The 62,515-nt window shown below is 46.8% G+C and overlaps 1 protein-coding gene and 1 long non-coding RNA gene across 10 annotated transcripts; one reads left to right on the top strand and one right to left on the bottom strand.

Moving 5' to 3' along the window:
• Positions 1 to 15,303: 15,303 nt before the first annotated feature.
• IL1RAP (interleukin 1 receptor accessory protein) lies at positions 15,304 to 61,135 on the top strand. 8 transcript variants are annotated; one of them, XM_035334543.1, is made up of 11 exons: positions 15,304 to 15,553; positions 31,352 to 31,419; positions 41,112 to 41,397; positions 42,142 to 42,334; positions 44,042 to 44,207; positions 45,165 to 45,236; positions 46,351 to 46,480; positions 47,092 to 47,240; positions 49,570 to 49,719; positions 50,395 to 50,538; positions 59,767 to 60,476. In XM_035334543.1, the coding sequence occupies exons 2-11, from the start codon at positions 31,353 to 31,355 to the stop codon at positions 60,474 to 60,476; spliced, it is 2,067 nt and encodes a 688-aa protein (XP_035190434.1). In that variant the 5' UTR covers positions 15,304 to 15,553; position 31,352. The 8 variants fall into 8 exon arrangements, with proteins under 8 accessions (XP_035190434.1, XP_035190435.1, XP_035190432.1 ...); XM_035334544.1 differs by lacking the exon at positions 15,304 to 15,553 and adding an exon at positions 16,023 to 16,475; XM_035334541.1 differs by lacking the exon at positions 15,304 to 15,553 and adding an exon at positions 26,063 to 26,176.
• Positions 18,846 to 22,145, bottom strand: LOC118171430. 2 transcript variants are annotated; one of them, XR_004753201.1, is made up of 3 exons: positions 21,839 to 22,145; positions 19,657 to 19,733; positions 18,846 to 18,974 (listed from the first exon to the last, which is right to left on the bottom strand). It is a non-coding gene; the product is annotated as an uncharacterized LOC118171430 (long non-coding RNA). The 2 variants fall into 2 exon arrangements; XR_004753200.1 differs by lacking the exon at positions 18,846 to 18,974 and adding an exon at positions 19,046 to 19,280.
• Positions 61,136 to 62,515: the final 1,380 nt, after the last annotated feature.

The following is a 62,515-nucleotide window of genomic DNA, read 5'->3' as shown; positions in this document are numbered from 1 at the left end:
AACTTTGGAACATTTTAATTAGTTGCGTTAATTTAGAATTCACAGAAAGAGAGCTATAAAAGTCTATTATATGGGACGTTTATTCAAATGAATCTTGAAATGGCACATGGCAATGTACTCGCAAATCTTCTGCCAACACAGCGAGAAAAAAAGAGGGTGTCCGGGCGTCAAGCAAGGCAGCCGGAGGTTGGCATTTCAGCATTTCAGAGGTGCTCCTCTCCCACTCCAGGTCTCAGCCCAACAGCCCCATGCCACCCCTATTGTCCCAAGATCCCCAAATCGGACATGGCCCACATGGCCTACAGAGAGTGGGTGAAGGGCCTTAGGCCATTTCTGTGGGGGTAGATGCCTGTCAAGCACATAGATCCACAAACAGGAGAGCTGGGTTTGTTTCCTGAAGGATTTATGCCTCATGGGTGAATTCCTCCGTGTCTGATAAGACAGGTATTTCCCTGCTGTGTGGCCACAGGTAATGCTTGAGTTCTTTTTCTTTCTACCTTCCTTGGTGTCCAAGAAGGCCAAGCTCACATTGTCGAGCTTATGGAAGTATTAACACTTCTCTCTTTTCTACTCAGTCAGACTTTTTTTCCCTAAATGTGCAGAAAGTCACTATTATTTTTCAGAGGATTTGCTAAGACTTAAATTAGGCTAAAAACAGGCCGCAGTTTCTGGAGCCACAGGAATGAGTCTGAAGGACAGGGTATGATCACACAGCCCTCTTTCTTTAGGAGAGTAGGCAATGAAATCAAGTGCACCTCCAGGGTGCAGACTTGGCAGGTGAGCTATAAGCTCTCCTAGGACTGCTTCCCAAACCTCAGGATGCCCTGGGGTGGGCAGGATGAGCAGCAAGCCTCCTTGCTGCCCTGTGCTCCCTGGCACCCTCTGTGCACCCACCCTGGTGCCGTTCCTCTGCCATCCTGCCTGCAGCTTCTGCCTGCGCTGGCTATGAAGGCAAGGCGTGCTGCTCCTGCCTCAGCTGGACATTCATTCTCAAGGCAGGAGGAGGAGTTCCTTTCATCAAGTTCTTCCTTTCCCAGCACTAAATTCAATTAAAGCAGAGCCGCCTGTATGTGGCTAGACTGATAACTCTGTAAATCCATCTGTCTCAGGTTGTTACAGAATCTAAATTACACCATCACCATTAATCCCAAGACAGAGTAATGCCCAAGCAGCTATATCAAATAAGAGACACTCTGCCTTCAGATTTCATCTGGCAGGGAAAATTGTTTTCTATATAAAATACAGCACATTACCTCTTGATGTTAAAGACTTGATTCAATAAATCTAGATATTTTAAACACCAAATATATTTTTGCTTGGAGACCCTCTTCCTTGAAGGGCGGTAAGTTCCAGCATCACACCCAGCTGTGACAGAGCTGCTGTCTGCCTAAAGAGCTTGACAGCATGGAGCAGGGGGAACACAATGCTCTATTCAAAACATTACAAACAGAAGTCACTGGTGGTGAAATTAAAAGTGAGAGGGAGTCACAAACTCTTCTCTGCTCCATGACAAAATACATGTCCTCTCAGGGTTCACAAGGAGTCTAGGAGTATTTTTATGTAATTTACCAAAAATAAATGGAACTGCCAACAGTAGGAGCTTTGCACTAAATAGATCCACTCCACTAAAATCAATGGGTCAGTTGGGCTTCATATACTTTGATTTCCCACAGTCTGGCCTTTTGCAGACTGTTGAGCAAATAATGCTAGAAAGATAATATTTTCAAATCAGAAGGAAGGTGTTGGCTGCACAGACTCCAAGGACATCTGTTATGCTGCAGAGATATTGGAAAATGTAAGTCATTGCCCATAGCAGGCAAAGATTAAAGGACTGTCATGAGAGGCAAGAGGTGGCTATCAGGAGCAAATGACTTGTTCATTGTCCTATGAGTTATGGTTGCAGGATAAGAAGAAGGAATAAATCCGGCTATGAAACCTATTAAGAAGGGGAGTGGAGAACATGTTATAAAGTTCAGTTCTGTCTTGTCAAGGAAAGCAGATGGACCAGTTAACAAGAGGTGGACTAGCTAACCTGGACATGGCTGCTTCCATCTCCAATGGTTTTTGGCTCTAGGAGAAGGGCTTACAGGATACCCAAGACTGTGTAATCCCATGGGAATAGATGTGTTGATTTGACGGATGTTGTTTCATTCTTTATCAAAGATGAAGAGCCTGAAGATAACCTTCTGAGAATCACTGCCACTCTCAAGGCAAAATGTTAAATAATCTGTGGCCAAGAATTTGCTTTCATAGCAACAACAGAAGGAAGAGAAGCTAGAAGGCACTGGCAGCCAACTGGCAGGTAGTTCATGGGTGTCAAATCCTTTAATCCAACCTTTAAAAGCTCATCAAAAGATTTCACAGCTATTGTATAGATGTCCTGTGAAATACGAGGCTGCTGGAAATCGTTGAGAACAAGAGCCAAGCACAACTGTGAAAAGAATTGGACATCAATATGGAAAAGGAGAATTTGCAGAACGATGGAGTATTATTTGGAAAGCCTGTCCATTTTAATGCATAAACTAGATTCAGATTAACAGAGGTAAAGAAGAAACATAACTTATAATTTCTCCCTTCACTTTCCTCTAGCCATTGTGTGAGCCAGGACACCAGAACCGTGCTCAGCAGAGCAGTCCCTATTTCCAATTTTAGGCTTTTGCTGTTTATTCAGAGCTCATCCATTGACCCATATTCTTGTCACAAACTGATTAAGTGCACATGTCAGAAGGACTGCCTGAAATATAAAGCAGTCAGTGAAAAGGAAAAGGGATCTGGAGGGTATGAAACAAGCAGCTTTGTACTAGCCAGTTCACAGTGATGTAGCTGGGAGTCATGGCAGGGCTTTGGTACGTGGCAGGACAGACTGGAGGAAAGACATGGAAATGGTTGGGGAGCTTAGCCCAGAGAAAGCACCTGCAGCTTTGCATTGTCCAGGGTACCCGTCCCCTTCCCCAGGTATATAAAGAAAGGAGGCTCCCAAGGCGTGCTCCAGAAAAGTAGGCACAGCCCAACCCCACTGTGTGGGAAGGGTGAGCAGGGCTAACTATACTTCATCAGAAAACAGTTTGGCAAAGCTTGTGTATTCAGGTGCTGAAGAATTGCTCTTGGCAGATAGCAAATGCACATCACATCCTGTAAATCTTTTCTAAAAGGGCATCACAAATTAATCTCCCTGCTGGAATTCTTCATTTTTAGAACATCATTTATCAATTTAATTTAACATTAATTCAGTTGCTAAGGAGCCATGATTGGAAACTTGCACCAAACGGGTTTGAACAGTAATGCCTGGTCACTAATGAGAAAATATTTTAAAAAAATCAAGCTAAAGTCTACCCTTTCCAGCCACACTTTGCACAGACACATAGAAATTCTCCCTGTTATATATAACAACACTTTTTTATTAGTCAAGACTTGTAGTTGTTGGAGAGAATAGCGAAATCACAAAAGGTTCAATAAAAGTGACTTGCAAATTAATCTCATTAGGTTTGAAATTGAACTGCTTTCCATGCTCCTGGCAGAGAACTCAAGGATACCATAATTGCCTGTGCCTCTGTATTGCATTTCATATCATGATCCTTCTGCCGTACAATATAACACAATAAGTCTCCACCATACCAGTAATGGGAAGGGGGATGTGTACGCAGTGATATGTGAAATGGTGACTAAAACTTCAGGAAGCTCTTTGGGGACGGGACAGTGGGGAGAGCTTTATTGCATTATTAGGTCATCACCGATACTAGAAACCTAGAAATTTTGTACATCTTTAAAATAACGAGCATCAAATGGGGGAGGAGGGGGAGGGGGGGGAAAGGAACACTCAATGCTGGTTCAAATTTCTGCACATCTGAGAATGTATCTGCATTTGAATTAAATCTTGACCTATTTTCAATCAAAAGAGCCCTCTCTTCCTTGCTCCCTCAGAAGACTGGCACTTCCAGCAGGATGCTGAAGTCTCTGGTGCTGGCTCCTTGGGTCTCTCGTGGCTCTGCATTGTGCTGCCTCTCATCATGGCCATAGCTGCAGAGCAGGGCTAGAGCAGGCATAAGGAGCAAAAACACTTCTCTGGTGTGGTAGAGCAGGACTTAGATGTATCAACAGCTGGACCCCAGAGCAGGAATCGGGCCCTGCTGCTCCCTGTCCCCACACAATGGAGGATGCGGCACTGCGCTGAAGCCCACGGTGGGGTCACACAAGGAGTCCTGAGCTGTCACTGAAAGAAGCAAGGCAGAGACACAGGTCCGTGATTTTTCTACATGAGTATTTTCCAAAGAAAAAGATAGAGGGATGTTTTGAATAAGCTCCCACAACATAAATAATAAATAAACAAAATAATATCAATACACAGACACGCACACATATACACATACATTATGAAGAGCTCTTCTTTACTCATTAATTCAATTGGGAGGTAGAATATCACAGCTGAAAACAATCACTTACATGAGGAAATACAGAACTTTCTGCTTTTAACTAAGGAGATACATTTTTGGCAAAAAAAAAAAAAAGTCATAATAGTGTAAAAAAGTGAAAAAAAAAAAAGGAATGAAAAAAGATCAGTTTTTATGTTTATAATTCATTTTTATAAATTTTATCTTTATAATGGCATTTATATTTAATCTTTATAATGGCACGTTCAGTCCCACGTCTGCCTCAGCCCTTCCACTTGTTGGTTGGATCTTCAAACCACATCCCATGAATCTTCAAGCAATAGCATTCGATCTGATATTGCATAATCTGCTGAACATATAGAAATCAGGGAGACCAGACTAATTTCTCTCTTGGACCAGCTGAACAAGTTTGATGTTACCTCCTGATTTAAAATAAAATAAAATAAAATAAAATAATAAAATAAAATAAAACAGATATTTTCCCTGGCTCTGGGAAGACAATATGCTCCCTAACACTTGAAGTGATTTCCAGTCAACTTTTCCTGCAGCTTTTCTGGCCTTTTGCAGCACCCCACAACTTTATTTCTGATCTTAAACACTCAAGATTTAATCAATCATTAAATGCTCTTGGAAATTTAATCAATCATCCCGTGCTCTTGGAGTAAAGCAGTTCAAAGCACTTGCATTTACTGAATGTCATTAGGTCACGGTGATGAAATGGCTCTGCTTGTATCCTCAATCCCCAGCTTATTACAGGGAAACACAAGATAGAGCTGTCTCTGCCCGATAGCGCTTTACTAAGTTAAGCCATGGACTTCATACTAAAGCACAGGGATGGGAGGAGGAAAGGACAGATCTTATATGTTTCTTTAGGCTAATCTTAAAGGTTAATGGAAAGAGGACAACAGATTTCTTGTGAGTTATTGCCTTGCATATTAAATCTTCTTTCCCGTGTTGAATGCAGGGCTGGAGTGTTGTTTGTTTTGTTACAGAAACTCACAGTAGCTGATTTTATCCATAGTGCCACCAAGATTTATCTACCTCTTGCCTGGAGAGCTGTTTCAGGAAGAGATGACAGATGCTACCAGCAATAACAAAAGCACATGCCCTTTGGAAATATAAATGAAATGCAAAGGACTCAACGAGCTGATTCCAGAAGTGCAAGCACACCTGGCTTCAGGGAGAAAAACATTCAGAGCTGCTCCCTGGGGTTTTGCAACAGCTCCTTTCCTCTGCAGGCGGGCGGAGGAGGAGGCTTGAGGGATTCACCAGCTCTGCTGGGCTGGGTGCAAACACCACTGCTTTGGGCATGTCTCTAGCAATCCACCTGGCTTGGTCTTTTACCATCTAGAGCACAACGCAGCGAGGACTCGTGTGATAGTTGTTCCCCAGACCCTGCACCGCTGAGCTGCAGAGCTTCAGGGGCCAAATGCTCCCTTGGTGGAGCTCACCAGGAGCTCAGCTAACTACAATATTTGTTATAAAAGCTGTCAGGAATGACTAAACCTTACCCCGTGTTGCAGTTCAGTTGTTGGCTGTGCCATGCTGTTCATAAATACAAGCTGAATATTTTGAACAAATCAACGTTAAACTATAGATTCTTCCCTCCAGGATATTCCCCAGTGACAGTCTGTGCTTTACATCGAAAGAAACTGCTTCCTCATCCAAAAAATGAAATGTTTTCCAGAACGGCCTAATAAAACCAAACTCTCTTCCCATCTGCCACCAGGCAGGAGTCACTTTTAGCAGCCTGCGGAGGGGACCGTGCTTTTGTTTTACCACCAGCACATCTTTCAAGGTTTCCCCAGAGCCCTCCTCGTGGTGCTCTCCTTGCCTGCACCTCCGGCAAACACCCCCGCAGCCAACGCATTGAAGGTCACCATGGCCCCTGGGGACTGCACAGAACAGAGATATCTGCCCAGAGAAACTACTTACTAAAGCCAAGTACACACAAATTCTTTCACAAGCATGTGCACCATCTCTGAGCTCTATTGGTCCAAAGATCTGGAAGATTTCTTTCCCTTGGACGAGTAATTAATGGGTGTTACCCTTGCTACATACAAAAGAGCATTTACATTTGTCCTTTACTTGAAGAATAACATTTAAGGTTAAGATCATGTTTAAGCAACAAGTATTTTTCTTTTAATTAAGATTTATACAGGCTCCCATCTGCAGACTAACTGATGAAATCCTAATAAACAGCAAGCCTAATTATGGTCATTCAGTAACTGAAATAATGGTGTGCCTCAGAAAAAGGCTATTACGTTGCCAGTTAATGGACTAATGAGCTCCAAAGAAGGACTAACGAAGGTCTGTAAAAGACTTGGAGTTCTTATGAGGATGTGCCTACTTGCAATCACCTCATTGTAGTATTCAAAAGTGTATAACGTGATATATAGTATGACATGTCCAAAGATTTATATCAAGGTGTTGGCAATGGCTGCAGCCCCAGAGCATGCCTAAAAGCAAGGGAATCAATTATTAATGCAAGTCAGAAGAAAATACACCAGAGGAGATTACATGATGTTGTGTAGGAGATGGATTAAATGTATTAAAAGGGAAGTCAGTGGGAGTCAACACCAGGAGAAACAATCAACATCTGCCACAATACTGGTCCCATCAGCTGAAACCAGCTCCTTCCACACTCTGATGAAATATGCTTGACTCCGATATTTTTTTCTTGCCTAAATGACCAGTTCTAATCATGAGCTCCGCACATTGCTTCTCTCTTCATCGTTCAGCTGGCCAGGAAAGAAAAGATAATTACAGAATGTTTGTTTAGTAATTGTCTGGTTCTATTTTGGAGTTTGCTTCTGGTGCTAACGAATGCGACTCCATTATGTCATTTATCTTATGAACAGTCAGGTTGAGGAACATTTTAAATCAGGAACTATTTTGGTTTGCATGAGAAATAACCCCACAGAACGACTGACAGCATGTGTGAGCAGAAAAACTCCATGTCTGTAAATGATAGGTGAGGTGATTTCACAGGATAAAAAGCTTAAGAAGGTCTTTTTTTTCACCAGCAGAGCAGAGAGCTCATGGGGAAGGGAAGAGTTGCAGTGCGCCATATTTATCCACACAAGGAAATCCAAATTACAAGATGTTTAATTGGCTTGCTAGGAGACGTCTCCATAGAAAACTGCCACCCATTGCAAGGTAAAGCTTTTATTTAGAACGTGAGCTTGCTAAATATCCTCCAAACTTGACTTAAGTACAGATGAAATACATTGTAATTACATCTCTGATGGGGCAAGAGCAAGAAACGGGAGCACTCATCCAGTAGGGTGGGGTCTCAGGTGTATCCCCTGCCCTATGGACAGGAGTCATTCACCAAGCATGGAGACTTGGGCTCAGCCAAAAAAAAAAGACAGCTGGGAGCACAAGCTGTGTCAGAGCAAACTGAAAAATTACTCTAAGGGTATTTTTGACCTCAAAATAAATTGCTAACTGATTGCACAACTGTGGGTTGAGAAACCTGTCTCAAGTGACTGGTCAAAGCAAAAATATCCATTCAATAGGGTGTCTTCCCAGTAACAGTGGAACAGAAGTTGTTTGACAATACTCTTCGGATAATATCTTGAAGGCTGTAGGTGACTAATAATAGCAGCCTTTTTTTTTTTTTTTTTTTTTTTTCTAGAAATATGAAAGTCAAAAAAATGATGGTTTAGAGGGACCAAAACTATTTATAAACTGAAGAAGAATTCAGTGAAGAGCTTTGACTAAAAAGAAGTGGAGGGGAGAATTTTAATGTGCTGGAAATAGAAGTCAAATCTTAAAGTAAAAAAATGCAAATTTAAAGTATTTTAAATGGTTTTTAAAAGAGTTGAGTGGCTCATACATGAAAGGACACCTTTTGTTTCAGATTAGTTGAAGATTTTATGTTTATTGGGATGAGAAACCTTACTTTGAAAAGTCCTCTAACTTCAGCCTTCTGAGGATGGGCAGAGGCCTTCATTTCACCCAGGACCTGTCATCCGTGCTATGCTTTAAGATATAATAAGGCAGGGCAATGTAACTAAAAAAATACAATAGAAGTTCCCAGGAGTGTTAACTTTGATCATAGGTTTTATCGTTAATTCCATTTCGGCCAATTACCCTCCTCAGAAGTTTCTCCAGCATATTATCAGGACTAAGTGTTGAACCCACGAGGTCATTTAACCTGCAGCCTGTCGAGCACATCTTCACATCGCTGGTTAACGACTTGTGAACCTCAGCATTGGAGGCTGCCTTGTGACTCTGCCTCTCCCAGCCGATGGCTTTGTGCCACCAACCGAGCAACTCGAGGTTTGAGGACGCCTCGCGCCCTTGTGAAATTCAAGTTCATTCTTTTTCTGCTCCCCTCGCTTTCTCCCTGCAAATTTATGACTTGCTAACAAATGCATTGCTCTTGATTCCCTCCTCTTCAGTGATCTTTAAGATCTCTCATTTCATAAGGAAGAGGCAGGTGGGTGATCTGCTTCCAAAAAAAAAGAGTCACCGTAAGTATGACTTGTGTATTAAGGTTGCCTGTATTCCTATCAGTTTTCCCTTGACTTAATTCAGTCTTTTTTTGTCAAATTACATAGCAGTAATTAACTGCCCTAACCAAAGCTTTTTCCTCAAAGGTGCCCACATTCCTGTAAGAGCTGTAGGTTGCTGTACCCACACACGCAGGCAGCATCCTTTCATCATTCTTCACACAAACTGAATACTTCCTCTGCTGATTTTTAAGGCTGCTCTATGAATATCATCCACAATTAATGAAATATTCCTGTGGCTCAGCCAGTCGTTCAAAAAACTTTGTCCAACCTTGTTATGCCCTAGGAGGCTAATAATATTTATTGCACCTTGGCAAATTTTGGCTCAATTCCTCTTCATGCTACAGGAAAGAATATAGTATTAAGCACTGCTGATTTTCCCTTGAATACAGAAGAGGAAACCCTGTACTGGAAGTTACCGCAAGCATCCCTGAGTCCTGCCCTGTGTTTTCACAGAGCTCACGATGACATTTATAATCTCACTGATTTCCATTTAGAAATTGATTGCTGTGTTAGGCTATTTTACTGCCTTTTACCAGGAGGCTGCTCCAGAAACTTTCCTCCCTGGTGCTTCAGGAGGTAGGGATAAAGGAGTGGGGTTCAGCAGGAGCCACCTGCACCCCTTGCCAGGATGCACCAGCATGGTGCTGGCCCTCTGCAGCTGCATGGGCTGAATTGCACTGCTCCAGTGCCTGGGAAATCAATAGCATTTGGGCTGGGAGGAATTAGAGCACATTCCTGGTAATTGTGCAAATGCAAATTTATTACTCTGAAGTCCTGTCTAATGTAAATCCAGTGAGGTCAATGGAGTTAGAGCAAAACTGGCTGTTTTGCTTTGTCTGTTATGCTCGTTTTTATAATGATGGATCACTGCTATTGAGAGAAAAAGGAACTTTCAAGTGCCTGGAAATACACTAACCTGGGAAACGGGCTGCAAGGATGCCAGGAATCACTCTTTGTGCAGATGGTTATGCTGCCTAACCACAGCACTGGACATTGCCAGAAATCTCCACCAGCACAAGCCGCTACAGCTCCATTAGCAGAGGGTCCTGCCCTTCGTTTAAAACACGCCAGCCTGCTATGGAGGAATTTCCAGTTTTGGGACCTATTGCATCTGTACCTCAAAGACTTGCTAACCTGCAGCTGCCCTCTCCAGGGACCCTATAAGGTTTTCTGCAGTTTCTGAGTTTGCTCCAAAAATCTTCTGTTGCTTGTGTAACCTTTTGCAGAGTTACACAAAAGGATTGTTTTCCTTAAGAAATCCTTAACTTATGCACAGATAAACTGAAAGTCTAAAGGTTAATGTTGTTTCATCTGTGCTGAAGTGAAATCAAAGATTTAAAAGGCCATTCTGCAGGATGATCTTGCATTTTTAGGGGGAAAAATAAACTGTTATTGATTATAATAATAAGTTTGTGGAATGTGCTAATGGAATTTTTTTCCATTCCCCAGACATGATGTTCTCTTTCTTCCGTAACCATTGCAGTTCATTATGGCACAGAAAAGTTACTCAGAAAAGCTGTGTTGTGTTCAGAATAAAAGACTATTTAAAGGACTATTAAAAAGCATCAAAACATCTACATAGGCGTATATCAAAACAGGGAGAGGTTTTACAGTTAGATGAGATAAAACCATGATGTATTAAGGCCTTTCCTTCTTTTCTAAGATCTTTTCAGTGGCTCCATTTGCTCAGGAGAGACAGTGTGTTACTTCAGCACCTTTTCCCTTTGCAATGGTCAAACACAGCACTGTCAGAGAACCGGCACGGTGTCTGAAAACAACTCCAGAGACTGCTCTTCGTAGAAATACCCAGCAGTAGGGAATCGTCTAGACGGCCAAGGCTGTATCCAGACTATCTAGCTTTATTAATCTGCTGACAGCCTGCTGCTTCTCGCTGGCACCGGTGAGCAAGCAAGGTGAGCTCCAGCTAATTAATGCCCAGGTTAGAGGCTTTCTTCAAAGGCTGGTTGAGACAGACGCTGCTCTTGCCCAATGAAACACTAACCCAGTTGAAGGGTCCCTACAAACTCCATTGTCAGACAGTTTTTACAAATCATGTATGTTTGAATGAGCTGTGCAGAAGGATGTTCAGGCATCCTAAACCCAAACTGTGTCCTATATGTGTACTGGGGGTCAGATACCTGCCAAAAGCTGAAACCTTTGGCAGGATGAGAAGATATTCCTCTCCACCACTGAAGTGGTTTTAGTTTGTGTTAAACACAGACTCACAGGACTGGAAAATCTCTCTGGCCTTAGGCAGTATCAAACCATTTGTGACAGAGATTTGAATGGACTTAGGTGCAAGCCATGTAAGGTCAAGTTTCCTTTTGTGAACCGTTTGCATTAGCAGTGCTACCACCGTGGTAATGCAAAGGAAGAGACACTAACGATATTTAGCACATGAACATGGACAACAGCTATTTGCTACATCCCCAGGAATAAATTCAGGCAAACTCCTAATGATGCTGTGCTTCCAAGCCCTCCTCACTCGGCAGGGCTTTTGCAGAGGCTCACACAACATGCTTCACTGGGGGCAGAGGCGACTTGAGATTTGGTCTGGACATAGTCAACGTGCAAATAACGCAGGGTGTGTGTTAGTCAAGATCACCTGGCACCGAAACAATTGCAGTTCTTTATGTGTTTCGGTGAAAGAGTAGCACCTATCTGTGGGAAAGCCACTTGTGCTTGCACAGCCAGCACAGGTTCCTCAGCAGAAAATGGTCTCAGCAGAAAATAGCCATCCCTACATGCCTTTGTGGGTAACCTCAGCTTCCTTGACACAAGCAGATGGGAGGTGCGTGTGCTGCTGTGTTCGCAATGTCTGTCATTCTCCTGTTTCTCCTGTGTCCTGTATCTTAGGTTATCAGGCATGTTCTTCTCAATGCCTTTTAAAACGTAGGTGTAAAACACAGAAGGCACGTTCATTTATAACTACACAGACTATAATTATATGTAGTCTAGGGCTTGTTTCCTGAGCTGGGAAGGAGGAAAAATGGGTTAGGTGGGTGTGAGTAAAGTAACAGGCATGAACATGTCTTGTAGAGGTTACAAAACCGCCTTGGTCTCCCGGTATCAGAAATGCTGGCTAAGAACAAACAAACCAAAAAACTGTGTGCAGGCTGGGAGCTGGGACAAATACAAGAGAATTGGGAACCATCAGGAGAATAGTAACAAGACTCTGATCTAGCCTGGAAACTTACCACTGAAAGCAAAAATGGAGGAGAAATATGAGGCCACCAGTACTGCTTAGTTACAGAAAGATAAATGCAATCGTGGAATTAACAGGTGAGATATTCCAGTGAGAAATGGGGACCTTAATATAATTGTATGAAGCATCAGTGAGACCTCCTCCCACTTAATGTTATAACTGCTTTGGGTCATCCATATGCACTTTAAGATTAATTTAAATGAGAACACATTCAGAGAAGAGGTCTGAGGTGAATGGAGAGTCATTTAGGAAAGAAGATTGAAAAGCCAGTCCTGTGGAGCTTGGGGGGAAAAGGAAGCAAGAATGATCTCTGATCTCTATAAAATCCCTGAGTAAGGAGCCATGAGCAAAACAGCTTCTGAAATAAGAGCCAGTGCTGGTGCCAGAGCATGAGGGAGCAAACTGGCAATGGAAATGAAAAAAAGGTTTCTGTTCATCAGGGACATGGACAGTCAAATTTGCCCAGGATGAGCAGTGGCCAGGAAAAAAAAAAAAAAAACAAAACAACACTGGTTTTAAGTTGGAACATGGCCCTTTTGTGGAAACACCACACACCATGGTGCCTGATGTGACAGAGAAGTGGGCTGCATAATCCATGCTCCTTGTGTGCTTCTAGCTCTAAATCAGCAAACAGGAATAGCAGAACAGCAGCAAACCAAGGCCCAATTTGGCCACTTGTTACTGAAGTTCTGTGGAATATTTTTGTTGCAGTTGCAATGCCAGCAGCTCCAGTGTCCTGGCTAAACACCAACACATTCCTCTGCTATTTAAGTCCCCCCCTGTGGTTTCACTTAGTAATGCTACTTTTTGCTCTCTGCCCAAAAATTGTGGCATAATGCTGCTTTTTTGTGTGCTTAGAAATGTTTTCTATTTACTGAATTGCTCTTCAAATTGTAGTACAATTCACTCTGGGGTGTAACTGTGTTGCATTTTAACCTGCACAGAAATAGCATTCACAAGCATAGAGAAAAGATGGGAGAAAAAATAGCAATACAGAAATAATCCTTATGAAAGCCCTGAGCCCAACTGAGCGATATTACCCTCATTTTACAGTAGGAAATTGCACATTTTTTTTTTTTTTTCATCTATAAGCAAATAAGAATCTGAAACATTTCCTATGAAAACACAATAAGCAGGTGTGGCCTGGGGCTTTGCTATCAGCTGTCGCCTTAAAACTCCCTGGAAACTTGGCCTTGAACCTGAATTCACGAGCCTTTCAGTGACGTCTACGGTTCTAGCTTTCTGTCAACATCAGGGAAAACTGATGACTTTGAGGTAAAGACCCTAATTTGCACTGATGGAGGCAGGCTAGGATTTTGGAATGGAGGGAATTTCTCAGGGTATTTGTGTAAATGACTGTTAACCTGCAGTGCTAGTATTGCAACAGTGCCTGGATCCTCCCAGAAGCGAATAATGGCATGTCCTATCCAAGATCTGTATCTATGGATGGATTATATTGCACAGAACAAGGTAGCATTATTATTATTTAATTCTTCTACCAATCACCAGAGCAGCTGAGCTACTCCCACAGCTGCATTAAATATCTCGACTAAAATATGCAATCCTTTTGTTATTTCATCTTCTGTGAGAAAAGTGGACTGTCTTGTTTCAACAGAAGATTTTAAGCTTATATTTCTTCATAAAAATGCTGCAAAATGCAGCTCACGAAATGCGCCTGGCTATTCCAGTTTTGTCCATACTCAATATCACAGCTGGGTGTATGGATACCTAAAGTAGTTCCAGACAAGATAGCTTGGATCCTGGAGCACGGGGCAAAACAGATTAACCTGCTCCAAGTGGGGTAGACCAGTCCACACACAGCTCTGTCTTAACAAGTTGCTTGTGGTACTGGGATGGATTTGGGTTGGAGGTGGCTTGAGTAGAGCTGACTCTAAGCAAAATCCAAGCAGGCAGTTTTTCAAGGGCATTCATCGCTGGGACAAGAAAGATGCTGAGACAAGAAGCTTTCTGCCTAATTTTGCTGTGCCAGAGCCCTGGAAAGAGAATGGTAGAAAGGTGCAAGAGGAAGAGCTGCTCCTGCCTCCCACCGCAGCTCCTTCACCCCCCAGTGGCCCAGCCTTGGGGTGGGAGAAATTACGGTGACGAGCTGGGGTTGGCTGGCAGGGACAAGTCCCCCCTTGCACAGCAGCAAGGTGCATGCAGTGGTGCCTCCTGTGGCCTCAAGGGGACGGTGGGGATGGCTGTGCAAGGCTGCTGCAGGCTCCTGGCCAAGCCCTGCTCTCTGGGACAGGTATGTTGCAGAGGAGCTTCAGCAGGTGGAGTGACATTTGGTCTCCTGGATCTCCTGGAGCCCCATCCTGGGGATACCAACAGAAATCTCGAACTCAGTCCAAGGTGGAAGCAGTGCCGTAGCCAACAGTGCCAAGAAGCGCTGCAGCACTTTGAAATGATGGAAGTTTCCTCAGCTTTGTGTCCAGACACATCACTTTGCTGTCGGGCTGCCAAGAGGTGACAAAAGCATGAATTAAGCTGGGTCACTCGCTGGCAGGAAGGAAGTCTCCTGGCCATCCGGAGAGCTCCGGACCCTGCCCATGGTAAGGGCACTCCTGTGCTGCCTTGGTCGTTGCTGGCCCCGTGTTCCCACAGAAAGTGCCAACCCCAATTTCTGCAAATTCTTCTTCCACTCATCAGCCTCACCATGCTTTCCCTAGGGGGCTGCTTCAGGCCTTCCCTCCTCACCCCTGAGCAAACTCATGCTCATCACCAACCCAGCACCGTGCCTGGGGCAGGGCTGGGGCAAAAAGCGCTGGTGTTGCAGGTGGTAAGCTGGGGGCCAGGTGTGCGGGGCCGCCTCTAGGGATGTGGAAGGGGAGATGCAGGGATGAAAACTGGCGGAGCAGCACCTGCAGCATCCCCTGCAAGTGTCCTGGCACAGCATGTGTGCTCCCTTAACACCTGCAGCGTGGTGCCACGGCTCCCACCCACGCCCCCTTCCCTCCCCACGCTCTTCGGGGGGCAGAGGGGGCTCGGCACGGATCCCCTTCGCCCCCAGCCCCTTTTCCTTTCCTTTCCTCGGGGGCTGCCGCATCGCTGGGGCCGCGCCTCCTCCTCCCCCCCGAGCAGCTCCAGGCTGGGAGCGCAGCTCGGGCCAGGAGGGGGAGCCCTGCCCCACGCGTGGCCGTGCCACCCGCCTCCTGCCGGCAGGACCCCGCCAGCTGCGGGAGGAACGCGGCGGGGACTTGGCTGGGAGGCCCCTGCCTCCCTCCCGGGTTCCCCCAGCCCCGCTGCTGCCGAGTGCCCCCGCGGGCCGGGGGGGGGACCCGGAGCCTCCTCCTCGCCGGTGCAACGAGCGAAGGGGCGGGGCTGGAGAGCGCGGGCCGAGGAAGAGGAGGAGGAGGAGAAGGAGGAGGAAGAGGGAGAAAAAGAAGAAGGAGAGAGCGTGGCGCGCGTGGGGCGCGCGTTCTTCGCGTGCCCAGGTGAGCCACGGGGATCGCGCGTGAGGATGGGGACGGGGATGGGAATGGGACAGGAGTGGGATGGGGACGGGAATGGGGACGGGAATGGGGATAGAGATGGGGATAGAGATGGGGATAGGGAAATGGGTAGGGATGGGGATGGGACCCGAGGGTGCGGGCCGCGGGAGGGAGGCGCAGCTCCGCTGCGCGCCGGCAGAGGAAGGGTGGCCCGGCACGGCTCGGCTCGGCTCGGCTCGGCTCAGGCCGGCCGTGAACTTCCCGTAGTCGGAGGGAAAGTTTTGGGTGGAGGAAGCGGCTTCCAGCGTGATGTGGACCGGTAGCGGCGCGCGGCCGGCAGTACCCCCTGCTCGGCCGGCCCGGCGGGGAAAATCACCCCTAAAAATATGAAAAAAAAAAAAAAAAAAAAGAAATAAAAAGAAAAAAGAGGCGGAAACACTCGGCTGCGGTCGGGAAGGCGCCGGGGAGCCCAAGGTCCGCCGCGTCCCCGCACCGTGGGAACCGCCGGGAGGGACCCGCAGCTCCGCGCCCCCGGGCCGGGCTGGGGGACGGGGACACGGGGACAAGGGAAAAGGGAAGGTCCCTGCGGCGTGTGCTGCTGCCGGATTTGCACCTCGGCAGAGGACGCAGCCGATGCTGAAGGAAGCGTAAAGCCGAGCTGCGGGAGCCCCGCTGACCGACATGCGGAGCGGGTCGCTGGTGGCCCCCCTCTGCGCCAGGGGAGCTTGGATTATCCAGCGATGAACGCAACTTTAATTTGCGTCTGCCTTGCAAACGCATCGGCCTGATACGCAGTCTCCCCGGTTAGAATGGAAGGGGGAGAGGAAAGGGCACAGATTCAAGCCGCGGCAGAGAAATAAAGTGGAAGGGACGCGTCCAAGTGACCAAGGGAAGGCGCCTGCAAGTGACCAGGTGCTGGCGGCAAGTGTGTGCTGGGGTCAGCGTGTGCCCTTCTGCCACGCGTTGTGGGAGGGCGTCTGGGGGGGAACAGGTCGGGTGGAATGTTTTCCTGGAAGGGCAGGGGGGAAAAGAAACGATCGGGGCTCCAGTTCTTCAGGTGGCCCTTTTCTGTGCCACTGTCACTTCCCCTCAGTGCAGTGGCAGTGCTTGTTCCTCAGGCTGCTTCCTCGGACTGTGTCTGCACGGTGCTCAACATACCGGGATCCTGTTTGCAGGGCCTTCGGATGCTGCTGAAAACCAGATTATAAATACATTTTCACAGGCACAATCTCTTTCCATCCCAGCCTCTGCTTTGTGAATAGCTGGTTATAATGCACGGAAAAAAATAATAATATCTGTTTTCTTTTATGGATCTTCTTTTCTTATTAAGTATGTTTAGTTTTGTTGTCATGGGAAAGATAGAAAAGGGTTTTTATTTCTGGATTTGGAAGATTGCAGCAAGCTTACCTTTTTTATCTTTTATTATTATTATTATTATTATTATTATTACATTAGCTATGTAATTAAAAAGTAGTATTTTCCTGACGCTCCGTTTTTAACCACGTCCTCCCTCGGATAAGCAGAGCTGTCACAGAACTTACAATTCCATACACAGAGGGATCGGAGTATTATTTATGAACCGTGCAGTGGAGAGTCCATATCTCATAACTTAGAGGGCCATTTATAACAGGTTGCTTTTGGCAGCTCCAGAAGATTTACATGCAGTATTGTGTTCCGTGCAGGACGAGTCTCTCTTGCTTGCATGGAGAGAGCATCACTCCAGCCCAAGGACCTTCTGGTGGGAGCTTTTGTTGCCCAGATTTCTGCCCCCATTGCCTGCCTGGCCGTGGTGAGCAGGGAAGGGTGAGCTGAGAGGGCTAAGCTCTAAGACCCGATGTTCTCCTTACCTGGATTAGGTGCAGAGTGGTTCAAGTCACTCACAGCACCCTCTCCACAGGAGCCTTCTTTCTGTTTCTGGGTGGTTCAAGCTGCAGGATAATGATGGGCTTAAGCAATAAGGCTGTGAGGACCTGGGGTGGTGGAAGCAGTAAGCTGGGAAGGTAGGAGCTGCTGCATGGAGGTGGAGCAGGGAGCTGTGGGATGAGAGGTTAAGCTGCTAACACAGTGCCAGTGTGCAAGCAGAGGACAGGTTTACATGCTTGCAGCCCTGTGACTTTCTTTCCATGTTTCTGAAGTTCAAAATGTCTACATATTGCATGGGAAGAGCTATGCCTGCTCAAGTCTGTCCATGCCTGGTCTCTCCAAGTGTCAGTGAAGGAAAGTTTGTGTCTAAACATGTCTGGGCTCTCTCCTTCCAGATCTTTGGAGCTCTGTGCAGGTATCCTGCATCTGGGCGCTGCTGGTGTGCAAAGGGGACAAGTGCTGCCAGGTCTGGGCTAGAGCAGACTCATACCCTGGGCCAGGTCACCCTGACGAGCTTGGAAGGATCACGTAGGTGGGAGAGACTTCGGGGGGGCTGGTGAGCAGCATGGCAGGAGGGTAGATGATGCCTGGAAATGTGGAGGGGTGGGGAATGCCTCCTCACGGGCCCTGGCACTGTAATGCTGTGCTCATAAATACGCGTATGGGAAGGAGGAGGTGGAGGGAGAGCTTGTCCCAGCTCTGTTCCTCCAAGGCCAGCATGTGCCAGATGCCAGCACAAGGGAAGAAGCATTTTGCTCCTGCAGAATAAGAGGCAAGACTATGTTTTTTTAAAATTATTATTCTTCTTCTTTCCTCTCACTTTTTATGTTTGGATTTTTATGCTGGCTATTTTGGCAGGCACACGATTCATATGTCTTTTCCCATCTGTCCCGGGTTCCCCACTGTTGTCAAATGCTCTCCCTTTTCAGCAAGGCTCTGACTTGCAAAAACTTGCCATGGAGATGGCCACTGCAGCTGGCAGCATGGCCAAGGAGTGTCCTGGCTGGGCTCTCAGAGCATAGGTAGCGTCAGCAAGGTGCAGTTAGGAAGATTACAACCAGGATGTGAACATGTTCAGATAGCTGACAGCATCCTTGCTGTCCGATCCTTCTTTTCATCATACAGCAACAGGGAATGCTTCGGGAATAAAAATAGATATATGGAAAAGCCTATATAAGCTGAAATCTGTGAACAGCGCCACGTTATCTGGGAACTGAAACACTTTCTAAGGTGGAGCTCGCAGTTCAGACATCGCCTGCTCTCCTTCTTCCTCCCCAGCCCTTCTCTTGCCACAGCGGATGGATTTTGGTGTCCCCACAAGCAGTGCCCAGTGGGTGAGAGCTGGTGGCCCTCCGGCTGTGCAGGGTGGGCCAAGTGTGGTGCAGGGGGAAAGCAGAGCTTGCAGTTGTGTTTGCCATGCTTGAGCTAACTTCCTCAACGAAACCCTGTGGGCTGGGTGTAGCTCGGGGGCCGGTGGGTTTCCTTCCCCACGCTGTTTGTAACCGCTTCGTTCAGCTCCGCTGGCAGCAGAACGGATGGCTGAGATTTGGTCGCTGTAAAACTAAAACAAAAGAGCTTCGTGTTCTGGGTGGTGTTTTAGGGTTTCTCCTCCCTCCTCTCCAATGTGTTTGCAAAGCAGAAGGCTCACCTCACGTTTCTCACCGAAGTTTTGCTACACGTGGGGCTTTTGCGTGTGACTGAGCCACATGTACACTCAGAGTGCAAAAAGGAAACGGATTTGGGCAAATGAGCTTCAGAGGTGCCTACACCTTTGGACCTCTGAGGTGGAGGGTAGTAAGTGCACAGGCTGAGGTCCAAATTCCCAATGAGAAGCATAGAGAAATCCTGGTATTTGTAGATTTAGAGTCTTATTTGATAGAAAATAAAATACAGGAACATGAAGGTATGAGCACACATATTTTGTTATAGGGTTCCTTACAAATAGTTGCTGGTAAAACAGGATTTCTACTACGAACAAAGAATCATTTCTTCAGTCAGCCCCTGGTTTGTTTATCAGCTCTCAGTTTTATCAGACGGGCTACCTCCCCAGGAATTCCTCTGACAAAGGGTTTCCCTGGAGCCTGGGAGATTATCCAATTACAGTTTTAACAAAATTGCAGCAAGGATAACTGGCTGAAGATAGAAGTCTAAGAGAGCATTAGGAAAATAATAGGAAAGTATAAGGGAGCCAGAGCTTCACTTTTGTGTATCAGTAAACTGGGGAGAATTATTCCCATCCTGACCTTCTGTGGGAGCAGAGCCAAGGTCCTGGTGTTGTGTGGACCTGCTTGGTTTCCTTTCTTTCCTCCTGCTTCTCACACTCCATATTTACAGGAAAACCTTACACTGATTCTCACAGAGTCCTTTTAGATTTACATGTGTTAACAAAAAGCTGCTGCTAACCTAAAGGCTGTGTGTGGGGCAGTATGGGCAGACAATAAGAAATTGGTGTGGGTCCAGGGCTGAGTCAGGGGGTGGGAGGAGGCGTCTCCTGGGAACAGAGACCCTTTACCCTGGAAATCCCCCCTGAAGGAGGGTCTTCCAGAGCTACCAGCTCTTCCCAGCTCTCTCTAGGTGCTGGGAGGTGTCCAAGAAGGAAAACAGCATGGTGCTGCACTCCCACCCCACATCCATCATAGCTGCAGGGATCCCCGAGCTGCCATGGGAGGGTGCCCGGTTGGTGTAGAGCTATTTGAAACTACCTGCCATCGAGCTCCTTTACTCTTCCTTACCACTAACATCTCGCTTACCATGGCTGGACAAACTTTACTGTTTAACACTGTCAGCTTGGGGCTCTGCCTGGAGATACCCCACTAAGAGGTGGGTAATTGCCTGGGCAGGCAGCTCCACACACGGTTTTGTGGTGCAGCTGGGAGGCAGCAAATCACGCCCTCACACAAATAATTTAGAATAGAAGTCTCTTCAGCTTGAGTAAGCAGAGGTGTTATCAGAATTAGAAGAGGTCTTTAAAAACCAACAACAACAAAACTTTTAATACCTCTGTCTCTAACTAGAAAAGCTGTTTTTTTTTTTTTTTTCCTTTCTCCAGTTTTTCTTAACCCTTTTTATTACTGACATAAAAGTGTAATGGAATATCATGGCTCTCTTAGGCCTGATCCTGTCCACTCGTGTGGTATTTTCAGATCTTCAGAGAATGATACTTGTATATTCAGTCAACTTGTGTGTAAAAGCTTGCAAAGCTGTGACCTAAATGTTTATCCTTAGTGCTGACAGGCTGCTGCAGAGCTGTTTAACTCTATATTTATAACAATTATGTTGCTTGGTGAGAAAGATGTGACACTTTCTTCTTAGAGGGAGTTTTTACTTATTTTTTGCCTTTTTCTGCCTGTTATTTGTGGTCGCAATTGCCTTTCTTTATATTTTACCTTTTGTCCTACATGTAAATAATGAGCTAATTACATTTAATCTTAGAGTAAAGGAATGAGACTTTTAAAGAGTGAAAAATAATTCCCATCTGTTAGATCTGCAGTAGCATTTTGGGGCTTGCCTTCTACTCGGAAGGAAGCCAGAACTTATCTTGCTCAATTTCAAGTTTTCCTTGCAATATTTAAACTGGATTTTTAATCATTTAAAAAACAAACAGAAATGGAAATAGCTTTTCAAATTATGTTTGGCCATGTTCTTAACACATTGGCTGATAAACCTGAACAGCTCTGTTGTACTCCTACTGAAATGAGTTGAAATCTCACTACCAAATTCTATAGAAACAGGTTTGAGGCTTTATTCTGGAAAGGCATCTATTTTTCATAGTCATATATTGCATTTCTGTGTTTCCTGCCTGCTGGGGCTCCCAGTGCCGAGCCAAAGAGGACTTGTTCCAAGGGAACTGCTGCTTAAGTACTTACTATTTAAGACAGGCTCAAACCCAAGTTTTCTGTGGCGAGTATGTGGTACATTTATCCCCATCAGCTCCAGTGGCTGCTGAGCCCGGGGAATTAATCTATACTTTGCACTCATATGTCATCTTTCATCTCAGCATCTCTAAGCATTTTAGAGATATTAAGATGCACAGCTGTAGTGCGAGGTGGGGAGAAGCTGTTGTAAATGTGGCTAGGGAAACGGAGGCACAGATTTCAGGAGCCTCTACTAATGTCTTCAGTTCAGGGGACAGCCATTTGTACGCTGTCTGACGCCTGATTATCAGGGAGGCACTACATCTTTTCATACACTACATGTGGTGATGGATGGCTCTGTAGGCTTCATGTAGATTAACCAGATACTCATATTGTTATGCTAAACTACTGGACTGTTTAAAAAACTTCAGCATTAGGGACTAACAGGAGCATAGCACAGGGGTGGGAGCCCAAAATTCTAGTCCCTTTTTTTTTTTTTTTTTTTTCCCCTCAAGCAAGCCTTATTGCAAAAAGCAAACTTCACCAAGAACCAGAATTAAAATAACCTCACCTCCATCCCACTGTGGTAACATCCAGGGCCCCACCTACACAGGCTGATCAGCAGTTTGTTGATTCAAAGCTCCAGGATCTGTAGAAAATACTTATTCTGTACAAGAGGGCTGTACAAATTCACTCTAATACAAGTAATTGGATTTGTTCTGCTGAGATATAGCTGCCTACCCCTCCCCACCCCCAAGTACAACCACCTTCCAGCCCATGTTTACAAGGGGGATCCTGATAATGGGAGGAAGAAATATGTGTTGCCACCTAATACAATAATGGTGGCAGGCTGTGAGGAGCTAGCAGGGCACCCAACCTCTTCAAATGGGCACAGGCGTGCTGCACAGTCCCAGAATGTGTTGCTCTAGCAAATTGTGCCCATTACAGCTGAGGCCCCATGGGTTGTCTTCCCTCCTCCTCCATCAAGCAAAACCAGCTGCAGCCTCAGCGCTTTTCTCTTTCTCCACCTCCCTGGTTCTGTCTAGCACTGCAGTGGGGACTTTAGGGAGACTCAGCTTAATCTGGCTCCCTGGGAGGCTGCACACACACAGATGCCCTGATCTGAGGCTGTGGAGAACGGAAATGCTTTTCTCCAGGCTTGCGGTGTCCTCTTCTTCCATCACACAGAAGAGCGGCATCTTGGCAGCAGCCTGGCATGCCAGTCCTATTGAATGGCCCAGGCTGTGGCAACCCAGGTGAGCAACATTTCCCCTCTACGAGCCTTTTTTCCTTGCCTACCAGGTGTGGTGACTTTGTAGTTGCTGACAAGAAGTGTCAAAGAGCAAAAGGGAAACTCAGCCCAGCTTTCCAAGGGCACTCAGCAGTTGCTTCCTCGTGGTGACATACCAGCCCAGGGCAGGGTCCAGTGCAGCTTTGAGAATATTGAGGTACCCATTTCCTGGCATTAAGAGAGCTCAGAAAACAGTTTTGGAGAGTTTTCAGTGTTTTAGCACTTTGCAGTAGGGTTTTTAACGTGTAGTAGTATTTCCTCGTGTCACTGCTCCTTTAGAAATGTCAGCAGCGCTTATATTGCCTTTTGTTTGTCATTCAGCTGGAGAAATGAATTTATTGCCCTCAAGAGATCAATCATACTCTCCCCAAATAATTAATATTGACGACAATCACAGCTTGCTGCTGCCTGCAGCTCCCACCTGGCCTTCCCACCCTGTAGGTGCTGGGGTCACAGAGCAGACAGGAGAGCCTTGCAGGAGGCTGCTGGACTCCAAACCTCAGGGTGCCAAGGTTTGAAGGTTGAATGGTTTGAAGGCTGGGGTGGGTACAGACAGAGCCCAAGCAAGTTCTCTGTGGAGACCAGCCCATCATAAGGCTAAATGTGATTAAATTAACCTGATTAAAAGAAGCGCCAGGTGTGGAAACCCTCTGGGGCCCAGATTTGAGAATGAAAATCTCAGTTGGATTGCTTTTACCCTTGAATATCTTGCTCATCCCAAGATAAATGGAGTCACCTGAGGGAAGTCTTTCCCTATGCTGTAGGTAGAGTTAGACACCAGCTCTTCACCCTTTAGCAGCAGTGTGGATAAGCCTGTCTGTAGCTTTGGAAGCATTGCAATCTGCATTGGGGGGGGGAGGTTGTGGTAATTATGCAGTAAGAAGGCTGCTTGGAAGGGGAAGTGAGACATTGTGTTGTGCCTCAGGGTGCTGAGTGCTTGGGGTTTTTTGCCTGCTGTAGCTCTGGGGGAATGAAATGGGAAAGAGGCTGGAGCTGAGTAGCCATCCTGGGAATGTGGTCTGCAAGCACCCAGGGGTATAAAGGGAAGGAGGCAAAGTGAAAGAACTGGTATGTACCTGCCAGTAAATGCTTGAACTTAAAGAGAGAACTTTTATTTTTATTTTTTATTTTTTTTTATATATTGAGTGCTTATTACAGCTAGTGCTTAGCAGAGCTTGTGCAGTCCCTGTTGTGATGGGGGGGCTGTGCAAAGACACTGCTGTTCCCTGGCATTTGATGCCAAGCGCTTGCTGTGCTTAGAAGGAGATGCTGTTGGGAAAGCTGCTCTGGGTCTGAGAGTCTGAAGCTGCTCCTGTGAAAGATGGTGAGCCCAGCTGAGAGACCTGCCTGGGTCTGCACTGTGTTCTGGGTTTAGAGACTTGGGCTGAGCAAACTAGGGACTGCTGCTGGGTGCTCCATTGTGCAGTGTGGATGTGCTGCCGTACCCATATGGAGTGTGGAATAACCTCTTAGGAAGGCAGTGGCGCTGCCTACATCTAAAAGCTATTAAAAAGGTCAAGGGGAAGAACATATAAACGAAATGCTCATTCTCAGATGTCTCCAGATATTCCACAGGAGCTCACCAGGGCTCTTGAAGAGAGGGACAGATCTCGTTCTGGATTCCTTAATTTTCCCCAGGTCTTTAACCCACGTTGGTTGAGGATTTTTTTATTTTTATTTTTTTCCTGTGCAAAGATTAGTTTGTCAGTTTATTTTCTGCTGGGGCAGCACACGGGTGTTTCTTGGAGCTCTTCTTTCACTATAACATCGCCATCCAAAATAGAAGCATTGTCTGGCTTCGCATAAGGTCTCAGCTCTCTTTGAAGCTCTGTTGGAAGCTTTTCATTCCCTGGCTATTCAGACTTAAAAAATAGAAAATCTTGGCTGGATACCTTTTGCCTGAGCACAGAAGTGCTCTTGTCGATTGGTGTTTGAACTGTTTGGTGGCCAGCATGTATGCATTAGTAATCTGTGCTGTTTGATTTCATAGCTGTGGCTCAGCCTGTCCCTCTTCAGCCCACTCCGCAGATCTCTCTCTAACAGTCACAGCTGTTTATTTGTCCTGTCCAGGTGTGCATGCATTTCTGAGAGATGCTGGATTATTGAACTAGTTTATTTTAAATGTATGAAATGCACTCTGCTCTGCCTGCTAAGCAGCTGCTGGAGTATAACCAGTGGCACCCTGGGCTCCAGCAGAGCAGTGTGTAGGATCTGTAGCACTTCTGCTTTGCCAAGCCCTGAGAGGACCCCACAAGAACTGAAAAGGAAATGCAGCAATGCTGGCTTTCTCCAGATGTATCTTCAAGACCTCTCTTCTCCTCTCTGCCTGTCTGGGTCATTTTCCCTTTTTTTTTTCTTTCTTAGTGTGTATGCGTAAATGGCCACTTCCTCTGAATCCTGCTTATTAGCTTTAAATCTTTGGAGCTGAAAGGACTCAGGAGATGGTATCTAAATGTCAATAATACATCACAAATTTCCTGCTTGGCAGTCACCTGTGTGACCCGAGCAGATGAGCAGTGGTGGGGCCAAGCCTTGCACCACCAGAAAGTTCCCGGAAATGACTTACTCGCAGGGAACCTCTTCCCACTTTCCCCTGAGCCTCTGAGCTCAAGGCTGCTCTCTGCTTGCTGGAGCTTTTGGCCAGCCTTCAACGGGCACCTTGCTGCTGCAGTTTGCTTTGTTGGGTTGAAGCAGAAATAGCTTGGGAGTTGTTCTGTTCCCCACTTCCCTGTGTGACCCGTAGGGTGATGCACCTCTGCGTCTTGTTCATCCATGGGATGGTATGTCTGCTGTCAAAAAAAAGTGGAAGAAAAAAGGCTTCTTGAGGCCTTGCCTCAAAGGATGTCCTTAAAATCAAGGTGGTGAAAGGATCGTGTCCTTTCAGGACAGCAGGGCTTTAGGATGATGTGCAGGAGGAAATGAAATCCTTCTTTCCTCCCGCTCTGACGCCCTTTGTGTAGGCAGGCTGGCTTTGGGCAGGGCAGTGGGCTCCGGCTTTCCCTTGGATCAGCTGCCAAGCACTGGAGGCAGGCGCGTGGGACTCCCGTGAGTCCCAACAGAGCACAGCTCCTGTGGGCCCAGCTTTCCCCTGGGATCTCAGGTGTGGCATGGGATGCTGACGCATAGCAGACTGCAGCCCTGCTAGCCTGGTGTCATGACTGGGAGCTGGCAAGGAACTGGCTGAGCTACTGACCAAGAAGATCACTTCCAGGTCAGGTTTCATTGGTTTGTTTCTTTAATTATTTTTTTGGTTGGGTGGGGAGTAGTTGCTCAGTAGACCTGGGTGTAAAGCTGAGTGTGAGTGCTGTAGCTTCCAAGTGCTTTCAGTGCTGGTGTAACAGAGACCAGCTCTGGCCAGAGAAGACAGAAGCCTTGTGCTAGCAGCAGGGGAGCTGTCTCACCAGGGCAGCTTTCCATCAGACTCCCACTGGTTTCATTGCTTCCCCTCTCTGCAAAAGGAAGTGTTTAATAGTTGCTGTGATTTTAGCTGGTAGAGAAAGTTTGTCCCCGCCCAAATCTGTTTCCTTTGCTTTTGATGGTATAAATTGCCTTTGTAATAGAAACGCTTCAGAAGGAAATGCTTTCAGCCTGCTCTGCTGTCAGGTGCACAATCGCCTGGTGAGTTTCTGTGGATGGGAAAACTGGGGGGGTGGAAGGGCTACAGGGACAGCCACGGGTAATATGCAAAGCTTGTGGCAAAAGTGGGGTTTCCGTGTTGGTCTCGCAGTCCTCGCACTGGATGCGTCACCCTAGATGTGCTGACTAGGTCACACTTGCTGCTCTCGTGCTCGTCCCTGACAGAGGGATGGGTTTAGCCCTTGCACAGCCTGCCAAAATTTGTCTGGCTCATGGAGCTGCTGCAGAAGGGGCTCCCTGCACCTAGGGGAGAGGCAAGTATTTTTTTTAAGGTGAGTCTTTGGGATCCTTTGGTCAGTGGGACTGTGTTTGAAGTGACGTGACAAGGCTTGTGAGAGAGAGCAGGGAAGTGTGCTCAGCTGCTTGTGGTGGTCATTATCAAAGCACTGCTGGCTTAGTGTTGATGAATGTGCTGCTTCATCCTGGAGAGGGAAGGCTGGACTTTCAGAACCTGTCATCTCTCCTTCAACTCATGTCTCCAGGGGCTTCAGTGTAATGCTACATTTGCTTGGGAGGGCTTTCAAAGGACTGGCAAACTCACTGCAGGAGCGGCTTTGCTTCGGGCAGGGACAAGAGTGGAAACCCTGACTCTGTAGCAGAGGCTGGTGCTGCTCAGCACTCCAATGGCCTCGGGAGGAGAGGCAGAGGCAGCATGAGCTGTGCAAGTTCCAGCTAAGTGGCACCAAGGTTTATGCTACAATAATCCCCCCTATTGTCTGCATTGGTCCTAAACGTACTGAAAAGCAAAAATGTTCCCTGGAGGGCTGAAAAGCCTTTTCCCACTCAGTGTTTTTCTCTTTCTGTTACTTGTCTGCAGCTGCCTTTGCAGCCTACCCTTTGTCTGCCTTTTGGGTTCTCTAAATTTGCTTTGATTGTACACGTAAGAAATCACAGTAAATGCATCAAGCAGCCTTCTCCAGCACTGTGTAAGGATGCAGGGACCCTGGGCTCATGTGCACAGGGTGACATGGGAGCAGATGAGCCCTGCCCATCTCCTGCATGCTGGCCCTGCTGTGCAGCACGGCACTGCACAGCCAACTTGCCTGCCAGCAAAGGGAGTGGGGCTGTCTTGCTGATGCGTGCTTTGAAACCCTTTGCAGCATCAGCCCAGAAGTTCGTTCCCTTACTGGTGCCCTGAAGAGTCCCAGACCTATTTATTTTAGAAGCAAAGCAACTCTGAAGCTGGCCTACTCTGTTTTTAGTTTGTCTTCCTTTGTCCTCCTATGTCAGCATTCCTCTTCTTAGAGCCAGTCCTGTACTCTCAAGTCCCTTTGACTCAGAGGGGCTTTGGACAGAATTACATAATGAAAAATATGTAACACCATTCAAATGACCAGAGCAGTTTTATTTTTCTCCTCTTCCCAACAACTGTTTTATTTTAAATGCCCTTTCAGCCAGAGCACTTAGTGACGATGTTTTGAAGGGTGCTTTTGTTCTGTGTACAGTAGTGTGACTTCAGTGAAAAGCAAAAAGGCTGTCAGATCTCTCCAGGTGCCTGTAGTTAGAAGGGACAAAGGCAGTTTCTTAAAATATGGCATTGTTCTGTAGAATTAGTATGGTTGTCCTTAAGAATAAGTGTACAGTGGCTACTTTGAGAGCAGCTCTCTTCATTAATTGTTTGATATATGTCTTTGTTTTTACAGTTGTTGGGAAAACACAGAAGCTTTGTGGGGTCTGTGTTGCTAAAGGCAATAGTGAACAATCCCTCACTTAGGTCTGTTTGGGAAAGGTATTTTAACAAAATGTTTTATATGAAAATACTACGTGTTTTGGTGACAGTAAATCTGCTTTTAGTCAGTATAAAATGCAAAACTAACCTTCTCCACCACCTTGGTTTTGAGAACAGGAGACCCCACCATGACCATGCTCCCCCTGCTCCTTTTCTTTCTTGCCCAGTAAGTGGAAGGTGAAAGTTTGAAGAAGAAAGCGCTCAGAAACAAAGAGAAAGAAAAATTCCTTAATAGAATTCTTAACGGCAGTGATGAATTGTTTTCCCCAACTGCTCTATGAATTATTATTAACATGTTAATTTATGGAGGCATTAAGAACACTTCAGAGTATATTGGTCTCGTGAGAAGTTCCTGGAGTGCTGAGGATGTATCTGAGCTCGCCAGCCTTCTTCTGGCTGCTCTGATTACCTGCTGTCTAGCTGCTGTGTGATTTCTGAGCTGGTATGCTCCTCTGCTCACTGATTTATTCCTGGCTCCCATTAGGGTTTGCTTTTTGTGCAATTTGCCTGTATGCCGGAGGTGAGGTCTGTGACCTCTTTGGGTGAATGCAGCTGGGGGAGCCCCACCAGCGCAGTTTGGGGTTTGCCCTCCCTGACCTCTGGCTCCTCGGTTGTAGCCGGGGGTGCTGGTCTTGCAGGCAGTGATGCCAAATTGTGCAAGAAGTTAACCAGTCAGTGCTGCAGTTGTCACGTACTGGTAAAATTACAACATGCTTTCCGGTGTCACGAAACAAAGAAGCAGGTTGCTGGAAAAGGCTGAGGAAAAATCCTTCTGTTCCTGGTAAGAGCGGGTGGGTTATAGTGTGATGGCATTATGTTCTTACAGCATTACAAAACCCATCTTTTCTGTCTGCGACAAAATGGGTGCAACGCTCTCTCCATGATGTCACGGGCAGAATCACATTGTGCTTCTGGGGATAAATGACTGCACTGTGTGGCCATAGGACTGTTCTGTGAACACCTTTCTCTTTGGAGTACGTCACAGCTTTTTGGGCCATGTAAGTAAAGCATCAGAGTTCTAGCAGCATTGAGGGGGTCTTTCAGCTTTTAAATGCTGGTGTGGTCAGCGCATTGAGGAGGATGTGTCTGCTCCCCTCAGCCAGCCTGTGGTTCAGTGCCCTGTGGATTTCATAAAGTGTCAGAGCAGCCAGGGTTGAGGCGAAACGATTCCCATTCCAGTAATGGAGAAATTGCTGTAATCTGACAAGCTGTGTGTCTGTCTCCACTGATAAAAATCTCTGGAGAGCCTGGAATGAACCAGAGGTAAATCAAGCTGTGTAGGGCTTCTGACTTCATAGCTAGGTAGAAAAAGAAATGAGAATTTCCATCCTAGCAGGCAGAATACAGGAATTCTAGATACCTTGCTCTTGGGAACAGAGACCTAGTGGCTCTGAGACCGCTGAAAGGAGTGTGTTCTTACAAGCAGTTAATGGATGTAAATATTAGCTCACTGCAGAGTTTATGTATCACTGAGTGAAACGTAGTAGTTTATTTTGGCCTCAGGCCACATGAATAGCCTTGCTCTAAAGGAGAGAAACTCATCCAAAGTCAGTAGTTGCTCCTGCTTGCCTGGTCAGGGCTGAATTCAGTCTGATTTGTGCAAAGCACAGGAGAGAATCAGTGAAAAATAAGGGTGAATTAGGACATGTTGTGCACTTATCTAATGGCAAATGGAGAGGGAGTTGTGAGGAATCTTTATTATGGAAATGATCCCCTGCTGTTTATATGCGCTCTGTTCCAGCATCTGAATCCCCAAAAGCTCTTAAATTTCAACCAAAAGTGCAATGCACTGGTTCTTTCTCACCGAGCTGATGGTGCAAAAATGTTTCATCCGTTCTTGATCATTTCCAAAGGGTGGATGTACTTAATCATGTTTCTTCCCCATGGAGGCTTCCTGGGTGACACTGGAGGTGGTTATAGATGGTTGTAGTGGGGGGTTTGGGTAGTGGCTGCCATGTCAATTTGGTGACAGAGGTAGGGGATGACCAGCTGTCTCAGCTGGACCCCAGGGAATAAAACTGAGCAGCTGCCCACAGGTTTCTGAAGGACTCCTGGCTTCCAGGGCAGCCAGGTGTGTAGGCTGTGCGGGGAAGAGCAGGCTTGCTCCAGATTCCCTTTGTCTCTTAGAGATGAGCCCAATGTAGGGAAAGTATTGTACAAAGGCTTTTCAAATCCAAGCATTGAAAAGGAAGGATTAAATATCTGCTGCTGGATTTCGAGTAGTTCACACATCCCATTCTTGTTAATACCTGCAGTCTGTGCAATCTTAGCCATTCTCCGCTTGTGCCTGAAGACCTTCAGCATAATGTGCGTATTATGGAGAGGCTTCTGAGGGATGTGTCTAAGGGAGCCCTGTGGCTTCTTTCCATGCCCTTGCAGTGCACTCTGATGGAACAGGCTTCTACGTCACCTCAGGAGTGTGCTCCTGGCAGTGACACTGTGTTCATTACTACATCTGCCTGGTAGGGCTGAGCTGCTTTGAGGTTCATCCTTTTTAACCACCTCTTCTCCCTCTGTGCTCCGACGGCACCCAGGAATCTCACGTGCAACCTCTGCTCCATTAACGAGAGTGCATGGTAAATGTCAGCTTTTGTGACTAGCAGCTTCTAAGTTGCTTCCTGGAAAACCTAGAAACACGGGGAAATTAAATCTAGTGAGTGAGCAGCTCTCAGAGCGAGCCGGACGCCAAACACCAGAGCACGTGGCAAGTGAAACTGGCAGCGTGCATTCATCTCAAATTACAGGAAACTGTGCTCCCTAGCAAGAGCTGAGAAGCCTGGGATTGTTTTCTGCCTGCCTTAGGAAGTACAAAGGTTTGTCTGGATCGCTTCTGAAGTGTGCATGAGTCTGGGACTCGTTGCCCCGTGTGGGGAGGGCTTGGTGGGGTGGCTGGCCTGTGGGGCCGCAGCAGCGTGCAGGCCCTGTGGACTTGCTCTGCCTGGGCCTTTGTTGTGCCCAGCTGTCAGGCTTGTGTTTGGTACAAATGTGCTTCCGCACTCTTTTTTTCTGAAAAACAAGTGTGTGCGCTGGCAGAATGAGGTTTCGGCAAAGGACCTCAGTATTTCAGGAGTCAAAGTTCAGGATTTCTCCCCTGCTGTATGTGAAAGGCAAGTAGCTTCCTTACGCCTTGTGTGCATGGGTATTGGCTGTTCCAGTGACTGAGTCAGTGAGTTTGGCTGTCCTCTAATGAGCTGTCACCTCCTAGGCTGGGAGATCTCCCGTGGGCAGGACAACACTGCCATGCAGATTGATGCTCTTCTTAGAGTATGTTAATGAAAAATATATATATACAAAAACTAAAGGATCTGTGGGTGGGCAAAGGATCTGTGGGAATAAACACATGCTCAGTTTTCTTAAAAAGTAACAAATGCCTGCAGCAATGAAATGTTATGGAATAACCAGAACCCCTTGGTGTACTGTGTTGGCAGGATGAAGATGGTCGGTGCCCTGCTGGTGATGCTGTGGCTGTGCATGGTCCCCTTCTGCAGCAGCTCTGGTAAGTGCCTGCTTATCCCAGGAAATACAGCAGAAGAAAAATAACTTTTGGTGATTTTAGGCATTTGCATGTATCCTGGATAAAATGGATGTGTGTAAAATGCTTTGTCTTTGTGTTTTACCAACGCTGGTTGTATGTAGGGGTTGTGTAGTGCTCACACACAGTGGCTATGAGCATGTTGTGATCGGGTACGTAAGCAAACTGATAGTGGAAACCACCATCTCTGACTAAAAGCGTTTTGCAAATTCAAGGCTCCCTGCTTGGTCAGCGTTGTTTTTCCCCTTCTGCAAGGGACAAAAACAGGGTTCAGCACGTGGCAGCGACTTGTTGTGGAGTTGCAGGCAGGACCTGGGCTTGAAGTCTTCTATTTCTGCTTGGATCCGGAGGGGACTGAAATTCTGGCTCTTGGCTTCTGACTCATGCATCAGCAACGCAAGGGGAGAGGGGAACTTCTCGGGTAAGAGGAGCTCTTGCAGCCGTCTCACTGAGTCACTTTCCTGACAGGAAATATGCTGTCATGCTCGCGGCTCCCCTGGCACGCAGTCAGCCGGGCTCTGGTGAAGAGGCAGATTGTGTGCGTCTCGGCTCTGGACTTCCTATTTGGGGGTGGAAGGAGACAGCACGATTTGCAGAAGGCAAGGGGGAGGGAGGAAAGAACAGGCAGTGGCTTTGAGGGGACAGCATTCAGAAATGAACCCTGGGGATTTAGCAAGCCCCCCCCAAAGTGCTTGTCTCTCTACAGTGCTGGCACACAAACAGCAGAGGAGAATGAATGCACGGCCCAGGTCTCTTCTGCTACTCCCCATGTGTTAGGAGTGCCTGGAGAAGAAGGACCCAGCCATGCAGATTCACTGCTCTCAGGGAAAATCCCTGCTTGTGTGGATTTCTGGACCTGCCGTTCTGTTGCCACTGACATGACGTCCTTCTGCTGTCACAGCAGTATGGTGACTTCCCTGGGCAGTCACTGCAGGGTTTTGGGAGCTGGGTCTGATGGGGTGGGGGCTGCCCAGGAAATTTGGCATCAACTCTGAAGGCCCAGAGAATGAGTCTGGCATTTGGGTTACACAGGTTTGTGCCAAGGGACCTGACAGAGCCCTTCCTGCTTTTCTGTGAGGTGTCTAGTGCTTTTTAAATATTCCTACTCAGGTTTTCTGTACAGGATAGTTAGAGCCATTGTGGAGTGTTGCAGGAAGATAAATGTCAAAGGGTGATGCATGGGACATACGACCACTTAAAACATTCCTTCAGCAAAGCCGCTATAGTGTATGCATTTAACTTTCTGGATGTCTGTGGATGGCAGACCCACTGTTCAGTGTAGAGTTTCTTTTTGTTTTGTGTATGCCATACGCCAGTTTGGCTGTCAGAACATCTACTGTTCTTGCTAACGGGCTTCCATGGCTGTTTGTGTTTGGATGGAGGGGCAGCCGCCTGTGCAACCCTCTGCTATGCTGTGCAGTTTTCTGTGGCTGGCATCGAAAGGCAGCTAAAGCCCGTTTCACCCCAGCAAAGCCATAAATAGTCTAGTGTGGGAGACTGGAAACACTCTGGTAATGGTACAGTGTTTGGGCAGTCTAATTTCTTCCTGAACTGCAGACGTTGGGGAGGGACCTCAGGGTGGATGTGTCCTGCAGCTGCCCCAGTGCTCTCCTGACACCAAGCAGGTTCACACAGGTGTGGGCCTTGCACGATGGCACCTGGGATATTTAGGTGCATTCAGCTGAAGTTTTTCAGATGCCTTGGAGCCCAGTTTCACAGGACTTTGTGTGGATGAGAGCTGGCTCTATGTATGGATATAAACTGTTTGCCTGGGCACCTCTGCTGGCTCAATTAGCATGGAGATGAGCCCCAGCTGACAAGGTGGATTGGGTTTGTGTCAGGGCATGGTCTGCTTGGGGAGGACAGAAGGGGAGGTGATGAGTGGAAGGAGCAGGCTAGTGAAGGTAGCTACCCAGTGTGGGGTAGAAACAGGCCTGGGGAAGGGAAAGGATTTGTCACTTCAGCTGGATGCATAAATCTACTACTTGTTCATGCTGTGCACATGGGCAAATATCTTCTGGTCTTGAAAGTATATATAATCTGCAGTGCCTGGGTTTGAATTCCTTACATGTGACCTCAGGGACACTGTTTGCAATGGTATTCAGGGTCTTCTGCTTTCCTTGTCTCAGTTAAGTTATCCTGAAGGTGGAAATAAGGCTTGGATCTCTACTTGTGTTGTACAATGCTTAATGAACCCAAATGTTTATATAGTCAGAAAAGACAGCAAAAACCACTGAACCTAGTTTCAATCTTCTGACTTCTACAACACTGGGGTGATGTAGATATACAGTGGTTTAAGAGATGAAAAACCAGTCTAAGACTGTAACAGTCAGTATGAATACAAAATAATGTTATCCCTTTGTCTTCAAACAAAGCTGGCCTGTGTTAGATACCAACTTAACAGGTAACAGCAGTCCATAGATAATCCTTTGGTGCCAGGAGGCACCGTGCTTGCGTAAGAAATTTTTCCGAGAGCTGCCCAGGGGGTATTGGGCAGGCTGTGTGGTAGGATGAGCTCAGCATGGGCTCAAATCCTGCATGGATTTATACCGACAGCTGTGACTGTAGGGCAGCCAGGAGCCCTGGTCTGGCCTGGGAAGTCAGCTGCCTCCTGCACTACCTCTCGAGTGCCAGTCTGCACCCTGTGTCTCCCTGCTCTCTGCAGAGATGCAGAGTAGTTACTTGTGGCCAGGGGAAATCTGCGGATTAATAAATTACTGTCTGTAAAACACTTTGAAGATGGAAAGCCCTGTGCAGCTCCTCAGGATTATTACTGTATTGCTCTTATTCTACTGATGGGGTTCCAGTGGCCTTATTTTCCTTATGATTTGTGACAGCCCCAGAAGCTGAGAAGCTTATTTTAGTGTGTAAAGTCAAAAGAAAAATAGATTAAACTACATTATTGTCTTCTAAAGAGACTAAATCCCTCCCCCACCATCTTCTCCTGGGATTTCCTGACTTCCTCCTACTCTTCCCATCTCAGCTTCTTGCTGTCCTAATTTAGGACATGATTTTATAACCACCCATACCAGTCTGAGTTACTGCAGTTGTAGAAGTTTATGGCACTTGGAGGGCATAAAGTTGAGGGTGTGGCCCTGAGGTAGAGACAAAACCTGCAGGATGGAGCTACCCAGGGTGTCTATATGTAACTGCAGCCTTCAGCCTTGCTCTGTGTCAGCCAGAATCATGCCTGGCAAGGAGAGAGGAACAGTGTTCACTTCTTGGCCACAGAGAGGCTGAGAGGGGTGAATTTTGTACAGGTGACCCTTCTGCGTAGAAATGCAGAAACACATGAAAGAAAGCTCATCTTGGGAATGTCACTGTTACAGTATTAGATGGCCACTTCTACAGTCGCAGTGTAGGATCTTTTGCTGTATTTTAAGAAGGATGGGATACAGCCAAGACTCTGTCTCAGTGCAGTAACGAGGCTGCACAGGTTTAATTCTGCAAGTCCACGGCAGGGCCAGGAGTTCAGCCTGGACCTTGATCTGATTGGATGTCCTGGGTGTGTGGAAGAGTCCCTGCCAGCTTGAGCATGGTTCTATCATGGCAGGAATCAGGCAAACCACCTCTGCCTTTTGTATAGATAATATTGCAACAGGCTGTTCTGTTTTCTCTCTCTCTCTCTCTCTTCCCCCTGTGTTGCTCTACTTTGCTTCATGTGGCAATTTCCTCAATGAAGTGGGATGGAAAGTAGCTATTTGCTCCTTTTCTCCTTCAGGCTTTGAAGCAGTTCGTACCCCTATCTTTATCATTTTGATCTCATGGTGTTTTTTTTTTAACCTTCAGGAAAACATGTCAAGCTTGCTAGAGAAAACTGAATACTTTTTTTTTTGTGCCCGATTGCTGGAGGTAACCAAAACCCTCTGTGCCACATTCAGTAAACACAGCTTTAATCACAGAGATTGAAGGCACATAGCTTACTGTGGAGGAGTCTTAAGACAAACAACAACCACCCCTCTCCTCGTTACAGACTGCTTGATTGGTAAGGAGGCTCCCAGTCGAGAGCTATGGGCTCCATTACGGATTGGTCATTTTGGGATGTCATGCTCTGGCTGCTTTCTCTGAAGTCCTGACTTGTGCTGAAGTCAACAGAAGTTCACACAGCTTGTTTTTTGTGAAGAGGACACAAGCACAGGCTGTCACACCTGCTTGAATTAGACTTGCAGGACCTAAAGTTTATCAACCACATTGTATAAGTGCTTCTGAAAACACAATCTCTTTCCTCGTTCCTTTCTTGTCCATTCTGTGTATTGAAATGATAAGCATTCAGAGGGAGATGCTGCTCTGTCAGCAGCATCCCGTGGAGATGCTTTCACAGCAGCACTGCAGCTCAGCAGCACGGCAGGAGGAGCCCTGGGAGAAGCGTGGAGCCCCATAGCTGGTGCCATCGCAGCAGGATCTCACGCATGCACGCTGTGCCTTGCAGCTGATCGCAGGGAGGCTTGTGCCAGCACCACTTTGGCTTATGTTGGAGAGGCTGGGGGAAGGAGGCAGTGAGGCTATGACAGACTCTTTTTGATGTGTTCACAATGGAAGTCAGATTATAAACTCCTGTGGAGTTCATGCTGCTTCTAGGCTGAGCCTCCCAGGTGGTGCTGAGCTCCTTCCAACTTCCAAACCCTCTGACTAATATCTCTGCTTTGGAGATGGTGGGAATGGGTGCTAAAAGATAGATCTTGGCTGGGGCTACCCAAGTCCTCTAATACCCACTGATTTTAGCATGTTTGGATCTGCTGCTTCTCCCAGCTCAGGGAGATGCTCTCACTCACTCTGCTTTGTGCCACCCTTCCTCCGCTGTGTGTGTGGTCAGATGGCATACAAGCCAAGTGGAAGATGCTCTCCTGCTACGCTGCCTCATTTCTCAGCTGCTGAACAAAACATGCTGTCACGGAGCATGCTGTGCCACGCTCCTATGCAGGCTGCACATGTGAAAGCAAAACCCCAGACCTAGTGGAAGTGTGGGTGCTCCTGGCACCTGTGTGAATAGAAAGCGCACCCACGCGTGGTGGCTGGCCACAGCTGGTGCCTCCTTTACTCCGAGAGCAGCTCCGCTATTCGGCCTGGCTTCCTCTGCTTCCCACTCACTGGCAAACTGCTGTGCACTTGAAAGAGGGTGGTGGGATTTTTTTTTTTTTTTTAAAGGTGATAGTGATTAATTCAGTCTTAATTGCTTTCCTGGACCAGCTTTCTGCCTTATTGATACTCGTATCAAGCTAACCATTGGTTTGACTGCCCTCTGCACAGGGAGATGGGCTCAGCTCAGCTTTGCCTTAAGATAATGCAGAAGAAGAAAGTAGGAAGATGGTACAGCCCCCTGTGGAACTACTGGTGGCACAGTGTAGGGAAGAGCATCGCCCACATGTCAACACGGCCCCTCTCTGTGTGTGGCATGGGCCCCCTCCTAAGGATTAGAGACAACTATGAAGGACGCATCAATTTGGAAAGTGGTGGGCGGGATGATTTGTGCTGGTGTGGTGGATGGCCTGTCACAAGAGGGGCTCTATATTTCTTTGCAGAAATATTAGCTAGTAGAAGGCTTTTGTTTGTAGCCCCAGGAGAGGGACAGAGAGATGGGGTGGAAGCAGGGTGGAGCTGGTGGTTTAGTGGTGGAGATTTTATTTTCTTTAAATGGAGGTACCAAGAGTATACTTAAAATGACTGCACAGAACTGCCAAACAGGAGGGAGAAAAAAGGGCATTGTGCTTCTTGATGTGGCCTTGCTCTCTTCTTATTTATTTTTAATCCGTGGGTTCTGCAGTTTGTCTCCCCTTGAAAATCCAAATAATTGCACCAATTTTATCTCATTTTGACTGTGTGGGTGCTTCTAATAGGTGCTGCATGCGCATCTTGAAGGGAACGTTTCAGTTGGGTGTACTCAGTGTTCAGTTCCCTAGGGGGTAAATCAGTGCAGTAAATTAAAGGTTGGGAAAGGCTTCCTGAAATGTCTGTTTTCACCTCTGTGCAGCTAAGCAATATCATTATTTTTCTCTCCTTTCATTTTCTGCTTTGCGTCTGGAGAAGCCACTTTCTTCAGCTTTGTTTGGCTTCTGAGGAGCAGTCTGCTTTGGGATGCCCGATGTTGAAGGGTGTTGCAGCACCAGATTTTGAAATGGGCCAGATCAGACTGTTCCTGTAACAGAGGAGCTTGATGTCCCTGGTACGGTGGTAGATATTCCCATGAACGAGGGCTGCAACCAAGCAAGGAAGACACTTGGAATTAAGTTTGCTGATTCACGTATGTGTGCAAGCTACTTTTCAGTGTGTCAGGGTAGAGCTGTAGTGCAGCAGCCTGCTCATGTATTTATATTGAGGCACGTGAAGCAAGGTGGCCATCTGTACCATGGCCTTTCTGCCTGCGCTTTCTCTTCCTGTGCTGGAGGTGTTTTTTTCTACCATGCAGCCTCCCTCCATTCCTGCATCCCTCTTCCCAAACAGGACTGTGGAAACACCCTCCTCTAGGCTTCATTCAGTCTTGGAGCAGCTGGCTTGGGCCACACACCAGTGTGTTTGTCACCCAGCACTTCACCCTGTTGTGTGTTCCCAATCTCCTAACCTTCGGCAGTGTGATATTTCTGGTGTGCTCTGAGACCTGTGAAGCTCTGGGGCCTTAGGTGGATCACCCCCTGCTGGCAGAGTTTGCTGTCGATGCAGCAAATATATTTAAAAATACACATCTTTACATCTTCCTTACCTCTTTGCCTGCGTTGTCTGTCAGGGAAGGTGTTATGGGTCATAGATTGCTGCATGGTTACAGAGTGCTCAGCATAAGGGGTTCAGTTGAACCATGAGCAGTAATAAGAAAAGGAGGGCTGCTTTCATGTGTTCTGCAGAGGCACTTCTGGAAGATACATTTGTGTGATGGTGGATTTTTTTTTTATAGAATTTTCTCTCCTTGTGTTATGGATACAGTGCTGTTTGCTGCCCTGTGGAAGGGACTGTGGTATTACATATAGCTCCCGTAGCTTCACTGAGTCTCCATTTGTCAAGAGAAGCCCCCAGTTCAGAGTGTGAATGCTGATCCCACTTGATTTAAGCCTTGTCAGTGCAGTGGTAAGCACAACCTGCAGGCTCAAGCCACATGTCTGCTGCTGTGGTCTCTGTGTAGCAGCTTGCTATTGGCTTGGTTACGTGCTACACTTGGGGTTGAGCTTGGAGTGTGCAGGACACCTGAACACAACCTGACACGGGCAGCCTTAGGGTGTGTTGGCATTCCTGAAGTCACGTGAACTGGCCAGCTCTGAGACAAAATCTCCAGGTACTGCTCTTACAGTGCAGAACAACGGCCTCTCTTCCTCCCCCAGCTAAGAAAGCAAAGCCCATACAATGATGTATTTTTTTTCCCCTCTGGATTACTCAAAAGCAATATATTTATTTTCAATTACTCATTCAGGTAGAACGGGTAAGTAGTTTTACAATGCTGATTTATGAGCTCTTGCAAAATGCAAGACCTGCTCATGATTGCAAAATTCATTGATCTTGACTTCAGAATTTCAATATGGTAATTTTTATATAGTTTTCTTCCTCTCCTGTCCTGCTATTTGAAGTAATAAGGACGATTTTCCTTTTTGAAGCCCAAGAGGACACTGCAAAGTCAGGTGCCAGGAAGAGAACCTGGGTGTCCTGATGTACAGGCACAAGCCCGCCTTGAGACCTTGCTCCTTTCAGAGGGGAAGGCTTTATTTATGAAAACAAATGCCCCTCGCATGAATGCTAATGAGATCTTCATCATGCAATTAGAGCCAGGCACTGGCAGGCTCATTTGTCTTGTTTTTGACTACATGGAAACTGGACCTAATGCAGAAGCCTGACCAGCATGAACCAGCATACTGCTTCCAGTTGGCCTCCACCATGGTGGTGCTGGGTGACTCTGCACCTTTGCATGGTGTGAGGCTTCTGGTAGTGATATTGGTCTCTCAGAATGAGCCTTGTCACTGGCTGCAATAGCAGAGGTAGAAGGTGATGCTGAGCAGTTCTGCAAGAAGTATCTGTATGTCTGAGATGACGAGCTATGGCATTCCTCATGGCTCGGGTCTTGTTTTCCTAAAACTTGGACTCTTGTTAGCCTCACCATCTCCTCCCAGCCCATTTCACTGTCCAGATGTAGCACTCCATCACATGGGTGTTTGCCATAATGAAGCAGCCATGCAGTTTGTATTTACATTTATGTATAAAACAGCTAGAAAGCATTTCTATTATTATTGGCCCCAATTCTGCCTCCCCATGACTAAACACTGCTGAGCCACGTGAGTTAGCATTGCTGCCTTAAAGCACTGTCTTCTCTAAGGTTTCTATTTGCTTTTTTTAATTAAGTATGAATTTGGGGCCAAGCTACATCCTACTGTCTATTTAAGGAAGATAAAATGCCAGAAATCCTGCTTTGGGCCTGTGAAGTCAGTTCAGAAGAATTGGGCTCAAAGAGCATATTGTATTCTGTTTTTCCTTTCTGTCCAAGTTCTTCTAATATCTGCAAACTAGAGAAGCTTTGCAGTGCTGTCTCTGGGGTGGCTGCGACACCTCTCCTGGGGCAGCTGCAGGCAGCAACCCCTTTTCTGTTGGACTCTTAGGGCTCTAAGACATCAGCCTGCCCTAGCTAATGCCTTGCAGCAGCTGCAGGGATGTGCTGGGAGGTGTGCTGTGCCACCTCTGCCCTGTCAGCACGGGGACTTGGGAACAACCTGCGCATCCCAGGTTAGCTGGCACCCTGCTTTGCTCACACCCATCCCTTTGTGATGGGGCATCCTCGTGGCTGGGAGGAATAGGGTGGGAAGGAGCTCTTGGAAGATAAATGAGTGCTGAGCGTGCTGTTTGTCTTGATCCTATTCACTAGAAGCAATTTAAATAATAATAATAAAAAATCATTGAACAGCTTTTTCCTCTTGCTGCCCGGTTTCAGTCAGCCTGAGTCTATTGTGAGCTACACTGGTTCTGTTGGACAGTACTTGGGGAAAGCACTGGGGGGCTGCTTGTGATCCCCAAGCAAACCAGCTGCTGTCTCCTCCATAACGTCTCTCCTGCTCCTCAGCCTCCCTTCCCAAACTTTGCTGTAAACAGATGCTACATGTCACTTCGCATTTGTAGTGGTAGCATAGCATGCACAGGAGTTGCACAAATCCATCACAGAAGAGACAGTGCCTGCTCCCAGCTCTGCCAGCCCATCTTCCTCTGGCAGGGGCAATGGCCCATAGCTCTAAGGGATGGTTGATATTTGTGGTGCTCATTTTTTCCTTTTCTCAAGACACCTCTATTTCCATCTTCCCTCTCACTCTGCATGGATGGACACACCTCTGGCATTGTTTTCATGCAAATCTTATATTCCCACAGCAGCCATTTTTTAGGGTTGAATTCTCTTGGAGCTCTCTAGGAAGCCTGGTGTTAGGCAGGAATACGCAATCATATTCGTCTCCCATCATGACGGTACCTAGGAAGAAATATAGCAGGTCTGCAGATGAAAGTAGAGGTTTTCAGGTTCTCTAGAGTTCGTCACACCATTCTTGTTGTGCTTTGTGAAAGCCAAGTTTATTTCCACTCAAAACTCTAGATTTTTGCCTCTGATTTCAATGGAGACAGGACAAAGGGCTGTAGGGAACGGGGTGCAGAACTGATTTCCTCCTGCGGATGTGCAAGCTCAGGCACCTTGCTCTTCCTACTTGCAGAACGCTGTGATGACTGGGGCGTGGACACCATGAAACAGATCCAGATTTATGATGGGGAACCTGCCAAGATCAAATGTCCGCTTTTTGAGACCTTCTTGAAGTACAACTACAGTACAGCCCATTCTGCTGGCTTAACCCTGATCTGGTACAGGATTGGGCAGGACCGTGATCTGGAGGAGCCCATTAACTTCCGTCTCCCGGATAATCGCATCAGTAAGGAGAAAGACACCCTTTGGTTCTGGCCTGCTCTTCTCAATGACACAGGGAATTATACGTGCATGCTCAGGTAGGTTGTGTGGTACAGCTTCTGTAATCAAAGGTCTTTCATGGAAGCAGGCAAACAATGCTGGTAGCATCATATCTTTTTGTAGGGAGAAGAGCATTCATATAAGTGTTAATGGGAAAAGAATGTTACAATTATAAGACCACTCAGCACTGAGCCAATTTACATCGCAATAGTGCTTGGAGCCTTGCAAACGTTAATGAACACAACTCTCCTTGCTAACTGCAAGTGTCCATGAAAATATTATTGCTGAGCCCATGGCAAAACCCACAGGCGCTCACCATTAAGAAGTGATCTGTATGCCTAGAGTAAAAATAGCTTCAGATGCAGGGGTGATGTTTTGACTGCATGCTAATTTGGCAAAGATTCATGAGTTTCATACTTCTAGGAAATTAAAAGTGTCTCTAAGTGTGGTACAAAATGAACATAGCATCTGCTATGCACTGAGCACAAGAGCTCTTTCTGATCTTCCTCGTGTTATCTCTTGTTCATAGTGCCTTTGACCTTATTATCTGCTTTACCAGCAGGAGAGTGGATGTTGCTTGTTAATCATGTTTATGGGCTTTTCTGAGCTGGTGCAGCCGTCTCTGATGGTGCTTCCTTTCACAAATGTAAATGAGTCAACTAAAGCTGTATATACCACATCAGAGCTACGATGCTCATTATTGCATGTGATTCCTATTTCATTCCCCTGATACAGAAGTAAGCCACTCTCGTTTAATCAACCCTGTCCTCCTCTGTCCTTAGAAACACAACCTACTGTAGTAAAGTTGCCTTTCCCTTGGAGGTTGTTCCAAAAGACCAAGACTCTTGTGTGAGCCATTCAATAAAACCCACTGAGCAGAAGTTCTACCTGGAGCATGCTAATGAGAAGATCATATGTCCAGATATTGATGGGTTTTTCCCTGCTAGTGTGACACCAACTGTCAAGTGGTACCAGGTAAGAAGCACTTTTTGTCTTTAGCTGGGCAGTGGTGGAATGTAGTGTTGTATCTGAAAGAGGAATGCGTGGCAGGAGAATCATGGAGTTGTATTTCAGAGTCTGCCCAGCAATTAAAGCATTAAGATGAATAAAGCTGCAATAAAAGCTTTGTTTCCATTGAGTTTGAGAGTAAAACTGTCCTTGGATAAGAGAACTAACACTGATTTTTTTTTTTTTTTAACTACTGTGCTTAAGTGGAGAGAGCTCAAGTAAGGGGTTTGTATGCTTGATCTGGAAGGCAAGCAAATCACTATCCCTGTGAAGAAAACTTCCATTTTTAGTTAAACAAAGAACAACAACAAAATAAAGCAATCTCTTAAGCTAAGGAAAATAACCCCCTTTCCAAATCCCATGAGATCAGGGAATGAAGCCGTACAACAGGGCTCTGCAAGGACCATGGAAGCCCTGTTTGCCATAATTTGGCAAACTTCTTCTCTGAAGATGGAGACATTCCTACCCTACTCTGCTCTGATAATTAGGCTGTTCCTGGTTATCCTCAGGCACTTGCCTACACAACTACTGCTTAATTTTATTAAATTTTGACCTCCAGTGCTTTTTTCTAGATGGATGCCTTTAGTCAAGAGAGAATAAGAAATTCTCAGGTGATGCACAGCCAGAGGGTATGGGACTGAATTCTCCGGCAGCTTTGTAAAGCACTTTCAGATTTCAAGGTAGAAGGTGCTGTATGAGCAAATTTAATAGTAAAAAAAGTTGGCAACAAATATATCTGCTATTGAAAAGAAAAAAATAAAAAGTTAATACCACACTCTAAAACCCTTCAGGAAGAACTTAGGTTTGTAGCCAAGAGGAGCAGTACCACTCCTGTAGTTGAAATGCTTTACTTGTACTGTTCATTGAAATTCACATCGCAACAATCAATTAGCAGAATGAAACAAAAAGCCCCATGGAAGTCGTTTTTTAGGTAGCAAGTCATCCTATGCCTAATAAAAACCATTAAGAATGGTATATGACCCCTGTCTTAACCTGCCCCATTAGGATATATCTGATTTGGAAATGTACCATTCAGAAATAATCTCTTAGAAAATGTGCATATCTTTGAGTTTTATGACAATCAAGATGTCATCTGCATAACCCCTTCCTGAAAAGGGATCACTAGCTTGGTAGCTGGCCAAGGTTTTCCTGCCTTCTCTAACAGAAAGAGAAGAGTTACTAAGGTTTATGCACTGTATATTCTCATTTGCCAGTTGCCAATGCAGGGGCCTCATCCTCAGCTGATGTCAGTCAGGGTAGCATGATTAGTCCCAAAAGAGTTAGAGATGCTGACATCAACTGGGGACATGTCCTTTAGTGTGAGTATCAATTTGTGAGTACATCATCATTTTCTCGTCTCTTCCTGCTTTCTCTCTTCACTCTGCTGAGGTATTCACCTTGATTGCAAATGCAATTCTAGATCAAAGCTAGATTTGTCTTTGAAATCCTCTATATTTTGAGGTGGGATAAAACCATCAGGGCCATCTGCTTCATCACCTCATTTTCAAGGTGAATGTACTAGTTTGTGTTCCAGGGTTCATGGCGTTTAGGTCTGACCTACATCCTATACCCAAGTATTATATCAGTAGTCCCAAAGCAAATATTCTTAGTGGGATGTAAATCAGTATCTCTTTGAGTCCCAAAGCATAAATGTTGTTTTCTGCTTGTCTCTAGACCTGCAAGTTGGTGGATGGCTTCAACAACAGATACCCCCAAGGGCCCAAGCTTGTCATTAGCATTGTCCGCAGTGCGTATGAAGGGAATTACACTTGCATTGTGACATTCAAGGACCACGGAAGAACGTATAATCTCACCAGAACTGTAATGATGAAGGTGGTGGGTAAGAATGACTTCTAGAAGTATAAGCTGCAGGTAGATAACACCAGAAGCGGTGAAAAGGGCTAGAAGTCTGTCGTGGGATTTGTTTGTGGTTGTGTTCAATCTGCATTACCCAACTGACTTGTCACTGGTATATTTTTGCTTGCTGGGCTAAGCTTCCTGTGACTGTCCAGAGCATATCACGCTGGAGGTACTACCTACCATCATGTCCCCTGCCCTGAAAAACAAAGGGACAGAGGGTGACCAGGCTTAGGCTGGTGAGGTACAGCCCATGAGATGGTCAGGGGTACCCTCTGCTGGCGTGTGAGTGCATTGCCCTGGCACTCTCGCTCGTTTTTGTCTCCAGCGCCCTCTGTTCATCGTTATTTGATGTTCCAAAATAGCCAGCTTGCCCCAGTCTTCTTGCAGCCTCAAAGCCTCGTGTGCTGAGGTTGAGTGCCAGTCGGTCAGACAGGATTGCGGCTACCCAGCCTAGTGCTTGGACAAGTCTGTGCCAGAGTCGAGGGCTCAGCCTACCTGCAAGTGAATTGTAGATGGAGCTTAACAACCTAGTGAACAGTAGAGCACGCGCTGAGTTCCATGAAAACTACTGCTTTAAGAGCAGCATTGACTGCTTAGGACAATAAATTGTTTATTTTTTAGGAGCAAAAATAAAAAGAATTTCTGGGATATGTTGTAATTTATGTGAGATGCTGAGTATTTAGAGGAGCATGGGCTCTTCTGATTTGAGAAGCCCAAACCTTGTATCTAGACTTAACCTGAACTTTGAAGGATACTCAAAATCTGGGTCTGTTTGGCCACTAGGATTAGGTCTATTTTTGTGCAAATCTCTGCAGCAGGATGGTATTACCATCAAATTTGTGATGTGCACCAGAGCAGGAGGGCTTCACAAACAAGGCTGCAATGACCACACTTCTCACAAAGCTCCCAATGGGGGCCTATCTGTTCTCTCCCACAGGATCTCCGAACAAGGCCTTGCCACCACAGTTCACGTCCCCAAATGAGAAAGTCATCTACGAACTGGAAGCAGGTAAATTGCTATGCCTGCAGGGATGGGAAGGCATGGCCAGCTGGGCACAGAGGCTCTCCTCTTCAGCTGCTTTCCCAGTGCTTCCCCTCGCCAAGCACTCAAGCTGCCACAAGCCGTCTGGCAGATGGTGTGGGGTGCCAGTTCTCCGTGACTGAATAGGAGAGCAAAGCTTTAAAGTTTTTGTGCACACAGATTTTATTTTTTTAAAATAATCAGGCATGGAGATAGAGGACTCCAGCAAACTGGTGCAGCTGCAGAAGCAGATGAAGTGGAGGACCCTCAGCTGCACAGAGGAATTCCTGCAGGACTTTGTATCAGCCCTGTTCCTGGCTGTGGTTTGCTCCAACCCTCCTTTATTCAGCACATAGTGGTTTCAGCCTTCTGGCCACTTTTTTGCTCATCTCATCTCCCTTTTGGCTGGTTACTTCCTAATTAATGACAGCTCTCTGTTTGCTGGCCTTACAGCATTGTGTAATGGGGTATTACACCACTTCCCCCATCCCATCTGTTTAGACTGACAGCTCTTTGGAACAATTCCCTACACTGAATGGATTGTGTTCTGTTACACTGCTCTAATAAATGTCATGCCGATGATGATGATTAGCAGTGGACTCTTCACTTTAAAGCACTGCTGCTTGGCTGAGAAGATGAGACCTCTTCCACTGTCTCTATGAGACAAAGTCACGTATGGGCTGATCACAATGATATTCAGGCTCCCAAGCCTGATCCTGGGGGGAAGTGAAATGCCTGAACAAGTGTTTCCACACCAAAATGCTTCTCTTCAAGGGCACAATCCCCTGTGCAGGGGGGATGATTAGTACTGCCAAGCTTTCCAAGAAGTGGTCGGCGTGGAACATCTCTCGCTGGGTGGATCACCTGATGTAGTCAAGAAGTTCCTGAAGTATTTAGGAAAGCAGGATATTTTTTCCTGGTTGTCTGTCACAAGTCAATGTGTCCATGATTTTTAATAGCTAGAGGTCTGAAGGGGTGTGCTGGCCTCAATGTCTCCTGAAGGGGACGCAGAGCTCAAGTTGGTAGGGTCACTGGGGAGCTCAGAAGTCACTGTGTTGCTGTTCCTGCTTTGCAATACTTCACTGTGGTCCTTTCTTCCCAGGGGATGAGCTTGTTCTGTCCTGTGAGGTCTTCTTCACCTTTCTGAAGGACTCCCGAACAGAGGTGTGGTGGACCATAGATGGGAAAAACACAGATGACATCATGGACCCCAAGATAAAAGTCACACAAAGGTAACACTCAGTAATGTCAGCCTTGGCTTGTGTCTACCCCCCTCCTGCACCCCACAGAGGAGTGTGGGTACAGTGTGTGACACTACCATACCCCTGCTAGAGCTGCCTTTGTCTACTGGTTCACATCACTTATTCAGGTCCTGGTAGCAGTACAAACAGCTGATGGTACTGTTGGATTTCTGAAACGGGGCAGACACAATTCTGTTTAGAGGAATGCTCTGTAATTGCATCAACAATAATGTTTCAAGAGACAGAGGCTGAAAACAAATATATAGTATTATGCATAGTATTGATTAGGGGAATAGAGAGAAATGTAATTATGTGAAAAATCCAAGTGAGCTTCAGAAACCCATTTGTTGGGTGCTGAGTTAGATATGAAAGGCAATCACTGCCTGATCAGCTTGCAAACCTATGCAGAAAAAAAAAAAGCAAAGGAAAAAACTGTTATCAGATAAAGGAATAGCTGCAGATGCGTTAAAATCTGAAGTATTTTTCAATTTATAAATACCAGTTTAGGTGCCTTCCAAGTAAGTTACATCAGGAAAGGAGTATTTTTCAGTAAGAACTCGCTGCAGTTTCATGTGTGTAATACTCTAGTCTTTCTCTTGCAGTGAAATTATTGGGCGTTTTGAAGACAAAACTATCATAAGGACTCTAACAGTTGCAAAAGCCACACCAGAAGACTTGAAACGAAATTATACTTGCTATGCCAGAAATGCTAGAGGGGAGACCTATAGCCAGGCCATAGTGCGCATGAAAGGTAAAGTACTTACAGAGCATAGCTGTGAAATGAGGCATGCTCAGGCTGGGTTGTTGGTCCAGCCTTGAACCTTGCCTTGCAAAACAGCAAGAGAACAAATAATTTGTTCAGGCCTTTTTTCCCAATGCACACTACTCTTTATGCATAAATGTATTGTTGCTGATCGTAGTGCATTTTTTCTTAGAGGCAGGGAGCAAAGTCTTATATGTCACACATTCCCATGCCATGGTCAAGTGTCTGGGGAGAAAAGGGAGGGGTAGAACTGTTCTCATCCTATCTGTGTACCTCAATTGATGCAGAACCAAGGGGACATGCTCTTTGAAATTATTTTAGATTACTTTGTGGTGTGAGGGTTTTGTGTGATGCAGCAGCTACCTGTTGGCATCCTGCAGAATGCAAGCGGCACTCTGTGATATTGCACAGGGAGTGAGGTGTTCTGAGCATGATGCTCTGAGGTTTTATTTCTTACTGTGATGATGCTCCAGTCTAGATGCAACCATTTCTGTGTGACTGGTATGGACTGATCCAGCTCTGCTCAAGCTTTGTTCAGAGGGTGTTTTTTCCTACATCTCTTCATCAAAGGCATTTTTCCTGTTTTACAGACCTATCTCTGAGTAATAAGAACCGTGCCTTCACCACGGGTATATGAAGTTTCCTGAGTAAGGCGGATATTTCTGCCTCCTAATCAATCTCATCTACAGATTCAACACCTGCTTGCTGTAGGTCAGACCTCCACTTTCCCATATGAGATGCTACTTTGCCTTGTGTAGATCATACTAAATACTACCTTACTCCCACTCTTCCCTGTTAGTGCGGAAAGGCTCACAGACGTTTTTACTCAGGGTTCTTTCTCTTCCTTCTTGGTCCCTGTCCTCTTTACTTTTTAGTCCTCTTTGGGGTGGACCTTTTCTGAATCATTAGGAAGGAACAGTAGTCCCAACACAGAACTGAAAGACTGAAGCAGTCTGCTACTGCATTCACCCTACATTCCTAATTCTTCTGGGATGATATTGGTACATGTAGAAGAACTGATTCTAGAGCCGAATTCTTTCTCTATACAGCAGTGCCTAAATGCTGTTTCTAGTGGACTGATCAGCACTATCTTCTCTCTCCCTCCTCCATATAATTCTTCTGCTCCTGCAGCAGCTGAGTGGGTTTGTTCTGAGCAGACCTTGTTACTCACCACACTTCCTTTCTTCTTCGTTCCACAGCAAATTGCAGGGACCAGCTGTGACCACTGTTGGCAGAACCATCTTAAGCTAAGCTCACTGCAGACCATCCACCCCACTGTACATAGTAATGCTGCCAAGCAGGCTAGAGCCTAACCCCTCACCACTTGCCTTCTGGTTTCTAGCAAGTTGCTATATATTTTGGCTCCAGCTATTTCATTACATTAGGTTATATGTCTCCTGATTTTTCTGGATGCTTTCCCTTTCATCCTCATGCACTTTTGCTGATCACCTAATGAAACTTGTTAAATTCCTTGTGATTTCTCTTTAGTAATTAAGTTTCTAATAAAACTTAATGAATCTTGGAATTTGGCGATGTTTGTACTCACTGCTGTTCTTCTATCATCCAGTTTGTCAGTGTGCATGTGAGCTGCCACCTGAATCACCGTATAAACCTGAGTTGCCCAGGGATACAGTTTTATTTTATGCCCTTAATACAAAGAAGCAGCAGTGGCATGACAGATGCTGTATGAATTGGGGGTGGGCGGGCAGGGCTGTGATCTTGTGGCTTTATGTCCACAGGTTGTCCTGTTTGTTTGCAAACGTTTAATCTTTTCTGGTATGAACTCTGATTCTCCTTTCCTGATTGGAAACAATCAGCTGTGACTACTTACATCCTTGCTATCAGTCAGAGACAAGACACAAGAACTGTGTACGTGTGATGGGGAGGGAAAGTGATGACCACTGCCTTTATTGTGCTGCAGATGAGCTTTAGGTGGCTCTCCTGTAAGTGCAGTTATGTTCGAAGAAGTTGCATATCCTCACACTCAGAGAGGATCACGCTCATGAGCTGTCTTTGGACTGTACAAGTGACGTCCATGTACAGGTCATTCTACCATCCAGCTGTTCCCAGGGTTGTGTTCAGAGGCAGAAGCCCAGCCTGTGCTTTGACTTGCCCTGCTGGCCCAACCAGACCTGGTAACCCAGAGTGGGGACACTTTGGTGGCCAGCCATCATGTGTCCTGCCAGAAAAGCCTTGGCTTGGCCATGTTCCTCTGAAGGGCCAGTGTTCTGGCTACACGTGATACAAGCTTGTTCCTGCTTAGCTGAGGGCCCAGCCTGTTTGGTAAATCAGACCTGCTCTTTTGTTTTCAACCCAGTTATAGCACCGAAGTACACCGTGGAGCTGGCCTGTGGACTGGGAGCAACCATCCTGCTCGTTGTTGTGCTGATCGTTGTCTATCACGTCTACTGGCTGGAAATGGTTCTCTTCTATCGGGCTCATTTTGGAACAGATGAAACCGTTCTAGGTAAGAAATTAAGGGCTTACAAAATAAGTAATTCCCTGGTTTCTCTGGTGACTCTTATGTAGGATTTCATGAATTGGGAGCAAATTGCTTTAAAATGTAGGAAGGCATCCAAAAGGATGAGATAATTAAACATCTGAAGTACAGGGTCTGGAAATCACTCTTCTGCCCTCAGTTTTTCTACAGCCTCCCTGTGCTACCAGGAATCCATCTTAAGAGACTCTGAGCTGGCAGTCCTTCCCCTGTAGGATGAGTAGGGTGTTTGAGGACCCACTGCTTGTCGTGTGAACCTGCCAAGGGTGTGCAGTGGCTCTCAAAGTATAGGCAGGGTGCAAACCTGTCTGGTGGGATTGCCCATATAAGTAGATAGCAGTGGGAGAAGCAGTGTCAGAGGTGAAAGAAGACAAAAGGATGCTGGACAGAATGGGGTAGTCAGATTGCTGCAGTCTGGTGCCTACAGCAACCCAATGGTGTCTGGATGCCTGCGTGCTCAGGATGAGCAGTCAAAGGCAGCACTGCTGTCTCATAGCTATGGAAATTGATGTGTACCTGCAGTACCTCAGCTCAAAGTGAGCCTTTGTGTTTGCTTTTCCTCTGAAGCAAGTCAAAGGCTCAGCATGCACAGTATCACAAGTGTCTCTTCTGCTGTTTGTGTTTCTCTGCACTCCCAACGTTCAGACGGGAAGGAGTACGATGTGTATGTGTCCTATGCACGCAATGCGGAGGAGGAGGAATTTGTGCTGCTGACGTTGCGGGGAGTCTTGGAGAACGAGTTTGGGTACAAGCTGTGTATCTTCGACAGAGACAGCCTCCCTGGGGGAAGTGAGTATTTCACAGGGGGCTGTGCTCCATGCACATCCTCTCTTCTTTATTGGTTTTTGAGGTACTGAAAATTGATAGAGTTGGCCTTTCCAAACTAACTTCTATATTTTTTTCCCATCTCTGAGAACAATCTCTTGTGAGTATCTTCTAATGTTTTTGCTTCACATTATAATGTCAGATGTTCCAAGCCACTGGAAAGGCTTCTATGGGCAAGTGGTGTTTGTTGATTGTTTCAGTTGCTCTCTCCAGAAGTGATGTGCAGTAGTTGTTGATCTATCAACGTGAAGGAACTGGTCCACTGACCTTCACAGGAAATCTCTGAGTTGCCTTAAGAAAGGGGGAACAAAGTCAATGTTAGAAAGAAAGAGGGGAATGTGATACTGGGCCAGACTGGTAGCTCATGTAGGGTAGCTCATGCGCCTGTAAAAACAAACAAACAACAACAACAAAAAAAAAAAAACAGGAGTGTCCGCTTCAGGGAGGCGTGGGGAGCACTGTTCCAGCATCAGTGAGAAGATAATGTGCCCTCCCAGGAGGCCTCCCACTCACCCTCGTTAATTAGAAAGTCTGTGTCTAACATAGCGTAAAATTAGTTGCTATGGTTAAGAATACTTTGCGTGTAGTGACACTCATCTCTTCATTAAGATGTAGTAGGTTTTTTGTTGTCTTAAGCTAAATCATGCACCAAGTTCTTAGGCGCAGTGTCTGCTAAAGGGATGCAGGAATCACCAGGAAAGGAAGTTTGTGAAGAGTCTGTGAAGCTCTCCAGATACGTGTACAGTCACAAACTGCCAGAGCAAGGGGTTGGATGTATGATCCCTGATGCCTTCTAAGATTTCAAAGACTTAGCTGTTTCCAGTGCAGAACCTTTTGAATTCATGGGCTTTGAGTTTGGACCCCAATGGTCAGAACCCGTGCAGACCAAGTCTGTTAGAGTCTTTTCTGAAAAGGGCAGGGTGGATTGGCAGAGTCCTAGCCCAGCTGTGAGACAGGGAGCAGAAGCAGTTTGAGGTCCTTTCTTCTTTTTCTCCTAGATCACTGCCAAGGCACAGCACCTCTAAGTTTGAGGGCAGCTAAGTGCAGGTGCCTCAGGAGAAAGGGAGCCAGCTGTAATCCTGAAGCTGCTCCCTCTAGAGAGCACCTGGATGAGGTGGCAGGTCACCCCCTAGGCTCTCAATGCTTGTTCCAGGCTCAGAGCAAGTTTGCAAGCTCTCACACTTGAGGCTGGTTAATCTGGCACTGACAGAATTTATTCTACCTCTCTGCTATTTAAGATTGCTGTATGCCAGAAGTGTATTCACCAGCTGCACAAAGAAACTGTTTAGCTTGCAAATCTTCTAGGACTGTTGCAAACATTGCCTGTTAGCTGTGCTGTCTGTAGCCCTGCTGCCCTTGGCCCTGCCCACCAAACTGCGCTCCTTGCTGCTGGCTGCTCCCAGCAGAGGCCTGGGTGCAGCAGTTTTGGCCTGACAAAGCCCTAGGGCAGGGCTGCTGAAGGGGGGATTGCAAGAAGGATGCTTTACCATGTACTGTAAATGATCAATAGCTGAGTAAATGCTGGACACTACTTGACATGAAAGGCTTGCCAGATCATTAGGAGGGCAGAATGGACAGATGCTAGTCTGGTGCTTCCTCCCTTGTGTGCAGACATGGGATTGTGAAAGGGAGAGAGACTGTACCAGGCAGCCTGACTTCCTCTGGGTTTTGCAGGACCACTGCTGACTCTGAGCAAACAGACTTATTCCTGCTAGTTGGTCCTGAAGACATCCATGTCCTTTATGTTCCACTCCTGCTACTTCTTTCCATCCTTTCCCTTTGGACTTTCCCTTCGGACAGTCTCTTTTTCCTCTCAGCACAGCTCTCCCGGGCCCCCTTGCCTTCACCATCACCCAGCGGGTGCTGTTGGCCTCAATCCAGTGAGCTCCACGAACCAGCCCTCCCCAGCTCGGCTGTTGTGGCTCGTCCTTGCTCTGTTTGCAACACTGCTGGGGCTTCCCCGTTGCTTCTGAGCTGGGATTTGACTAATCTTCTTGGAGAAGCATGGCAGGCCAGGAAATAGCTTTTGGCAGCTGGTGTCATGCCTCTGGAGTGTACATCTGTGTCATAGGTAGAGTTATGTTGTCCTTGATGGAGAAACAGTGGGAGATGGATTATCCTCTGAGTTTGCTGACAGGAATTAATCAAATGTGCTTGACAGCTAAATGAAGTTGCCTGTCAGCGTTGTTTTATTCTCCGTTGTATTTTCTGACCAGTAAAGAGCATTCCCTTGTCAATGAAGTGTGGGAGATCCTGCAGCAGGGGGAGTGAGCACTGGAATTCACACTTAGAAAGGATTTTCACATTAATTACAGAAAGGTGTCTAAGGACAATTTACCTGCAGGTTTTGGAAAATCGAAGAGGATACAGAGTTACTATGACATGCTCTAAGGTTGTCATTTTTTGGACACTTCATTAAAACTTCATTAAAAGTCCTCTGAATGTTTTACTTGTCACTTTTAGAAACACTCAAATCTGGTTTCATCAATGACAGCAGCAGGAACAGCTGGATGAGTAACACTAGTTGGGGTGACAATATTGCCAAAGTAAATTAACCCCTGAGGCCACTCAGGGAAAGTGTAGATACTTGCTGTATGTATTTGATGTGGGAAACTGAGTCGAAAGGAGCAAAGGGATTACCCAATTACCCTGAGTCATTCTGGACATCTTCCTGCTAAGTGTAGGCATGCTGGCTTCCTGATGCCGCCTGTTCAGGCTGAGTCTTTCACTTGAGGTCCCACATTGTCCATCTGGTGATTTTCCTGCTTTGCTCCAGAGAGCCTCTCTTCCCACTGCCCCTAGAACAAAGCTAAATCTGATCCTCCAGAGAGCTCTCATGCCAGACGGCATCCTTGTAGCATCAGGTGCTGCCAGGACAGCACCTACCAGATGTAGCTACATCAGACATTCTCTCTACAGAACATGGAGAGGAAGAAACACGTCTGCAGGCAGCCTGGGGCTGGGAATAGATGTCCCTCTGTGGGCAGGGGGTGCCAGCTATGGGGTAGGAGGTCCTACCTGAAATCCCTTGCAGGACTGGGAAGCACCAGCGTAATCTCTGGAGAGAGCCTCTGAGGGATTTTATAGTCCTCTTCAAGAGAGATCTGCTAGTGTGACTCCAGGTCAGCAGTGTGTTCTCAGCCGTCACTAACCACCTTGATGTTTCTTTCTCCCAGTTGTCACAGATGAAACCCTGAGCTTCATCCAGAAAAGCCAACGCCTGCTTGTTGTCCTGAGCCCCAACTACGTCTCACAGGGGACACAGGCCCTGCTGGAGCTCAAGGCTGGTCTAGAGAATATGGCCTCCAAGGGCAACATCAAAGTCATTCTAGTGCAGTACAAAGCCATCAAGAAGAGCACAGTGAAGGAGCTGAAGCAGGCCAAGGCAGCCTTGACTATCATTAAATGGAAAGGCGAGAAATCCAAGTTCCCAAAGGTCAGGTTCTGGAAGCAGCTGCAGGTGGAAATGCCAGTAAAAAAAATTGCTACAAGTTCAAGCTTTCATGGGAAAGACCCCTCATATGTTTGACATCATCAAAAAAGTAAACAAAAAACAACACAAAACAAACAAAGTTAGGCTGGGGAGGGGGAAGGAGCTCAGGTTTTGCCATGAAAGGCCTCTGGTTATGCTTCTCTGCAGCTTTTCTACTGCCCTGGCAGTAGAAAGACCAGAGTGCATACACCACCTCTCTGCAAATGGCACACCTTTGTAATCAGTTGCACCATCCCTGGTCTCAGTCTGAATTTGGGCTCTTGGGGTGGGGTGCAGCTAGCACCTTGTGGTAGCATGGCATTTTTACAGGCCAGTACTCTTCTACCCTGTTTCTCTCGGGCATTCCTTAGCTTCCAGGACAGGGCTCCTTTCCTCTCATCAGTGGCTTTGCTCCTTCCTGGCTATTGGTCCCCATAGCAGAGCAGGGGGTGCAACTTAACTGGTGTTTCCAAAATAGAATCTTTCATGTGTGTCCCAGCCCTCTAGTCCCCCTTTTTTTTTTTTTTTTTTAAATAAAGCTCTGCTAGGTGCTTTTTGTATTGTAGCATTTCTACTAACAAGTGGTCCATCTCTAGGACACTGCAGTCTTCCAAGTATCCTAAATCCTTTAGGGCCGTAACGCTCATAATCCAGGGACAATCTCTCATTTGCACAGGCCATGGAGCATGTCTGAGAGATGCTTCTTTGTAGCGTAAACTCAGGGACTTCACAAGCACTGCAAGGAACCCCGATATACTACTGAACCTGCCTGCCGTCTCTGAGCTGCTGGCTGGGGGAAAGCATTGTGCACGGTGCTGCTGGGGACTCTGGGATGACACTGGATATATGCCCAACTCCCCAGGGAGCCCTGCAAACTTACTTGAGCTTACTGAAGGCTCTGTCCAGCTGGCTAAGACTTGGCGTGCCCTGCCCAGCTGTGAACAGCATCACTGTTCGTCATCTGGGGCTGAGGTTTAAAATAGCCTTGGTTTTACAGAACCTTTACCTGTCTTGTTTCCAAACCTGAGTTGCAGAACAGAGGATGCATCTCAGCTTTTGCAACCTTTGCACAAAATGGAAATGCAGAAACCACTGAGTACCAGTCCTTGCTTCAATAGAAGGCAGCAGGCCTGGGAAAAGATGTGGTGGGTTAAACCCCAGCTGCAAGGACAGGGGTGTCCCCTCCCTTGTAGGACAGACCAAACCACAGTGGGACCCTGGCATCGACTGGTACTGTTGTTCACAATATATTCACATTAATACTACAAGCTCCAGGGGTGCCTGTGCTCCTGTAGCTCCCCATGCATGGGCCTTCCCACTTAATTGTGGAATTCAGCACTACGCACACTACGTGCATGCTTATCTTTTGTAGGTAATGGTTACTCCTGAGTCACCTCTGACTCATGCTTTCACTCTGCTGGGGTCCAGCAGGTGAAGTGTAGCCATTGTGAATGGCATTAAAAAGCACTATGATGTGGAGTCTATGCACTATTCACTCAGTGAGGTTTGAGGGTGTCCTGGTGAGCAGCCCAGCCTCAACAGTGTGGGTCTGAATCCTGGCTTCAGCAAAGCGCCCTGCTCGTAGCATCTCATGATTAATAATAAGTATGCTGGGGCAGTTGGCAGCCCCAGCCGCCCATGTCATTGGGGAAGGTACCGTACAAACGTGGAACACATAGCCATTTCTTCTTTCTCACCTCCCTCTCCATCCCTTACCCACTCTTCTCCTCCACCCCCAAATAAGCTTTTCTTTAAGCAAGTGAAAAATTGCAGTCAGCCTCACTACAGGTTGTGGAGCTCCTCGTCTGCTCAGAGTGCATCAAAGCTTTGCTGTCAATGAGCCTTTTCCTGTGGCTGTCTGTGGAGGGGCAGAGCTGCTTCCCACACTCCAGAAAGCTTCATTTGGATGAGGTACCACCCAGGGCCATGCTAAGCTTTGTGAACCCATTGCAACAGCATTATTTTGCCCAGCTTCCCCTTTGCTTCAGTGATTTCAGCATCCTTGTAATCAGCTGCCAGATCTGCAGGCAGAGGGAAGGCCCTGAGGCTGAAGCAGGACCGTGTTAGATTCCAGTTTGATTGTTAAAAAAATAACTCAAAAATATGTGTAAGTTCAATTAACATCCCAGATCTCACCACATCACACCACGCTTTTGGCTGAGGTACCAAGAGATCTGCTGATGTTTCAGTAGGTCTGATTATTTTAAGAAATAAAATCCACTTCATTTATTACGCTGACTTTGTTCAGTTTTCCAAATAAGCAAGGGACTGGGTCTTTCCCTGGCATTCATAGCAGCAGCTTTTGGTGCCACTGCAACCCCAGAAGAGACATCAGCAAAACACCCCCAGGCAGAAGGCGCAGTGGTGTGAAGGGGGCCTGAGGAGTGCTGGTTCTGGCGCTGCTCCCCTAGGAGCATCGCCGTGGACTTCACTGGGAGCTGCCAGGCCAGGCATAGACCCCAGTCCCTGCTGTCATGCTGATCTGACCTGCCCCTCAGGTACGCCAGCCATTCCATCCAGTGCCACCTGTGGCTTCCATGTGAGGCTTCTGTTGCAGCCTCTGCCCAGTTTCAGTTGATTCATTTGCGTCTCCGTGCTGTGACCTAACATTTATCAATATGCAGCTCATACAAAGTTCCTCATTGTTCTTTCATGAGGCAACAGCATTGCATGAATTGGAAAGAATATTTATCTCCCTGTGCCATTTGATGTCTTACAGCTGTTCCAGAGTTTTCCCTTCTCTTTCCTGTATGTTTTTGCCTTTGTGTTATTTGGTCTGTGAAGTGTCAGTATTATTTTATTTTGCTTTTCAATAAAACATTTTCACTTTTGCATTTCAGTCCTTGTGCATTTCTCACGAGTATCATTGAGTATCATTCCCCCCCATCACATCTGCAAATGGGTGTGCAAGAAGGATGACTGTGTGTAGTCCAAGCATCAACACCATTTGGGGATGCTGCCTTAGAGGGGGGATTTTCCTGGCTGTTGCATTATGTACCTGTACAGATCCTTAGCCATTACGACTGCTACAAAGGCAGAAATGTGGAAATGTACAGCATTCAAATATGACCCAGCAGTCAACATGCACACACAGAAAGCCTTTGAACCAAAGAACAATCACAGGATAGGAAAACGGGAAGGAAACGTCATCCCTTTGCTTGAGGGACTAAGCCATGAGCCAGAGTTTTGAAAATCTGCCCTGAGTACCGAAATCAAACTCAGACTTCTTTGGCCATCACCTTCTAGGTAGCGGGCTAGAAAAGGCAGTGAGTTTTTGTTGTTGTTGTTATCCAAGCCACTTTTTTTAGCTTTTTCCCTTGACTGCATGCTACCAGGTAAGTTCAGAAAGAGCCCCGAACTTTCAGACCACCAGCAAAACAAATACTTGTGATCATCTAAGGATTTGGGGTCTATGGGGTGTGGTGTCTGTGACCCCACAGCTTTTATTGGGCTGGGACAAATCTGTGGGACTTGAAATTCTCTGTTACACCTTGGGGGTGTGCAGACATGAATAATCCGACAGAAATATGCAAAGTCCTTCATAACTGTGTAGTAAAGATGGAAGATTTTTAGTGAGAGCAGATAGCCAAGAGTATTGGATTTCCAGCTCTGTTGTTACCCGGAGCCCTGCAGCGTTGTTCCTACCTGTCCCGTGCTGTGCTGATGGTGGCACTGACAGGAACCGCCCTGCCTGCATGCTGTGAAACACCCACAGGGTGTTTTTTGTGAGCTGGGATTACATTGTAATCTGAACATCCCAAACTGTCCTGGTCAGCCACGTCTAAAGGCATCCCATTCTCAAGAATAAAATGTATCTTTGGGGATTGGAACGTCTATGCTGCCAGAAAACATTGAGTCTGAAAAGGCTGCAAATTTTAAATTGATAAAAAGGAAACCTTCACTGTCAGCTCAATCAAAACATTTCATTTCAGCAGTTTTGGAGTCATTCACATTAATTGAACCTGTTCTTTATGAGCGGGCGGGTAGAAGAGGTGACCTCCCAGGGGCTGATCCTGCCTACATCCCTCTGTGATTCTGGTTTCAAAAAGAAAGACCTTTCAAGCAAGCAAAGGCGCTTTTTCTTTCAGAAGATGCTGAAGCTTGGCTGATTTCAAAATAGATCTCAGTCAGTTACAGACAGGTTTGAATGAAGCCTGGACTCAGTAAATTGGGAGATTGCTGCCAATTCTTTGTGCCTTTGAAATAGGGTGTTTAGAGTGCTTCATGTCTTTCAGTTACAGTTCTGACAGAACTGACTTTATCATCTACTTCTGATTTTGATGAATCAGTGTTTTCCTGTACTTGTGTGTGTGGAGGGGGAAAATCCCTCAAACCTTTTACACAAGAAAATAATAATCCAAATAGTTTGATTTAAATTCCAGTGTTAGATTAAAGAACCAAACAGTGCCCTACTTTCTCCAGAAGGATATTAATTGTTCAATCATTTTTCATATCCCAAGTCTTGGTCCCCACATAATCTAGGCACAATGTGTTTTACAGTCATGTCTCTGAAAAAGTATTTCTTTGTAGAGTGTTAAAGTAAGATGCATTCAGGTGCAATGCAGTGCACCTTCAGCTGTGAGGTAAGGAAACAGACGGCCAAGGGCTCCAAGAGTAAAGGCATTGCCACCGCATGGAAGGAGCGGTATTTTTATGTGTATAAATCTCAGCTCGCAGCCGGGCGCTGGGCGCTGCTGAGATTCCTCTGCCTGCCTTTGCCTAGCCCTTCTGCGGCTTTAGCAGCGGTAGCAGCGCCAGCTCTCCTACCCGCTGCGGCTCTTCCCAAGGCTCTCTCACCCTGCCCTGCTTGAGCACCGCCTTGTCCTCAGGTGCCCCCATCTCAGGCCCCCGCATGCAGTAAGTGGGTGGCCTTTCCACATGTTATCTTTAAAAGTTTCACAGTTCTGTTAATCAGCCGGAGTTAATTTGCTAAGTGCCACAGCCTTATTAATTCCCATCCTTTCTGCTGCTCACCCATTAGCCACGACACCTTCAGTATGCTTACTGCATCCCAGGCCATAGATAGAAGCCCAAGGACATCCTTTGGGTTTGCCACTTTTCAATGTTCATAATGAAAGAGATGCTGCCCTTGCCTGGCACCCTTCCAGCCAAGCATCTTGCTGAGCTTTACAAACTGCAACCAGCCCCAGTAAATGCTTTGGAGGACAGTATTTTTACCCCCCCCCCCCATCTCACTTGGGAACTAATGTAAATGTTTAAAGCCGGCATTTTCCTCTTTCTAAATTTGGACGCTTCTGTTTCTGGGTGAGCAGCATGAGAGGGAGGTGGATCTCCACCTCGGCAGCATGAGCTGCAGCACAATGGGGCAACTGCTTCTCTTTGATGCAAAAGGCTGTGGGCAGGTGGTCCCCAACCAAGACCTGTCTTTTAGCAAGCTCCTGCCCTTCCCTGGCAGGCGTGGTGTTGTGTGGTGCTGCAGTTGGAGTATGGTCCTGGCTTATCCTGCTGTCCTGGCCTCTCATTTACCACTTCAGGCTTCTCAAAAGCCAACTGCAAAGCAAAAATGCTGATACTGCTCCTGCAGTCCTGGCTGGCAGGAGTGTGGGCAAGTGGAAATTCACCGGGCTTGTGCCAGGCTCCCTTAAGTGGGAAGGGGTGGTGGTGTCTGTGCAGGTTTGCCGTCAAACAGCTTCCTTTGGCTTTTCTCTCCCCACTCCCCCACCCCTGTGCACCCCAATTCCTCGCCCTTGTGCTCTTAGATACCACTGAAGCGGTGTTCGACTTCATTCAGAGGAGCCGCAGGATGATCGTGGTCCTGAGCCCTGACTATCTGACGGAGAAGAGCATCAGCCTCCTGGAGTTCAAGCTCGGCATCATGTGCCAGAACGCCATCGCCACCAAGCTCATCGTGGTGGAGTACAGGCCGCTGCAGTGCACCCACCCCAGCATCCTCCAGCTGAAGGAGTCTGTCTCCTTCGTCACCTGGAAGGGGGAGAAGTCCAAGCGCTCGGGCTCCCACTTCTGGAAGGCCCTGCGGCTCGCCCTGCCCCTGCGGAGCCTGAGCGCCGGCTCCGGCTGGAACGAGAGCTGCTCCTCGCAGTCCGACATCAGCCTGGACCCTGTCCAGAGGAGAAGGAGCCGGTTGAAAGGCCGGCCTGAGCCGCCAGGTGCTGTGGCCACAGGCCTTGTGCCCCAGGGAACGGCCGCGGCCTCCATGCCGAAGGCCAAGCACCGAGCCAAGCACTTCTTGGCCTGCCGGTGCTGCGGGACCTACTGCGACGGCGGCAGCAGACTGAAGCGCAAGCACCGGGCGGTGGCGGAGCCCTGGTGGGAGACCCAGCTCTGCAAGCCCGGGGCACAGGGGGGGCCGGGCAGCAGTCGCCCTGAGCCCCCTCCCGCACAAGCTCCTGCTCTCGCCCTCTGCCAGTACAGCGACCTATCGAACAACAACGACTTCTACGTCCTCTAGCCGAGGGGCAGTGCTCGGTGGCACCGCAGGCGGTGGGCCCGTGGCAGAAATTCACCGGATCAGACGTTTTTGCAGTATCGCAGGCTGACTTGGTGTCTTTCTCACTCACCGCCAGGCACAGGGGACTGCAGCAGCATCCTGTGTGCTGCCGATCTGAGCCAGGGACCTGCAACGACACACAGAGCAGTGGCTGGGGGCTGCCTGTTTTGCTGGGTCCTGCTTAATTTACACAGCAAAATGGAGCTGAACACATGTGAACATCTCCCCAGTGTTTCTTTTCCCCAGCTGTGGTCTTGTTGGCTGCAGGGCTGCTGCTGGGACGGCAGGGCCCGCCGGTGGGGTGGGAGGGATGAAAGGGTACAGGGATGCAGGGATGGACATAGACGCACCTGGTGGGAATGTCTGGGAAAGGTAGAGGCTTGCAAAATAAGAATAAAACTTTGCAAATTGAGTTCATCAGAAGCCCCAGCTGTGCAGGAGTGCACCATGCAGTATGGTGCTTTATCCACTGTGGTTTAAAAGAACTTGGTCAAAACCTTTAAGTTCCTTCTTGCTAAATAAAACAGAGTTCTTTAACCTGCTGTTGTTAAGTGCACAGTCTCTGGAACAGGTAAATGCTGGAGTCTTGCTCACCAGACAGCGCCTGGGAGGCGATTTGCCCACTCTGGTTGAGGTCCCCCTTGATCCTAGTGCCTCCAGTCTGCTGCTGGGCTCGGTCCCCTCCTGGCTTCCCCTGTGATGAATTTGTTCTGTCAGCTGCATGACCAGGTTCTGGTCGCTGCCTCTCAGGTTTGTATTTTTTTTTTTTTCCTACCTTAGAAATATGAGCTGAGCCCTCGGGGTGCAGTGTCTGTGGCTCCCAGGACAGACCCTTATTTGACATCCTCAGCTGCAGCCCTTGTAGAATAGCTGAAGCAATTCACTTAGAGCCACGTTTCACCCGTGTTGACAGTGCTGAAGCCCAGGTATAATTCACACATCACTTTCCTTCCTTCAGCCACACCTCTTCCCCAGCAGTGCCTCGACTTTTTCTGCCCTTTCTCTCTGAGATCAAGCAAAGCTGATGGCTCTCCCATTACAAGTTTATGTGAGCTGAATCCTAACAGCTCTGCTGCAGCAGACTGAGAAAATGGAAACCAAAAACCTGGTGCTGAGTCAATCTACATAAAATAAGTGAAAACAAACAAACAAAAAACATCATCAACAACAACAACAACAAAAAACTATCAGCTCAGAAATTCAGACTCCAGCAAACTCTCCTGACATGTATTTCTCTGTAAGTTCAGGCAGATGCATTTAAAAAGGCTCAGAAGTTTGGTCCATACATGGCCATTCTGAGGGATCTAATAGGAGGGGGAATGAGATATTTGGAAGGTGAGCTGATAAGTTGCAGAATGCTTTGTGACAAATTATCAAAATCACATAAATTAGTTAAACATTTCTGGTTGTCTACAACTAGATTGTCAGTGAGTCTAGTAGAGCTGAATACAGAAGCTACAAGACACAAATAATTTGCAATCAGTCAACCTCCAAAGCCAGCATGTTTGTTATTTGTTGGCCTTTAAACAGCTTTTACTTACAAACCTCGTGCTTATTTGACCATGTTGCTGTCTCAGTCAACTACAGCATCCTAAAATTGCAGGAAACAACAGCTGGAGCTTGTAACAGATGTCCTTACTGGCCTACTCCAGCCTTTTTGGGCAAAATGTCATCCCTTCATGAAAGAAAAAAACACAAACCGGTAAGGACCATTGCTACTCCTGTTGCTTCAACTGAGCTAGCTTAATTTTATTACATTTATACTGCCCACCAAAGTGACCCAGGGCATTGGTTGCTCTCATAACAAATGCTGGGAGATGCCAGACTCCAGTCTGTGCAGAATTATGGGCCTTTGCCCCTGAGGCCAGGCTCACAGAGTCCAAAAGCACGCTGTGCTCTATGGGTTGTCTCTGCAAGGACACAGAGACGAAACCCTAGAATACATTTCAGTTGTATTTATTTCTCTTCCCAGCATACAGCTTAGAAATACCCCCAAGCAC

Source organism: Oxyura jamaicensis, chromosome 9 (genome assembly GCF_011077185.1).
Source record: "Oxyura jamaicensis isolate SHBP4307 breed ruddy duck chromosome 9, BPBGC_Ojam_1.0, whole genome shotgun sequence".
NCBI classification, from domain to species: Eukaryota; Metazoa; Chordata; class Aves; order Anseriformes; family Anatidae; genus Oxyura; species Oxyura jamaicensis.
This window is presented reverse-complemented; position numbering and strand designations above follow the sequence as displayed.

Bases quoted from the DNA above. Each gene is read 5' to 3' on its own strand.
- IL1RAP (XM_035334539.1), top strand. From the start codon at position 28,634: ATGCTTTCCGGTGTCACGAAACAAAGAAGCAGGTTGCTGGAAAAGGCT. The intron at 41,398-42,141 runs GTAGGTTGTGTG...CTCTGTCCTTAG, and splicing joins AATTATACGTGCATGCTCAG to AAACACAACCTACTGTAGTA. The intron at 45,237-46,350 runs GTAAATTGCTAT...CTTTCTTCCCAG, and splicing joins CATCTACGAACTGGAAGCAG to GGGATGAGCTTGTTCTGTCC.